Below are 72,089 nucleotides of genomic sequence, written 5' to 3' on the forward strand. Positions count from 1 at the left end.
GAGAGGCTTTTTTGCAGGGCAGAAATGGCTAATACCAGGGTATTAAGTTGACTCGAGAAAATCTAATGGAGGATGACTGAAGTTTTTTGCACATAGTGGTGGTGTGTTGTACACTGTGTTAGCAACGGTGGTAGAGGCAGATACATTAGGGATATTTAAGAGATCCTGTGATGGGTGAATGGATGATAGAAAACTGGAAGATGATGTGGGTTAGTCTGATCTTGAAGTAGTTTAAAGTGTTGTAATGTTCTGTAGAATGGTAATAACCTTTGTCACAACTTTAAGTTTCATCCTTACCTCCATCCAAATGTCACTCTAACTGAATTGTGGCCACTGAGGGCTGGAGATGCATGTGAACCTACTGGGATTCAGCCTGGATCAAACAACTAAGGCAGCTGATTTTCAACAGATTGTGATTCACAGATGCACTACACACCCAGACATGTCACATTACCAGTCAGAACTATCAAGGGCAGTCATGTTTCTTGGCTGAGCTCTCATAAGCAGTTACATGGACTACCTGACTGGCAGACCACAGTTTGTGCAGCTTCAGAGCTAAGTGTCAGACCTGACACACAAAACTTGTAAATACAAACCCATCAGGATCTGCATTGGCTTTAGGCAGGGGTGGTTGGGGAGGGATGGGGAATGTAGAGGCAAACTCTGGGTGGGTATCCAGGGAATCAGGGCAGGTTAGAGTCCCATTCATAACCAGCGACTGGGGCTGGCAATACTTTGCAGAAACCTCTCCTCCCTGTGAGTTGACAACAGTGAGAAGGCCTGAGAACTGGGTGGGTCGGGTAGAGAGTCAAGGACTCAGATAAGAGGTTGCATGTGTGTGTGCGTGTGTCTGATTCAAAAGTGACAGTCTCAAAAACAGTTACTTTATCCAAGCATTCAGGCTACTCAACACCCCCATCATAAGTGAGGTGAGGTGAGGTGAAGTGGTAAGAGGCCAGTGGGGATTTGAAGAAGAGGGGAAGGGGAGGGGGAAAATTTTAAGCAGAGAATCCTGAGGAAGGGTCTGTCTTGGCTTAAAAATACTTATTATATTTCTTACTGCAAAACAAACTTCAAGGCTTATATCAGTGACAATAAACCTGAATCCTGTACCTTATGTACTTCTAAGTCAGGACTTGGAGGGCACTGTTGGAGAAGACCATAAGATATAGGAGCAGAATCAGGCCATTTGGTCCATCAAGTCTGTGTCACCATTTCATCATGGCTGATCCACTTTTCCTCTCAGCCCCAATCTCTGTACCATCTCATGCCCTAAACAATCAAGAATCTGTCAACCTCTGCCGTAAATATATGTAAAGAGTTACCCTCCACAGCTGCCTGTGCCAAGAAATTCCACAGATTCACCACTCTGGCTAAAGAAATTCCCCCTCATCTCCATTCTAAAACGACACCCCTCTACTCTGAGGCTTTGTTCTCTGGTCCTAGAATGTCCAACCAGAGGTAAGATCCTCTCCTCCACTTTATCATGACCTTTCATCATTCAATAGGTTTCCAATAGGTCATCCCCCACTCTTCTAAATTCCAGTCAATACAGCTCAGAGCCATCAATGCTTTTCATTTGGCAAGCCATTTCATACTGGAAACATTTTAATTAACCTCATTTGAACCCTCTCCAGTTTCAGCACATTCTTTCTAAGGTAAATGTCATGGTCCCTTCTGGCAATCCCCCACCTTACTATTTACCTCAGGAATTGGGCCTCAATCCCCTCATTTAATTTCCAATCATTCCCAGGTTCCACTAACTACACACACCTGCTTTCTATCAGAGAATGCAGGATAAAGACCCTGTGATCACAAGAAGGAGCTGCTGGAATGGGTTGAGAGAATTGGGAGTGGGGAGTTGGAAACTTGAGTTGGGTGGTGGAGCTGGAAAAGAGCATGGAGGCTGCAATTGCTGAGTTGATGAAGAAAATATCCTGTAGGATGAACAGGTTGATGGATAGTGAAAGTGAGTTTGAGATAGAGGAATGGAATGAAGAGAGTGAGAAAAGGAAACTGAGGGAGATGTCAAACTCTAAGGAGTCAGGGGACAAACAAAATAGGATAACAAAACAATAGAAAGAAGATGAGATTAAAGCAATTATAACACTGAGTGAAGACGGAGCGTCTTTTGTTGAATGGAACCCGATTCATTTGACAAAGATAATCAACAAACTTATAGGTGAAGTCAAAAAAGCAAAGATTTTATGAAATGGATCACTATTAGTGATTTGTTGGACAGTGTTCAACAAGGCAAAGTGATAAGATTAACTAAAATAGATGGCAAAAAAGTAAAATGCTCAATATCCAACAATAGAAAGTGGACTAGAGGAGTTATTTCAGGTTTACCAACAAAAGTTACTATGGATGAGATTAAACAGAACATAAAAGGAGCAAGTATTATTGAGGCGAAATGTTTGAAATTTACAAGAAACAGGAAATAGTGTGATAGTTTATTGGTTATGATCAACTTTGATAAAGAGAGATTGCCGACTGAAGTTTATTTAGGGTACATGTGTTTATGAAGAGAGAATATATATAGCACCGCCTTTAAGATGCTTTAAATGTCAGAAATTCGGGCATATTGCGGCGGTCTGCAGAGGGAAACAAAGATGTGGAAGAAGCGCTTGAGAACATGAATATCGGAAATGTGAGCCGGGAGCTAGGCTGAAATGCTGCAATTGTGGTGAGGAACACAGTGTAGCTTATTAAGGGTGCATTATTAGCATGAAAGAAGCTGAGATACAATATGTAAAAGTAACTCAAGGGATTAGTTATGTAGAGGCAGTGAAAGCAGTTGCTGGAAAAAAGGCTATCAAGCAAACAAATACAGGGAATAATAAACTGGTGAACTGTGAGGGTTGTAATATGATAAATAAGGACACTGATTATGAGTAAGATGGATTTCGTACTGTTTATGGTAGATGCAATTAAATGTTCAACACAAACAGACAAAAGAACCAAAAAAATTAAAATAGTCAAGTCTGCAGAAAAATATCTTGGTATTGCAGGGTTTAGGTGGGAAACAGTCAAAGATATGCTGAATGGAGGATCAAACAGTTCACAGGCAGGAGAGGTGGGAAATTAATGGATACATACATACGTACTTGGGGTATATATATATTACAAGGGAATGAAAGGAGTCATCGCAAATGGTCAAGAATTTACGAAATATGTAGAAGAATTTAAGGAAAAACCTCAGATTTTATGTTACAAGAAACATGGTTGAAACCCAGGGTAAATGTGCAGAACTCCATCAACAAATAGAAGGACTCAATAAGAATAACTGTGAGTTGGAAAGAGATTGGATGAAATGGTACTGCATTTAAAGGAGACGGTTTCTGAAAAAGGTGCTTGTTGTCAAAAATTCAGTGACATGGAAAACAGATTAAAAATGGAGGAACTTATTCCAAAGTTACAAAAGGAAAAAGGAATTGGTTGCAAAGTGAATTATCTACATTCGGATTATAAAATGAAAACATGGAATCAACTGAGGAAGAATTTCAAGATCTCAATAAACAACTACAGGTTTTGATTCAAGAAAAGGAAAACTTGGAAATAGCAGATAGACTTGGAAAACAACAATTTTAAATGTTAGGCATGCGATAATGAATATTCTCAATCAAGATGCTTTTACTTTTACAAATGATTCAAATGAAATTGATGTAATTTGAGGCATTGCAATTATTTGGAAACCACATGACAAAATTTGAGAAGGAAAACAATCTGCGGCGTTGCTATTTAATGAGCACATGGAGCATTTGCAAGCAGAATTATAATTAATTATACATCCTGCGGGAGGGCAGTAATACGCCTAGATGCGTCTAAACTGCCGGAAATAGGAGAAGCTGCCAGTCCGTTGGTTGACTCCGGTGTGAGTAACCCCGTTTCATGGTTCGAAGTCGAGCATCGCTCCTGGATTCTCTCCAAAGCCAAGACTTGGGGTAAAGACTCTACTGGAAACCGATTCCACGCTCGGGACGGCAATATCGCCTCCCGACTCTGCCTCCGTCCCGTGTTCTGCACTTGGGGTCGTCCACCGCCATGCTCGTGTAACGGAACAAACTGGCCATAATGAACCCAGCGGACACGGATCAGGTACAACAGGCCTTCGTCAGCCAGGGCTACCTACTGGGCGCCCATGACCGACTACTTAAGGAGGTGACGGAAAACCTTCGGCCGCTCTCCACAAATGTACAGAAGGTCAGTGAGCAGGTGGACTGAGTTTCCGCTCCCCTTTCTCCGTTCCCGCCAGGAACCCCGACTACCCAACCTGCACCGCGCGGGATGGCGTCGCCCCTGGGTCAGCACCACAGTCCCCTTGAGAGCCCGAGCCCGAGCCCGAACCCGAACCCGAACCCTACGCTGGGGACCTAGGGAGGTTCCGGGCCTTCCGCTTACAATGCTCTCTGGTCTTTGAGCTACAGCCACGTACCTGCACTTCAGATAAATCCAAGATTGCGTACATCATGGGCTGTTACAAGGGGATGCCTTGGCTTGGGCAACCGCGATATGGGATAACCGACCAGAGGTTTGTTCCTCCTTCCCCTCCTTTGTTGCTGAAATGAGGAAGGTCTTCGAACAACCCATTGGTGGTAAGGACGCCGCTAAACGCTTGCTGACTCTTTGTCAGAGTTCGCGAAGCGGATCAAGGTATTCCACCGAGTTCCGGACCTTAGCCGCAGACTCAGGGTGGAATGACGAGGCCCTGCGGGAGGTGTTTCAACAGGGTCTCTCGGACAAGATGAAGGATGAACTGGCAGCGACGGATGAACCGGACTGTCTGCTCTCTCTGATCTCGCTAGCCACTAGAGTAGATAATCGACTTCAAGAGCGGCTGAGAGAAAGAACCAGTCGCCACGCTCCTCGAGGAAGCCCACGGTCCACCTTATCAGTCTCAGCCAGCCTCCCTTCCCCAGCTGCTGCAAGTGTAGCTCCTGCTCCGACCGTCCCCACCACCCTGGGGGAGGAACCGATGCAGCTGGGACAGAACCGTCTCTCCCCTTCCTGTTTACCCTGTATTCCTCAGACCAGATACAATAACAACTTTGAAAAATAACTGGACACACACATGGATTGGGAACATTTAGAAGGATATGGGCCAAACGCTGGTAAATAGGATTCGTTATGATCTGTTCTATTAATGTTTTACCTGTATTGCTTTTTCTCTGTGCCTCTTACACTTCAAAATCTCCATCAGGTTGATTATCAATGACATTGATATAAAATTAGTGGTTTTGTGGGGAGCAACACAGTGCAATACATAAAATATACTCCAGATTAAAATAATAAATAAATAGTGCAATACAGAGCAAAAATATGAAGAATTACTCATGGATTCATTGAGTGTTTTAGAATCTGATGTTGGAGGGAAAGAAACTGTTCCTAAAATGTTGAGTGCTTGTCTTGAGACCCCTGTACTACCTCCCTGATGGTAGTAATGAGAAGAGGGCACGTCCTGGGTGCTAGGCGTTCTTAATGATGGATGCCACATTTTTGAGGCATCACTGTCTGAAGATGTCCTTGATGCTGGGGAGGCTAGACCCCATGATCGAGATGAGTCAGATTACAACCCTCAGCAGCTTTTTCCAATTTTGTGCAGTGGCTCATCGATAGCAAGGGAGTGATGCAACCAGTTAGAACGGTCTCCATGAGATGGAGGAGGAGAATGCAGAAATAGAGAAAATTCTACCAAGTTCACAAACTTCCCAGCACCACTATACATGAATCCTTTTATTGTAAGAATCATTCTCATGAACCTTTTCTGGATCCTCTCCAATGCCATACATCTTTTATAAGATTAGGGCCCCCAAAACTATTCACAATACTTCAAGTGTAATTTGATCAATGCCTCATAGACCCTCAGCATTACATCCTTGCTTTTATATTCTTGTCCTCTAGAAATGAGTGCTATCCATTCCTCTGAAAAGGAATGCCTTCCTTACCACTGACTCAACATGCAAGTTAAGCTTTTGGAATCTTACTGAAGGACTTCCAATCCCTTTGTACCTCTGAATCTTTAATTATCATCCCATTTGGAAAATTGGCTATGCCCTTACTCCTTTGACCAAATTACATGACCATACATTTCCTGGCATGATATGCCATCTGCCACTTCTTTGCCCATTCTCCTCATCTGTCTAAGACTTTCTGCAGATTCTCTGTTTCCTCAATACTACCTGCCCCCCCCCACCTGTCTTTGTATCATTGTCTGCAAACTTGGCCACATATCAAGTCCGTCATCCAAATCATTGACATACAGGTTGAAAAGAAGCTGTCCTAATACCAATCCCTGCAGTTGTCAACAGCGCCAAGGAGGCCCAGCACTGGAACAATGGCTTTATTAAACTGAAGAACAGAAACTCTAGCATGAAGCCGAGCGAGCAGCTGGCCAGTATCCTTTACTAAGTGTGCCATTGTCTTCTCTGACAGTGGCCTGCAAGCTCAGCCCCTTGTAGAAGTCACAGGCAGCAGGCACATGGGAACTACTTCTCTTCCAAGTCACATATCCTGACTTAGAAGTACATAAGCCCAAAAGGTATGGGAGCACAGAATTAGAATCAGGTTTATTGTAACTAAGAAATATTTAAAAATGATTTTAAGCTAAGACCCTCCATCAGGACTCACTGCTTCCAATATTTTTCCCTCCCTCTCCTCTCTTCAGTTCCCCCCTCGGGCCTCTTTCCTCCTCCTCATCTGCCTATCACCTATTGTCCTACCTCTTTCCCTTTTATCCATGGTCCACTCTCTTCTCCTATCACATTCCTTCATCTCCAGCCCTCTACCTTTTGTCCCTATCACCTCCCAGCTGTTTACTTCATCCTCCCTCCCCAGCCACTGTCTTCAATTATCACCTTCTAGCTTGTGTTGCTTCCCCCATCCCCACCACCTTTCTCTGGCATCTTCCCCATCATTCCAGTTTTGATATAGGTTCTTGTCCCGAAATGTCGACTGTTCATTCATTTCCATAGATGCTGCCTGACTTGTGCTTTGTTTGTGTTACTGATGCATATTGATGCACCTAACAGCCTCCTACCAGGATTCTGAAAGAAATGAAGCAGTTTATGCAGATGATGAACATAGAGATGGATAGTATGTGTGCAATGCACCTGTTCAAGGGACAGTACTGTATTTTAATGATTAAATTTATTCAATTACTGTTATTGAGAGGTACAGCACGGAATAGGTCTTTCTGGCCCTTCAAGCACACTGCCCAACAACACACCTATTTAACGCCGTCTAATTATAGGACAATTTACAATAGGTTAATATTAACCTATAGGTTGCTATTAACCTATTAACAAGTATGTCTTTGTACTGTGGGAGGGAAAATGGAACACTCAGAGAAAAGATGTGCACTCGCAGAAATGATGTGCAGTCTCCTTATGAATGTTACCAGATCTCCAATTTCTGAGATGCTCCAACCACCTCACCTGGCACCAGCAATTATTCAACAGTTGATGTCACTTGGGTCACATTTATTCAAATTTCTGTTGTTTGGTCTGAACAATAACTGAACCTCTTGACCACATCTGCATACTTTTATGCATTAAGTTGCTGCCATGTGATTAGTTGATTGGATGTTTGAAGTAATGAGCAGGTGTACAAGTGTACCAAATAAAGTAGCCAATGAGTGTAGAACAGCACAACTCAAGAACAGGCACTTTGTCCCACCTGAACTGATGTTGTTCTGAACTAATTAAACAAGTAACTGAGCAGACTAATCCCTTCCGTTTACACAATACTCAGATTCTTGAGTTCTCTGCAGAGTCAATTGCCTGCCTAAGAAACTTCCAAATGCCTCTTTTGTATTTGCCTCTGCTACTGCCCCAGGCAGCACATTCCCAAGTGCCCAACCCGCAACCCCATTCTCCCCATAATCATAAGACCATAAGATATAGGAGCAGAATTGGGGTATTTATCCCATCGAGTCTGCCGGCATTTCATTATGGCTGATCGTTTTTTCCTTTCAGCCCCAAACTGCTGCCTTGTCCCCATATCCTTTCATGCCATGACCGATCAAGACCTATCAACCTCTGCCTTAAATATATGTAAGACTTGGCCTCCATGGTTGCCTGTGGCAATGAAATTCCACAGATTCACCACAGTCAGGCTAAAGAAATGCCTCCTCATCTCCATGTTCGACAAATCAGCCATAATGGAATGATGGAGCAGACTTAATGCGATGACTGGCATAACTCTGCTCCTATATATTATGGTGATTTGGCTATCACAGTGAAAATGGTATCAGGATTTACAGAGGGACCTTGATCAGCTGGGTATGTGGTCTGAGGAATGGCAAATGGAGTTTAATTCAGATGAATGCAAGAATGCTGGCAAATGGAGTTTAATTTAGATGAATGTTTTTTTTGGGGAAGTCAAACCAGAACAGCACCTTTACAGTGTATGGCAGAACCCTGGAGAGTGCTGTAGAACAGAAGGACCTAGGAGTAGAAATATATAGGTACCTGAAAGTTCAGGGTTAAGTTCAAGTTCAATTTTATTGTCATTGAAACATGCACATGTATTAGGCAAATTAAACAATGTTCTTGGGGACCAGGGTGCAAAACATAGTACATATATCACATACAGCACATAAAATAATAACACAATTATATTAACAGATAATAATAAAAATATATATTCTGGAGATATACAAGTTGACACTGGAAGGAGGCAGAAATACTACTCATTGCTCCTGAGATGGAAAGTATATCTGAACAAGGGAACATTTCCGATCGTGCGAGAATGAGTGGATTCAGCAATGGTGTGCCAAGAGTCCACAGCATCAGATTCTCTCCTAACGCACAGACATGTACATATACACACCTCCAACCCCTGGACAGGCCATCCTTGGTGTACTCAATGTTATTGAGGTGTATAAAATCATGAGGGGTATAGAAAGGGTGAATGCAGACACAGCTTCTTTTACCCAGGGTTCAGGTATCAAGAACTACAGGACTTAGGGGCGAGGGTAAGAGATTTAGTAGGAACCTGAGGGGAAACTTTTTCATTCAGAGTGTCCTCAGTATATGGAATGTGTTCCCAGGTGAGGAAGTGAATATATGAACAACACTTAAAAGATACTTGAGCAGGTACGTGGGTTGGAAAGTTCTAGAGGGTTACAGGGTAAACACTGACAAGTGAGTCCAGATGGAAATCTTAGTCAGCATGGAGGAGTTGGGCTGAAGAGCCTGTTGCTGTGCTGTGTGACTCTGTGCTCACTCAGTTGTTCCTCCTTGGTCTTGTGATGGCTACAGCACCTAAAGGGAAAGATCCAGGTGAAGCTCAAGAGGGTGGATCGATTGGAAGAATTCACATCTCAGAGAACGATGAGGTCTCGGATGAAGATGAGGCTGCTGAAATGCAGGAGGATGCAAGGAAGCCGAACCTTGAAGAAAAGGTAGGTCCCCTCTCCCTTCCTTACTTCATATTCAGTGAATTCCTTCTCTCTATTCCTTGTCCACTCATTCTATCTCTCTGATCCTTGCTCATTCATTCACCCAATTACCTCACATTTTTGGGCTTCCTCCATCATACCCTCCCTCACTCACTCACATCCTTCCCTCTCATATTCATTCCCTTCGTTACTTACTCACTCAGCTTTGCTCACTCTCCCTTCTGCCTTCTCATATTCACTCCCTCTCTTGCACATTTGCTCACTCACCTCACCCTTCCTTGCTCACTCCCTCATTCATCCTCTTCCTCACTCTTCCTCCTTTCAGTCATTCACTCCCTCCCTTCTTTAGTCATTCACATTCAGATTCTTTCATTTCCCGCATGTACAGAGAAACATGGAGTGAAATATGTCGTTTGTGTTAACAACCAGGACACCGTGATCGCAGAGGAGTTGATACGACATTATTAAAGCTCAGGGAGTTGGATTTTGGTGTTAAAATCCTGCCATCTCTGTAAGGTGTCCCTATACGTTCTTACTGTGGAATACGTGGGTTTTCTCTGGGTCCTCTGGAGTCACATGTACATAAAAAGTTACAGTGATGACAACAGAGCATTCCCACAATATTCAACAGAACGAGACTGAACATAACTTCCAGCAGACTCATAGATTTGCAGATGTTCTGCCTTTGAATTCCCCAGTGTACTCACAGAGAGCTGTCAGCGGGTTCTGGAGTCTGAGTTCTATGTTGGCGGGGGAATGAATTCCAGTAACCCCCTGGGTTCCTAAATTGATGAGAATGGAGTTCGACATTCAGTGTTCACCACTGATGAGTCCAGAGTTTGAATTCCCATTGTTTGGTGATCGGCCTTGTCTTTGGATCTTTGCCAAGGATCAATTCCTGAGGAAGAATCGTGTTTCTGGAAGTTGAGGCTGGAATCGAGGTTCTGGAAGATGACTTTGTTAAGATCTGTTGTCACTTTGAAATGGAAGAGTCTTTTTCTGTTGATCAGTGTCAACACAGCCAAATTACAAACCCCATTTCCAGAAAAGTTGGGATATTTTCCAAAATGCAATAAAAACAAAAATCTGTGATATGGTAATTCACGTGAACCTTTATTTAACTGACAAAAGTACAAAGAAAAGATTTTCAATAGTTTTACTGACCAACTTAATTGTATTTTGTCAACATACACAAATTTGGAATTTGATGGCTGCAACACACTCAACAAAAGTTGGGACAGAGGCATGTTTGCCATTGTGTTACATCACCTTTCCTTTTAATAACACTTTTTTAATCGTTTTGGAACTGAGGATACTAATTGTAGTAGATTTGCAATTGGAAATTTTGTCCATTCTTGCTTGATATAAGACTTCAGCTGCTCAACAGTCCGTGGTCTCCGTTGTCTGATTCTCCTCTTCATTATGCGCCATACATTTTCAATAGGGGATAGATCTGGACTGGCAGCAGGCCAGTCAAGCACACACACTCTGTGTCTGCAAAGCCACGCTGTTGTAGCCCGTGCAGAATGTGGTCTGGTATTGTCCTGCTGAAATAAGCATGGACGTCCCAGGAAGAGATGTCGCCTTGATGGCAACATATGTCTCTCTAAAATCCTAATATATGCCTCAGAGTCAATGGTACCTTCACATACATGTAATTCACCCATGCCGTGGGCACTGATGCACCCCCATACCATCACAGATGCTGGCTTTTGCACCTTTCGCTGATAACAATCTGGATGGTTGTTTTCATCTTTGGCACTGAGAACTGGATGCCCGTTTTTTCCGAAAACTAGCTGAAATGTGGACTCATCTGACTCCAGCACACGGTTCCACAGTCTTTCGGTCCATCTGAGATGAGCTCGGGCCCAGAGAACTCACCGGTGTTTCTGCATAGAGTTGATGTATGGCTTCCTCCTTGCATAATACAGTTTCAAGTTGCATTTCTAGATGCAGCAACGGACTGTGTTCAGTGATAATGGTTTTCCGAAGTACTCCCGAGCCCAGGTGGCTATAATTGTCACAGTAGCATGACGGTTTCTTAGGCAGTGCCGCCTGAGGGCTCGAAGATCACGCGCATTCAACAGTGGTTTCCGACCTTGCCCCTTATGCACTGAGATATCTCTGAATTCTCTGAATCTTTTCACAATATTATGTACTGTAGATGTTGAAAGACCTAAATTCTCTGCAATCTTGTGTTGAGAAATGTTCCTTTTGAACTGACTAACAATTCTCTCACAAATTTTGGCACAAAGGGATGAGCCACGACCCATCCTTGCTTGCAAAGACTGAGCCTTTGATGGTCGCTACTTTTATACCCAGTCATGATACCTCACCTGCTACCAATTAGCCTGCTTAATGTGGAATCTTCCAAACCGGTGTTACTTGAATATTCTGTGCACCTTTCAATCTTATTTTAACTCTGTCCCAACTTTAGTTGAGTGTGTTGCAGCCATGAAATTCTAAATTTGTGTATATTTACAAAATACCATTAAGTTGGTCAGTAAAACTATTGAAAATCTTTTCTTTGTACTTTTGTCAGTTAAATAAAGGTTCACGTGAATTACCATATCACAGATTTTTGTTTTTATTGCATTTTGGAAAATATCCCAACTTTTCTGGAAATGGGGTTTGTACGAGTCTGTGGTGGCTAGTGCTATCATGTTTGCTGCTGTGTGCTGGGGCAGCAGGCTGAGGGTAGCAGACACCAACAGAGTCAACAAACTCATTCGTAAGGCCAGTGCTGTTGGGATGGAACTGGACTCTCTGACAGTGGTGTCTGAAAAGAGGATGCTGTCCAAGTTGCATGCCATCTTGGACAATGTCTCCCACCCGCTACATAATGGACTGGTTGGGCACAGGAGCCAGAGACTCATTCCACCGAGATGTAACACTGAGCGTCATAGGAAGTCATTCCTGCCAGTGGCCATCTAACTTTACAACTCCTCCCTTAGAGGGTCAGACACCCTGAGCCAATAGGCTGGTCCTGGACTTATTTCCTGGCATAATTTACATATTACTATTTAATTATTTAATGTTTTATTACTATCTAATTATTTATGGGCAACTGTAATGAAAACCAATTTCCCTTGGGATCAATAAAGTATGACTGTGACTATATAGATTGTGAGTTCATGAATACATCTTAATGTATAATGGGAGGCTGGTTTTCATGATGTCATGATGATCTGTGTCCACAATACTCGTACATTTTCTTGAGCAAGGTCATAATGAGCTAGATTGTGAGGTCATCAGTGCATGTTATTTTTCAAGGGACTGTTGAGTATTCTAGTAACTGTTAGGACAGCAGTTGTCTATTGGCAAAGTCCAAGTTTTGTGCTTCTCCCTGCTGAAGAGGGGAGTACCTTCTTGCTTTGCTTCTGCAATATTGTTGGAATTCTACTTGTATCCCCCAGAACAGCGGGATGTGCTGCCACAAACTATATGTGCTGCTGCTCCTCAGCCTGTCGGCTGTTGGGGTCGCTGTTGCCGCCAGCCTCTGGGCCCGCAGGAAAAATACCTGGAAGGGCCCCCTAGTTGGGGAAGCTGAGCTCGGAGCAGACGCCGCCCAGCAGGACGTTGAGCGAGTGCAGCCAGAAAACTTGGGATGCTCGAGTCTACCAGTAATCATCGAGACGGAAAATCTCGAAGCTGAAAGCTTGGCTCCTGAGGTTAGAGAGTCAGAACATGAAACGGAATATTTGTGTCCAGGTGAGGGTAGCCTGGATTTCCAGGAAGGTTATTCAGAGGAAGGAGCTCTGAATAGGAAACCAGAGAGCCAAAATATTGCAGGTGATAATATGGAAGAAGGGGATGAAGGAAAGCAGCATGGAATTAGTTTACTGGAACAGCCAGATGGAAAGCCAGGTCCCGAGCTAGCTGTTGGGAATTTTCCGTCGGAGGTGGCTGTCCCAACAATGAAGCAAGTGTTCAAAAACGGAGATACCTGGGATGAGAACACGATAAATGAAAGTAAGGATGAAGGAATCATTGCTGAGGAGGAAGTGAATAATGAAAGGAAAGACAATGTAATTGTGGGAGAAGAGAAATTGGGCCTTAAAAGAGGGGATCAAGGAATGAGCAGTGAAGAACAGGTGCAGAACGATGAACAGAGCCCAGAGTGTGGGTCAGATGACACCACAAAGGTGGGTGAGAGAAGAGCTCCATTGAGTGGAAGATTGCAATCGGTAGGAAAGTTTCTTGGAGTTAAGAAACAAAGGTATGCAGAGGTGAGATTGGCTGAGGATGGGAAGACAGAATACAAGAGAAGATGGCCAAGAACAAATCGAAAAATCCACAGAGATCGGCAAAGATGTGAACAAGAGGGCTGCCGAAGTCAGGGAGTGGTGCCCGCTGATATGACACTGCAGTCAAGATTCTGCAAAGAGGATTCAGTTCATATCACAAAATATACAGAAGATTTGAATGCAAACTCTTACAAAGAAGCTGAAGGTAAAAATTGTCTCATACCAATAGATGTGTGAGAGAGTGAGTGTGAGAGAAAATGTGAGAGAATAGATGTATAGGCACAATCGCTGTATCAAGGTTTTTATATTAAATACAGTTGCCACCTGTATCTAAAAAAAAAAGTGGCCACTGGGTGTATTTTCTTGGTCTTCTGCTGCTGTAACCCATTCACTTCAAGGTTTGATGTATTGTGCATTCAGAGATGCTGTTCTACACAGCACTGTTGTAATATATGGTTACTTGTGTTCCCAGTGTCTTCCTGTCAGCTTGAGCTTGTTTGTCAGGCAGCAGTGGGAATTGAACCCTTACCAGTGATTGCTAGCACTGTAAAGTGATCGCCACTGACCACTACACTTCTGCAGACGTACTGGTTTCTTCCAGTGAACTGACAGGTGCTCTTCAAGGAATTGGTTCCCGTGTCCTTGTATGCTGAGACCATGTCAATGATTCCAACAATAAATACAATGCTGAGCACAAACCAGCAGAGAGGAATTAACAATCCCAAGTCACAATTAAACCCTGAATGAAGAGAGATGTGTAAACAAGCTGTATCTCTGCATCTATCCCAACTTGGATAGTCGAGAACTTTAATTGAAGTGTAACAGGCTGAAGCGTGACCTTATAGCAGTGTCTAAAATTAGAAGGGGCAGAGGTAGTGTGAATATACTAAGTCTTTTTCCTTGGACTGGTGAATCGAGGACAAGAGGGCACATGTTAAAGCTGAGAGGGAAGAAATTTAATGGTTAAGTTCAGATTTATTTCTCAAAGTTTAAAGTTCACAGTAAATTTATTTTCAAATTCCATATATGTCACCATATACTATCCTGAAATTCATTTTCTTCTGGACCTTCCCAATACAATTAATAATAGTGTTGCACACCGGGGGTGTGGTTGTCAGCACGCCCCCAGCATTCCTAGCAGCCAGCACTGTGTGTTTAGTACAATTATGTTGAGATGTTCAAATTTAGTTTTTGTTACATTTCAGCTCGGGTAATACAGTTGTTCACTTGTGTGTTTGTGTGCCATCCTGAATGTAACCGAGGTATGTAGTAATCATCTCCTCCGTCAGTGTGTGACTGAGTTCTCACCCAAGCTTTGTGCTCTGTTATTGTGCGTGTCGCAATAGGAAGAGCAGTTGAGATGAGTGAGCTTTTGTCATCTGCCATTATGTACCAAATGCTCGCCACAATACGATAGAATCAAAGATAAACTACACACAAAGTCTGACAAACAACCATTGTGCAAAAGATGGCAAATTATGCTGATACGACATAATAATAATAACAAGTAAATAAATAACTTTGAGAACATGAGCTGTATTGCCGTTGAAAGTGTGTTCAAAGGTTGTGCTCAGTGATCTGTTCAGTGTTAAGGTGAGGGAAATTATCCACACTGGTTCAGGAGCCTCATGGTTGAAGGGTAATAACTGTTCCTGAACTTGGTGGTGTGGGAAATGTAGATCCTGTGCCTCCGTCCTGATGGCAACAATGAGAAGGGAGCGTGGCCTAGATGGCGGACGTCCTTGAAAATCGATGCTGCTTTCTTCTGGCAGTGCTTCTTATAGATGTGCTCAATGGTGGATGTTGGAGCTTTTCCTCTGGACTGGGCCGTATCCATCACTTTTTGTCGGCCTTGACATTCTTGAACATTGGTCTTTCCATACCAGGCCATTAGGCAACCAGTCAGGATACTCTCCACTGTGCAACTCCAGAAGAAAGAATGTCTGAGGTGGGAAGGTCTTTGATGATGCTGGCTGCTTTACTGAGGCAGTGAGAAATACAGACAGCTTTCCCCATCAGAGAAACCTGCCTCCACTCCATGGTCTCTATGTTCAAAACACTGCAGATCCTTTTGATTACATGCGAGATTATATTGAGATAGATTGTAAAATAAAGATCTTATTGTATAAGGGGACAGTTCAATCGTCTTATAACAGGAAGATAGAAGCTGTTCTTGTGTCTGGTGCTGGTTTGTGCTTTAAGGCTTTTGCATCTTCCGACTGATGGGAGATGGGAGAAGAGAAAGTATCTGGTGTGGGACAGCTCTAAAGATCTGGGGGTTATTCACGCCCCCAGCATTTATGTTTGAAAATTGCATTCATAATGTGCGTATTCAGTACAATTATAGTGAGATGTTCGAGTTCAGTTTTTGTTACATTTTATCTCGGGTTATTCAGTTGTTCATTTGTGTGTTTGTGTGCCACCCTGAATGTAACCAGGATGTGCACTAATAACCTCCCTATCTGTATGTGATTGAGTTACTTCTCACCAAGCTTTGCGCTCTGTTATTGTGCATGTCGCAATAGAAAGAGCAGTTGAGATGAGTGAGCTTTCCTCGTTTGTCATCATGTACCGAATGCTCGCCACAATACAATAGAATCAAAGCTAAACTGCACACAAAGACTGATAAACAACCAAGGTGTAAAAGATGAGAAACTATGCTAATACAATATAATAATAATAAGTAAATAAATAACTTTGAGAACGTGAGTTGTACTGTCTTTGCAAGTGTGTTCAAAGGTTGTGCTCATGCTGATAATCCCCTGATTTCTTCCTCCTGCAGTCAAAGAAACACATATTTGGCTTGACTGATGTTGGACCATAAGATATAGGAACAGAAGTAGGCCACTCGGCATCGAGTCTGCTCCGCCATTCAATCATGGGCTGATGCATTTCTTCCAGTCATCCCCACTTCGCTGCCTTCACCCCATATCCTTTGATGTCCTGGCTAATCAAGAACCTATCTATCTCTGCCTTAAATACACCCAATGACTTGGGTTTTCCAAAAATCCATCCCTTAGACATTCTACAAATTCTCTCTCTTGAGGTCCAGTACTTGCCTGGTTTTTCCAATCCACTTTCATGTTAAAATCCCCAAAGATTATCATGACATTGCCTTCTGACATGCCTTTTCTGTCTTCTGCTGTAATTTGTAATCCACATCCTGGCTGCTGTTTGGAGGCCTGAATACAACTGCCATTTGGGTCCTTTTACCCTTGTTATTTCTTAACTCAACCGATAGACCCTCTACACCTTCCTATCCTATGTCATCCCTTTCTAATGATTTAATATTATTTCTTATACACAGGGCCACACCACCCCCTCTGCCTACTAACCTATCTTTCCGATACACTGAATATCTTTGCACGTTCAGCTCCCAGTGACAGCCATCCTTTAGCCAAGTTTCAGAAATGGCCACAAGGTCAATCTTGCTAATCTGTAGCTGAATTTCAAGATCGGCCATTTTATTTCTTGTGCTGCAGGCATTCAAATATAAACATTTTTGGTCCAGTATTTGGTGCTTTCTGTTTTAACTGCACCATGCCTCTATTGCCCTGTAACTCATCCCACTGGATGTGATTATGCATCATCTTCTGCCTGTCCTTTCTATCATCTCTGTTGCACGCTATCTTTGATTTATTTCTGTTTTCCCCTTCCTTAGCCCTATCACCCTAGTTCCCATCCCCCTACCAAATTAGTTTAAACCTTCCCTAACAGCTCTAGTAAATATGCCCGCCGGATATTGGACCCCTTTGGGTTCCAGTGTAACTCGTACATTTTGTACAGGTCGTACCTCCCCAGAAGAGGCCCCAATGATCCAGGAATCTGAAGCCCTGCCCCTTACATCAGTCTCCCAGCTACACATTAAGATACCTGATCATGCTGTTCTTGCACTTGCTAGCATGTGGCACAGGCAGCAATCCTGAGATTGCTACCCAAGAGGTCCTGCTTTTCAACTTCCTTCCCAACTCCCTGAATTCTCTCTTCAATAGCTCCTCACTTTTTCTACCTTTGTCATTGGTACCAACGTGTACCAAGACTTCTGGCTGTTCACCCTCTCCCTTCAGAATACCCTGCACCCGAACCAAGACATCCCGTACCCTGGCACCTGGGAGGCAACACACCATGTGGGTATCTCTATCAGGCTGACAGAACCTCCTTTCTTTCCCCTCACTCTGGATCCCCCTATGACTACCACATTCCTCATCTTCCTCATCCCCCTCAATCGCATCCAAAGTCAGATAAAGATTACTGAGGTGGATGGCCACAGGGGTGCTCTCTGCTATCAGAGCTCTTCCTTTCGCTTCCCTGACTGTCACCCACTTATCTACCTCCTGCAGCCTCGGGGTGATTAACTCCCCGTAGCTCCTCTCTATCTCCTGTTCACTCTCGCTAATAAGCTGTAGGTCTTCAAGCCGCAGCTCCAGATCCTTAACACCGTCTCTCAGGAGCTGCAGCTCAGTGCATCTAGAGCAGATGTGGCCATCTGGGAGACAGGAAAATTCCCAGGATTCCCACATCCGACACCCAGAACAAAATACTAACCCTATCGGGCATGCTCTCTATTCCTCAAAAAAATGCAATGAAAACCCAAAAACGAAGTCCACCTACCCACTTACCTCGCCGAAGCCCGAATGAGCCAAAGCCTGTCGCTTCTACTCTCGCCACTGACCTGCTCCCGACAATGGCCACTCCGCTTATCCCATCTGTACTTTTAGTTAGTTCGTTGAGCTCAGTTGCCGCCGCTGATAGGCTCCGCACAATGGACTAATGCCTGCAAAGCTCTTGTTTTAAATAACCGTCTCTGACCTGCGAGAAGCACTTCTTCGTCGAGTTCAGTTGCCACTGCTGAGAGGGCCCGCACAATAATATGTTTGTTGTGGCACCATTCATCTAGATTTTCATTCTCCCTATATGTTATTTAGCTTTGATTTAGCCCAAAACCAGTGGTATTGTCAGCAAACTTAGAATGCAACGGGACTTGGGAGTCCTCATACAGGATACCCTTAGGGTTAATCTTCAGGTTGAGTCGCTTGTGAAGAAGGCGAATGCAATGTTGGCATTCATTTCTAGAGGAATAGAGCATAGGAGCAGGGATGTGATGTTGAGGCTCTATAAGGCGCTGGTGAGACCTCACTTGGAGTACTGTGGGCAGTTTTGGTCTCCTTATTTAAGAAAGGATGTACTGACGTTGGAGAGGGTGCAGAGAAGATTCTCAAGAATGATTCCGGGAATGAGAGGGTTAACATATGAGGAACGTTTGTCCGCTCTTGGACTGTATTCCTTGGAGTTTAGAAGAATGAGGGGAGACCTCATAGAAACATTTCGAATGTTGAAAGGCATGGACAGAGTGGATGTGGCAAAGTTTTTTCCCATGATGCAGGAGTCTAGTACGAGAGGGCATGACTTAAGGATTGAAGGGCGCCCATTCAGAACAGAAATGCGAAGAAATTTTTTTAGTCAGAGGGTGGTGAATCTATGGAATTTGTTGCCATGGGCAGCAGTGGAGGCCAAGTCATTGGGTGTATTTAAGGCAGAGATTGATAGGTATCTGAGTAGCCAGGGCATCAAAGGTTATGGTGAGAAGGCGGGGGAGTGGGACTAAATGGGAGAATGGATCAGCTCATGATAAAATGGCGGGGCACACTCGGGCCGAATTGCCGACTACTGCTCCTTTGTCTTATGGTCTTAATATACCATTGGAGTTATCTTTAGCCTCACAGTCTCAAGTATAAAGCAAGTAGAGTATGGGGTTAAGCACACTGCCTTGTGGTGCACCTGTGTTGATGGTGATTGTGGAAGAGATGTTGTCAGTCTGGTGATTGGCGTCAATAAGTGAGGAAATTGAGGACCCATTTGCAAAGGGGTATTGAAGTCAGAGTCTTGGAGTTTATTGATTAGTTTTGATGCAATGATAGCATTGACTACTGATCTGTAATCAATGAAGAGTGTCCTGCTGTGTGCATCTTCCCTGTGCAGATGTTCTAGGGCTGAGTGAAGAGTCAATGAAATAACATCTGCTGTAACCTGTTGTGATGGTTGGTAGATTGGATTGGATATAAATGCTACTGAATGATCATCATTGAAGCAGGTTACCTGAATCTCCTTGGGTACCAGTATGATCGATATCTGCTTGAGGCAGATGGGTACCTCAGACTGCTGTAGCGAAAAGTTAAAGATAACAGTAAATACTCCATACTGTTGATGAGCAGAGATCTTTAGAAATTCAGCCAGGTTCACTGTCTGGGCTGCATGATTTCCATGGGTTCTGTCACATAACAAGGGCCTGTGTTGTGGATTAGTATCATATCTTATTTTTTGCTCTCTGCTGAACATTAACACCTTTTCCCTCCTCTAGGCATCCTCCACTTACCTATCCCATTCCTCCCTCGCTCCCTCTTTTCCTTCATTACCTTCCTAGCCTTCACTTCCTTTCTGCCTTTCTGGCGTCTCTCTGACTGATGTGTCCTCTCTGTTTTCCTCAGAAGACTTTAACGAAGAAGATCTTGAAGTTATGCTCAAAGGGAGCCGTCTGCTGAAAATTAAGTCTCATTTTTGGATGAAGTTCCGTTATTACAGGCTCCAGGAGGACTGTCAGACGGTGTGGTATGACTCTCAGAAAATCTTCAAGAGAGCCAGGAACCAAATTTGTGAGTGTTGTGCAAGTCTTAGAGGGATGGTGGGACAGGACAGTGAGAGTGTTGGTAGAAAGTTTACAAAAATATTTGTCCAAGGGGCCAACAATGCCAGTGATGAGACCTTGATTGATGGTATGACACCATGTTGGAGCCAGTAGATTTGCTGCCTAAAGGCAGCTCTGATCTGGGCAGAAACAGCAGAATGAAATAAAATTTAATTCATTTTATTTCGAGATAGAACGCAGAACAGACCTTTCTGGTCCAACAACTCGCCTACTTAACATGACCCCAATGGCAGGACAATACTCAATTACTAATTATCCTACTAAATTGTACGACTTTGGACTGCGGAGGAAACCGACTTGATCACAGGGAGTATGAATAAGCCCCTTGCAGACGGTGCCAAAATTGAAATGTGAACTCTGACGACCTGAGCTGTCATAGCGTCCTGGTAACTGCCACGCAAGAGTGATGCCCCTTGACCTTTGTGCTGTCTGTGTGGAGCTTGTACGTTCTCCCTGTGAACACACGTGTTTGCCCTGGGAGCTTTAACTTCCTCCCACTATTTAATATTGGTTTGTTATTGTCACATGTAATGAGATGAAGTGTAAAACTTGGTTTTGCTTTGATCACTTCATTTTCTAATGGTGTTCATTCTTGAAAATATTGTCTATAAATTTAATTTCTTGTGAACGGTGCTTATCTGATGCTATGAGCTATATATGTTGCTGGAAGTCAGTTTTTCAGTGCCCTGTGCAAACATGTACTTGCACACTAGACAATAACCTCAATTTTGACTTTGACAGCTAGACACACATTACTTTGAAGCAAAAATACATTGAGGTAGTAAAAGCAAAAATCACTACAGAATGTAGAATATAATCACTGGCACATTAGGTACACCTGCTCATTAAGGCAAATATCTAATCAGCCAGTCATGCTGGTATTTTCATGCACAATGCTCTCGAGACAATAGACAATAGGTGCAGGAGTAGGCCATTCGGCCCTTCGAGCCAGCACCGCCATTCACTGTGATCATGGCTGATCATCTGGTATTTACAGATGGTTCAAAAAAAAAACACAAAACTAAAGAACATTTAGTGAGTCTCATTTCTGTGGGCAGAATGTTTTGTTAATGAGAGAGGCCAGAGAACGAAGTCTAATCTGGATCAAGCTGCCTAGAAGTTGGACCTAACTTAAGTAGCCATGTGGTACAAGTGGTTGGAAGAAGAATGTCTCTGAAAGCACAACATGCCAAACCTTGAAGTGGGCAGACAATGGCAGCAGAAGACCACAAACCTGTACTCAGCACAGGAGGTACCTAATAAAGTGGCCAGTGAGCGTATTTGTGACATGTGCATCGAGACAGACAGTGAAATCTGTCATTTTGCATCAAATCAAGTCAGATGGGTTGAAAGATCAAAAGAATAATTTTACTGCATGAACACAAGAAACTCTGCAGACGCTGGACATCTAGAGCAACACATACACAACTCTGGATAAGTCAGCAGAAAAGATGCAGGTGGGTCAAAGTACAATTGTACACAGACACTGACTCAAATGACTTCAGACTTTACTTCAACAGTGAGAAGTTCTCAGTACAACTGTCCTGCCACATTCACTTGTTCAGATTCCAACAAAAATACACAGGCAATTTAAGAGTTCACAAAGAATACACAATAAAGGCTTTAGATAGACTGTCTCACAAGATTCAGGGTTCAGGAGAAAATGATGCAGTCAGTCCACAAAAGGGGTGTTTCCACAGGCCAGATCCCAGGTAAGTCTTTTTTCAATACCAAATACGCAAAAGCAATTCCACAGAGACTGACTAACCTTAGCAGTTGATTCTAACAAGCAGATTAAGTATCATGATTGAGGAGCTAATACATGCAGCCACCAGCCTTGAACACCACTTAATCAGTCCCAGTGAGTTGGGGTGAGCATCACCATCCAGACAGATGGCATCATTGCTCTTGGAGATGTTGGTGCTGCCTGCTGGATGCTTCAGGTGTTATGTCAGCATCCAGAAAAATAAGTAGTTAATGTTTCGGACCAAAAGGAAAAGAGAGGGAGACAACCAAATAAAAAAATGGGGGGAGAGAAAGGAGGACAATTTGATGAGAGGTCTGCTTGGGAGTCAAGTAATAACAGGAAACATCCACTCCACATGCACTCTATATAGGACTTTAAATCTCATTAGGTTTCAATGAGATCTCCCCTCTTTCTTCGAAACTCCAACAGTTACAGGCTCAGAGACAGCAAACTCTCCTCATCTGTTCATCATTTCATTCCAGGGCTCATTCTCATGAACAACTTCTGGATGGTCTCCAATACCACACACTCGTGCAATTTGACCAATGTCTATTTAAGCCTCAGCATTACATCCTGCTCATATTCTTATCCTCTCGAAATGAATGCTAATATTGCGTTTGCCTTCCATGCCACCAACTTAACCTGCAAGTTAACCTTCAGGGAATCCTCAACAAGGACATCCAATCCCTTTGCACTTCTGAATCTTTAATTTTCTTCCCATTTGGAAAATAGTCTTATGCCTTTATTCCTTTGACCAAATTGCATGACATATATGTCCCTAAATTATATTCCATCTGCCACTTCTTTGCCCGTTCTCCTCATCTGTCTAAATCTCTCTGTAGACCCTGCTTCCTCGATATTACCTGCCCCTCCACCTATCTTTGTGTCATCAACCGAAAACTTGGCCACAAAGTGATCAAGTTCGTCATCCAAATTATTGATATACAACGTGTGCAGAACACAACATGTTATCAACAGCCAAACAGAACAGGCCCCCTTTATTCCCACTGTTTGCATCACATTACGCAGGCAATCTTCTGTCCATGCAACTTATACCATGGGCTCTTCTTAAGCAGCTTCGTGTGCGACATGTTGTCAATGCAAATCCAAGTAAAAAAAACATCCATTCATTCTCCTTTGTCTATCCTGGTGCATTTGTCTTATGTACCTCAGGCCTTCCAGTTTTCCATGTACCTTCTCTTTCCTAATATCAGCTGCACTCATTTCAGCCATAGTTTGCTCAACCTGTCTTCATAGACATGCCCACCAGTCCAGTCAGCATCTGGGTAAATCTCATCTGCACTCTTCCTGAAACTGCCACATCCTTCCTGCAATAAGGCAAAGAGAACTGTGTCCATGGGATAGAAGCTGTTCTTGAGTCTGGGGATATGTGTTTTCAAGCTTTTTTATTTTGATGGGAGAGAGGAGAAGCGTGCATGGCTGGATTGAGGGTGATCTTTGAGGATTCTGTATGTTTTGATGTATACATAATAAATAAATCTGAATCTACAGGTCAGGCTGCTCTCTGGAGAGGATAAAGAGTTGACGTTCTGAACTGAGACACTTCATCAGGACTCAGGCCAATTTCGGAAAATCTGATACATTGGCTGTTTATTTTTCTGCACCGATGCTGCCTGACCTGCTCAGTCCATCCAGCATTTTGTGTGTGCTAATATGGATTTCCAGCATCTGCAGAATCTCTTGTGTTTATTAATCTGAATCTGAGTATTTTGTTCTGATCTCTGTTGCTGTTCTAACCCACCCACTCCCCAATCCCCTCCAGTCTCCATCGCTGACATCCAGGAGGTGAAGGCAGGCCACTGGTCAGAGGTGATATTGGAGAAGCGCACTGATTGCAGCTTCTCCATCCTCTTTAAGGAGAGGAACACTAAACTGGACCTGGTGGCCAACAGCGCTGAGGAGGCCCAGCACTGGGTCAATGGCCTTACAAAACTGAAGATCAGAAACTCCAGCATGAAATGGAGAGAGCAGCTGGACCAGTATCCTTTGCTAAGTACGTCAGAAAGGGAGGGTACCATTTCATCCTTTGTCTTCTTCGACATTGGCACCTAAGTCCATCCCCGTGTAGAAGTCAATGGTAGCAGGTCATGTAACCTGACTTAGAAGTATATAAGCCTATAGGTATAAGAACACATAATGAGAATCACGTTTATTGTCACTGACATCAGCCTTGTGTTTGTGTATCTGTGTGTGTGTGTATATGTGTTTTCATGAGTGTGTCTGTGATCTATGTTTGTGTGCGTTGCTGTGTGTGACTCTCATGGGACTGTACCCCACTGTTTGGGTTTGGATGGGACTGTACCTCAGTGCTTGAGTTGTTTCCTTGCATCACTTCGTAGATTGTTCCAACTTTACCTGCAGAAGGCCAATATTGATAAGAACGCCAAAATGACGCTGGAAGAAGTGAAGCAGTTTATGCATATGATGAATATAGAAGTGGATAGTATACATGCAATGGACCTGTTCAAGGTACAATACTGTTTCTTAATGATTTAATTAATTTAATTATTGTTATTGAGAGATACAGTGCAGAATAGGCACTTCTGGACCTTCAGGTGCACTGCCCAACAACACACCTATTTAACCCCAGCCTAATTACAGGACAATTTACAATGACCAATTAACCAACTAACTGGTACTTCTTTGGTCTGTGAGAGGGAGATGGGAGCACTCAGAGGTAAGACGTGCAGTCACAGGGAGAATATACAGATGGTGTCGAATTGAACTCTGAACTCCACTCGAGTGTAATAGTGTCACTTTAACCGCTACCCTACTGCGGTGCCTAAAGGACAGATAAGCTTTATTTGTCACGTGTGCATCGAAGTAGACAGTGAAATACAGTACCTTGTTTCGGAGATGGACACAGCCCGTCTATGTACTGGGCTCAGTGTGCAAGGGTCACCATGCTTTTTTTGGAATGTGGGAGTAAACTGGATCAGCTGGGGAAATGCATGCAATCACAATGAGAACCCTTATAGTTACCCTTATTTGTCACATGTACATCAAAACACACAGTAAAATGTGTCATTTGTGTCAACAACCAGCACAATCTGATACTGCATTGGGAGCATCCCGCAACTGAGTTCACGCGTCAGCATCAATGTAGCATGCCCACAACTCACAAACCCTAACCCACGTATCTTGGGATGTGAGAGGAAACCAGAGCACAGAGGAAAACCACACAATCATGGGAAGAATGTAGAAACTCCTGACAGACTGTGTTAGGAATTGAACCTTGTACTTACACTAACCACTACGCTACTGTGTTGTCCCATCTATCTCTCCCCACAACTGGATGTTCCAGGCCTGTCAGATTTTTTACTAACAGCCAGGCCTCCCTAGTCTGCATGTCACGGCACCTTCCTTCTCCTTTACCCACCAGCGACAGGCATCAATGCTGTCATTAAGCTGGAAAACTGCAGAACATGTACTGCTGGGACCAGAGAACTTGAGTCTTAGATAGACTGGGACTATTTTTGCTGGAGCAGCTGAGGTGAAAGGGTAATGTTACTGAACATTAGATTTTTCTTCTTTATGGTGTTTTCTCCCCCTTTCCCCTTCAATCTTTCTCCATTCCTCTTCATGGTTCCACTCTCACCCACTTTGCTCCCACCTGCTCATGACTTTCCTCTCGTTCCCCTCCTCCTCCTCCTCATTCTTCCATGGTCCACTCTCATTTCCTATTAGAATCCTCTTTCTTCAGCCTTTCAGCTCTTCCACCAATCATCTCCCAGCTTTTTACTTCATCCTCACCTCCCCACCCAGTCAGCTTCCCCCTCATCTGGTCTCACCTACAGCCTGCCAGCTTCTCCTACCAGCCTCCCATGCCTTCATATTCTCGCTTCTCCCTTCCTTTCCAGTCCTGGTCAAGGATCTTAGCCCATTAAGCAGACTGTTTACTTCTCTTCATGAATGCTGTCTGACCTGCTCAGTTCCTGCGACATTTTCTCTGCATTGCTCCACTAACCATAAATTCAAAAGAATATAAGACATCGGAGCAAATTAGGACATTCAGTCTCTTCCACCATTCCATCGTGGCTGATTTATTATCCCTCTCAACTGCATTCTCTTGCTTCCTCTCTGTAACCTTCAACTCCCCTACTGATCAAGAACCTATCAACCACTGCTTTAAATATAGCCATTGACTTGCCCTCCACAGCCATTTGTCACAATGAATTCCATAGTGTTACCAGCCTCCGGCTAAATGAATCACCCCTCAACACCTGTAAAGGGACATCCTTCTATTCTTAGGCTGTACCTCCTGGTCTCAAGCTCTAACACTATAGGAAGCATCACCTTCACATCCACTCTGTCTGGGCCTTGGAATATGTGGCAGATTTCAATGAGATTCCCCCTGCCACCCCCGCCACCCCCCAACCTCATTGTTAGAAACTCCAGTCAGTGCCAGTCCAGAGTCTTCAATTGTTCCTTATGCAGTGAGGCTTTCTTTCCCGGGATGATTTCCATGAGCCTCCTCTGGACCCTCTCCAATGCTAGCGCACACTTTCTTATAAAAGGGCCCAACACTCTCTGGCAAAGTGGTTGAATGAGGTGAGCTGTTTTCACTGGGGTGAAGGCAGCACAGATTCAGTAGCAATACAATTTTGGCCGTTCTTTCATTGTAACTGTCTCTGGTCCTTTCTTCCACCCTCAGAAATGTGACAAGGCGAAAGACGGTACCATCTGTGGCAGGGAGATTAAAGAGTTTTATCACATGCTCACGGACCGCAAGGAGATCACCACCATCTTTGATTTCTACTGCAACAAGGAGCAGCTGATCAGCGTGGGAAAACTCCAGGAGTTCCTATGGAAGGAACAAAGGGAGAGTGTGACGCAGGAGAGTGCATCACATCTCATCCAGATGTATGAATTAAACGAGGAAGGTAAGCCACATCCCTCACCTTGAAGTTGTGTTGCCGACACTTTGGGGATGTTTAATCACATTACCTGTCACCTCAGAACATATACTCAAGTGGCCACTTCATTAGATACCTCTAGTATCTAATGAAGTAACAACAGAGTGTACGTTCATGGTCTCCTGCTACTGTAGTCAAGTCAAGTCACTTTTTATTGTCATTTTGACCATAACTGCTGGTATAGTACACAGTAAAAACAAGACAACATTTTTCAGGACCATGGTGCTACATGAAACAATACAAAACCTACACTGAACTACGTAAAACAACACAAAAAAACTACACTAGACTACAGACCTACCCAGGACTGCATAAAGTGCACAAGACAGTGCAGGCATTACAATAAATAATAAACAAGACAATAGGCACAGTAGAGGGCAGTAGTGTGTGGTGTAGTCTATCCACTTCACGATTCAATGTGTTGTGCATACGGAAATGTTTTTCTGCATATCGCTGTTTTAACACATGGTTAGTTGCGTTTCTGTCCCTCTCCTGATAGCTTGAACTACTCTCGACATTCTCCTCTAACCTCTCTCATTGACAAGGCATTTCCGCCCACAGAACTGCTGCTGACTGGAGTTTTCTTTGTTTTACATCATTATCTGTAAACTCCTGAAACCGTTGTGCATGAAAATTGCAGGAGATCTGCAGTTTCTGAAATGCTCAAAACATCCCATCTGGCACTAGCAATCATTCAATAGTCAAAGTCACTTCGATCACATTTATTCTCAATTCTGCTGGTTATGGCACCAGCAGTAGCGTCCTTGTCGCAAGGCTTTTTGGCAGCTGCTGAGGATGTGATCCAGGGTCCCTCTGCCAGGGCAGAGAAGACATGATGTTGCCTCACTTTTGCCCCAGGCATAAAGGTTGACTGAGACTTGGCAAGAAATTTTACACAATCTGGAAAAGAACAACGTGCAGGGGACCTGCCTGCCAGATGTTGGACCAGGAGATCTTCCGTATCAGCGCACCCTCCCACCATATCCAAGCTCACTGTTGCCCCATACCTACCATCCTGTTGGTATGCACTTCTTTGATAGCTGCTGGCAAGTCTTCCTGTACCATTCTGCATCTGTCCCTACCCTGATCTCTGTTGAAGAGGGTTGCAGGGAAATTGTCCCACCCTGCCTGACCGGACACCACTGTCCCTACCAGATCCCGGTGCCTCAGGTGTGACTCAACCATCTTCACTGCATCTTTGGCCTTCTATTTTCTGCCTGTCCAGACATCAGTGCCTGCTGATAAAATGTGGTCGCTGGAATCTCTGTACAGTAGCAATTCTCCTGTGCAGGCAACAATGAACTCCTTGTCCAGGCTGCTATAGTTTATTCACCTCCCTGTACAGAGCAAATCTGCTCAGGCGACGATGAAGGCCTAGCTATTTTCGAAGATAGCCACGGGTCATTCTTTCAAGAGCCTCAGCTGTTTTCATGAGTTTCCCTTATACCAGCAAGGGGCAGTAGATTCGGGGAAGTATGACATCCTGGCAGCTTAGCCTGATTTATCCACATTGGTAAGCCAGACTTCAAACTCCTTGTTGGTCTTCCAGATGGCAGCTACATCTCTAAGGCTGCAATCAAAGACTCTTGTCTGGTTTTTCAGCGATGAATGGGAAAGCAGTACCTTCCAAGGAGAAGAAAAGCTTGTCCATGAATCTACCTTTCTTCAACACCAGATTTCTGGATTGCAATCATTTTACAGTGCCAGCGATCACCGATGTAGGTTCAAACCTCATCACTGACTGTAATTTATACGTCTTCTCTGTGCCCACGTGCTTTTTCTCCAGGTCCTTGCACATTTCAAGCACGGGTGGGTGTGGGTTAGTAAGTTATGAGCATGTTTTGTTGGTGCCAGAAGCATGGACAAACTTCTGGGCTGCCCTCAGCACATTCTCAGATTATGCCGGTCATTAACTGAAAATAACACATTTCACCGCACCTACGTATTTCGATATACATGTGAAAAATAAAGCTAATCTTAAGAAATCATAACCCTAATTACAGTGTGGGTAATACGTGAATGGCATTAATAGCAGTGTGTTCTTTTGTTAGCGAAGCGTCATTTCTTCATGACCAAGGATGGATTTCTGTTCTTCCTGATGTCACCGAGAGGGGACATTTTCAACCGTGAACACGACAAGGTTTACCAAGACATGACAAAGCCACTTGATCAATATTACATTTCTTCCTCTCACAACATCCACCTGCTCACAAATCTGCTGGAGGATTCCAGTAGCACCGAGGCCATCATCAGGTACTGGCACCATATTGCAGAAGGGGGCTTGAGATTAAATGGGCAGCAAAGGTTTTTTTAAGTCTGTGTTTAGCTGATGCGAAAGGGTGGGAGATGAAAAATGCAGCCTAGGATTTCTCAAGAGAGCTACAGAAAAGGTCTTAGAACATTTCAAGAGGACTGGAAAATAAAGGCAAGGATGTACAGCTGAGTCTTTGTGAAGTGTTGGTCAGATCTCATTTGGGATATTGTGAGCAATTGTATTTATTTTTTGTTTTATTTTCAGATACAGCTCGGAACAGGCCCTACTGGCCCAACGAGTCACGCTGTCCAACTACCCATCTAGTAAACAGTCACCTAATCACAGGACAATTTACAATGACCAATTATCCTAATAATGGTTTGTCTCGGGACTGTGGGAGGAAACCGGTGTGTCAGGAGGAACCCATGCAGCCATGGGGAAAACATACAAATTCCTTGTGCTTTTAGGCTCCATTCCCAAGGAAAGATGTGCTGGTACAGAGGAGATTTGCTGGAACAATCCCAGGACAAAAGCCCTAAAGTATGAGAATCGTTTGATGTCTCTCAGACTGTACTTGATGGGATTGAGAAGGATAAGAGGGAAGTAGGGTGGAGGTCAATCTCATTGTACTGACTGGATATTGAATAATCTGGATAGAGTGAATGTGTAGAGGATATTTCCTACAGTGCGAGAGTTTAGGACCAGTGGCAAGAGCCCAAGAATGGAAAGTTATCTCTTTAGAACAGAGATGAGGAGGAATTTCTTCAGCTGGGATAGGTGAATCTGTAGAGTTCATTGCCACAGACAGCTGTGGAGGCCAAATCATTCAGCACATTTACAGTGGAGTTTGACAGATTCTTGATTAATATGGATATCAAAGATTTCAGGAAGAAGGCAACCGAATGAAATTGAGAGGGTTAGTAAATCAGCCATGATGGAATGATGGAGCAGACTTAATGAAATAACTGGCTTAATTCTGCTCCTATATCTGAAGGTCTGACTGCTTTATGGTGTATGATCATTGCGGGCCTGGCATAGTGAAAATCCTGTGGCTATGGTCATTGCCAAGATTACTGGTATCATAGACAGTGAAAACGATTGTCAGGATTTACAAAGGGATCTTAATCAGCTGGGTATGTAGTCTGAGGAATGGCAAATGGAGTTTAATTCAGATGAATGCAAGATACTGCTTTCTTGCGAAGTGAAACCATAATCGTACCTTTACAGTTGATGGCAGGACCCTGGAGAGTATTATAGAACAGAAAGACCTTGGAGTAGAAATACATGGTTACCTGAAAGTTTGGGCTTAACTGCAAGTTCAGTTTTATTTTCATTCAATCATGCACACAGATTAGATAAATTAAAGAATGTTCCTCTGGAACCAAGGTGCAAAACACAGCACATATTACATACAGCATGTAAAACAATATTAAGAGATAGTACCTTTTCAATATAAATTAAATTGGAAAGAATGCAGAGGAAATTTACAACGATGTTTTCTGGACTCAAGAGCCTGAGTTATAGGTTGGACAAGCTGGGGCTTTTTTCCTTGGAACACAGGAAACTGAAGGGTGATCCTGCCGAAATGTGTAAAATCACGAAGAGTGTAGTTAGGGTGAATGCACACAGTCTTTTCTCTAGGGTTGAGAAATCAAGAACTCGAGGACATAGTTTTAAGGTGAGGGGCCAGAAACTTCATATGAACCCAAGGGGCAAAATTTTCTCAAAGAGAGTTATCAGTATATGGAACAAGCTGCCAAAGGAAGTGTTTGAAGTAGACACAGGACGTTAACCACATTTAAAGACTCACAGATAGGAAAGATTTATGGGGATATGGATCAAACGATGGCAAATGAGACGAGGTTAGATTGCAATGTTGACTAACGTGGACCGTTTGGACCAAATGGCCTGTTTCTGCACAGTATAACTCTTTAACTGTGCCATTGCAAAGTTTATTCGGTTTGATGAAGTTCTTCATGGTGGACTCCGAAGGTCAAGAGGCATGGGATCCAGGGACATTTGGCTTTTTGGATTCAGCATTGGATTGCCCAAAAAACACAGAGGCTGGTCATAGTTGGATCGTAAACTGCTTGGAGATCAGTGACCGATGATGTTCTGCAGGGATCTGTTCTGGGACCCTGATAAGCGGCACAGATAGAGTGGTCAACCAGAGACTTTTCCCAGGGCATAAATATGATGGGTCACAATTTTAAGGTCATTGGAGGAAAGTATGGGGCGGGAGAAATGTCAGAATGACTTCCAGGCATTGTGCAGAGGCAGATACATTAGCAACATTTAAGTCACTCTTAGATAGGCACATGAATGAAATAAAATTGGAGGGCTATGTGAGAGGGAAGGGTTAGAGCGAGCTTGGAGTAAATTAAAAGGTTGGTGAAGGGCCTGTACTGTATTTGTATTGTATGTTTTATCCTCTCTCATCATCAGTGAACTGAATAAAGGCTGCCGCTGGATGGAAATGGAATGCTGGAATGGACAGAACGGTGAGCCTGTCATTTATCACGGCTTCGCCCTCACCTCAGAAGTCCTCTTACGGGACGTCATGGAAGTCATAAATAATTATGCCTTTACAGTAAGTTGACATGCTCCATGCAAAGCTTGTGTTGTAGAAACACAAACAAGATGCTGGAGGAACGCATCAGGCTAGGCAGCACCTATGGAATAGTCAACGCTTCAGCCCAAGACCTTTCATCAGTACTGGGGGAGAAAAGGTGAGAAGTGAGAGCAAGATGGTGGGGGGAGGGGAGGAAGTACAAGGTGGGAGGTAATGGGTGAAACTGGGAGAGGTGCAGAGATGAAGTAAGAAGCTGGGAAGCAGATGGGTGAAAGAGACAAAAGGCTGGAGAAGGGGAATTCTGACTGGGGATGATAGAGGACTGGAAGAAAGGGAAGGGGGAGGAGCACCAGAGGATGCTGACGTACAAGTAAGGAAATCAGGTGAGGGAGCGCGGGAATTGTGAAGGTGGAGTGGAGCAATGACCAGAAGCTCGAGAAATATACATTCAGGCCATCAGGTTGGAGGTTACCCAGATGGAATATAAGGTGTTGCTTCTCCAGCCTGAGTGCGGCATTAGAGGCGGCCTTTGATTGACATGTCGGAATGGGAATTGGAAGTAGAATTGAAATGGTTGGCCACCGGGAGATTCTGTCGATTCCGACTGTTTGCTCTTTTCTGTAGATGCTGCCTGGCCTGTTAAGTTTCTTCAGCATTTTGTGTTGCTTGGATTTCCAGCATTTGCAGATTTTCTCATTCTTGTGTTGTGGACTCGGTTTCCCTGTAAATTGGAAGGTGTGTTAATTGTCCATTCAGAAATCTGATGGTGGAGGGGGAAAAGTTGAATTTGTGTCTTCAGGCTCCAGTACCTTCTCAATGATAGTAGCAAAGAGAAGAGGGTATGTCTTGGATGATGGGGTTCCTTGATGATGGATGCTGCATTTTTGAGGCATCGCCTTCTGAAGATGTGCTCGATGCTTGGGAGGCTAGTGCCCATGATAGAGCTGGCTGAGTTTACAACTTTCTGCAGCTTTTTCTGATTCTGCACGGTGGCTGCTACATTGCAGACAGCAATGCAACCTATTAGAATGCTGTCCACGGTACTTCTGTAGAAATTTGCATAAGTCTTTGGTTACATACTGTATCCGTAGCATTATACACCACAGAAATAGGCCCTTCTGCCCAACTGGTTCACACTGACCAAAATGCCTGTCCAAGATGATCCCATGTGGCTGCATTAGGCCAATATCCCTCTAAATATTTCCAAATTATGTCCCGACTTGCCCTATGTTTGTAATTGTACCCACCTCACCCACTTCCTCTGGCAGCACATGCCATTTTCCCACCACCCTCTGTGCAAGAAACGTACCACTCATGTCCACTTTAAATTCTTCCTTCTCATCTTAAACCAATGCCCTCTTTGTTTTGACTGCCCTCTCCTGGAAAGTGAATGACTGACTCCCCTATCTGTGCCTCTGATATTTTCATAAACCTCTGTAACATCATCTCTCAGACTCCTTCACTCCAAGGAAAACAGTCCCAACATCGTTCAATGTCACTCAAGCCCTCCATTCCAGACAGCTTTCTAATTAATCTTGTCTACATTCTCACAAACTTAATCATATCCTTACTGTAGCATGGTGAATGGGAGTGCACACTGCTCCAAGTGAGGTCGAACCTACATTTTGTAGGAATGAGGTACCAAGTCCCAACTCTTGTTTTCATTGCCTTGGCCAATGAAGACGAGTGTGCCACACACCACCTTCACCCACATACTACTCCAGATTAAATTCCATTTGCCACTTGACAACTGGTTGGATCATGTGTGTCATCCCCTGTATCGTGAACAGTATTCTGACAGGAGAGCATCACAGTCAGGTATGGAGGTTCACGAGGGGCTGCAGCGGGTTTTAGATTCAGCTAGTTCCATCACAAGCACAAACCTCTATACCATCAAGGACAACCAAGAGCCAGTGTGTCAAGAAAACTGCATCCATTTCTAAGGACCCCGAGCAAACAGGGCCTGTTCCCTTATTACAGACAGCTTTCTTCTCAGTCTTGTCTACATCCTCACAAACTTAATCACATTATCACAGTCACATGCCTCCATGTCATCAAGGACATCATCAAGAACCGGTGTCTCAAGAAGTCCACATCCATTACTAAGGACCCTGACCGTACAGGGCATATCCTCTTCTCATTTCTAACATCAGTGAGGAGGTACAGGGGTCTGATGACACACATTCAGTGATTAAGAAACAGTTTCCTCCCACGTCCCATCAGAATGGACTCTGAATCCCCTCACTATTCCTCTTTTGCACTATCTCTCTTTCTGTCTGACTGGTCATTTATCTATTATGTATGTATGTCTCTGTTTATTTATTGTGACCTCATAAGTCTTAAGGTCTTGCACTGCACTGCTGCCAAAAGAACAACAAGTTTCTCATCATATGTTGGTGATAATAAACCTGATTCTGATTCTGAGGTCAGTGTTAACCACATGGCCAATTTTTGTGCCATTTGCAAACATCTACATTGCATTCCCTCACTAATACATTAATATCCTGTATGGAATTATGCCAAAAGTAATAGTCTCCCTGTCACCCATCCTGCCTTCCTGTAACTCAGCCAGTTTTGCTTCTCTCTCTCAGATCACTTGGACCTATCTTTCTAAACAGCCTGTCTCATGAGATCTTGTCAGGAAGCTTGACATTGTCCTCATTGACCCCATAAAATGCAATGGCTTTAGAAACCTTACTATCTCCTCAAAAGCAACACACTACCTGTAACAAATCCACACTGGCCCTAGATAGAAACATACAAAACCTACAGCACAACACAGGCCCTTCGGCCCACAAAGTTGTGCCGCACATGTCCCTGCCTTAGAAATTACTAGGGTTACACATAGCCCTTCTATTTTTCTAAGCTGCATGTACCTATCCAAAAGTCTCTTAAAAGACCCTATCGTAACCGCCTCCACCACCGTTGCCGGCAGCCCATTCCACGCACTCACCGCTCTCTGCGTTTTAAAAAAAAAACTTACCCCGACATCTCCTCTATACCTACTCCCAAGCACTTTAAACCTGTGCCCCCTTGTGGCAGCCATTTCAGATTTCAAGAGGATACGAAGTGCCCTTTGCAATTAAAAGTTTAGAATGTTCCTCAGAACTGATTCCAATAATTTGTCCACCATGAACATCAAACTGAACTGTCATTACTTGATTTATTCCTCATGAAAGAGAAATACAGTATTAGCAGTACTCCAATCATTCAATAATGCTTTTGTAACCAGGGATAATAAAATCAGAATCAAGCTTAATATAGGTAAAATTAAAAGATTACAGATTAGCTTTATTTGTCACATGTACATCGAAAGATACAGTGAAATGCGATGCTTTGTGACAATGACCAATGCAGCCCCATGATGTGCCGGTGCTGACTGAAGGTTTAATCATTCTTCTGGCACCAACATAGATTGCCCACAACTTCAAACCCTGACCCGTACATATTGGGAATGCGGAAAGAATATGGACCATCTGGAGGACACCCACATGATCATGGGGAGGACGTCTAAACTCCTTTCCAAACAGCAGCAAGAATTGAACCCCAATTGTGATTGCTGATGTTGTAAAGCATTAAACTAAGCACTACGTTACTCATAAGTTTGATGTTGTGAAATATAGTGCTTTGCAGCAGCAGTACAATGTACAAAGACATTAAAAAATGATAAATTATTATATAAATAAAGAGTACAAAATAAAATGGTTGTTCATGGGTTCATGGACTATTCAGAGATTTGAAGGTGAAGTGGAAGAAGCTGCTTTGAATCATTAAGTACGGTCGACAGGCTCCTGTACCTCCTCCCTGACGGTAGGAATGAGAAGAGGGGACGTCCTGGAGGGTGAGAGCCATTACTGATGGATGCCATTTTATTGAGATTACTACCTCTTGAAGATGTCCTTGATCATGGGAAGGCAGTTCCCGCGATGGTGCTGGATGATTCTACAACCCTCTGCAGAGGTAGACTCCACAGGCTGTGTCAATTGGAACTTAAATAGGAGTATACAGATTCGGCAGAAAGTGCACCATTCAGCTACTTGAACCTGCTCTGTCACTTAATATGACTGCCAATCAAGTAACGATCACCTTAACTCCATATCATGACTAATACAGAAATGTTGAGTAGGTTAGAATTTTTTTCCCTAGAGTGCAGGAAAATGAGTGGAGCTTTGACCATAAGATGCTCCATCTATTCCAGCTATCAGCTGCTGTGAACACATACACGTCATTCCTTCAGATAAGGGGATTATATGAAATACACACCAAATCATATTGCTTTGAATCCTCACACCTCTGGAATCCAGACACTGCTTTGTCATTGATTGCTTAAAAACAGAGCGATCGGCCACACAGGCTCCTTCTCCGGCAGAAGGATCCCAAACCCTCGCTTGCCTTCTGCATTCTCCTTGATGTTTTAATCGTCCTTGATGCTTTAATCAACAAATAATGGATGCTTTCATCAGTGAACTGTAGTCGAACTTCAGCTTGTGACCAGTCTCGAAGATTCTTCACTTTGTGGTCTCGAGATTCAAGTTTGAGTTCACACTCATTCCCTGGATTATTCTCAATGGCTGCAAAGTGCCAGATCTCTCAGCTAATCTCCAAACTCAATTGAAGGCTCTAGATGTTTAAAATGAGAAACAGGCATCAAAAAAGTGAAATAAGCTGTTTCGTTGTATGAAAGATGTTGACTGAGTAAGTGTTGTACGCTGGCACCATCTTGACACGATACAGCTGGCACAAGAATAAAACAACAAATTTCCTGTGGGTGCTGAGTTTCCTCCCACATTCTAACAATGTACAGATTAATAGGTTGGTAAGTTGAGGACATGCTATATTGATACAAATGACACATTTCACTGTGTATTTTGATGTTGTGATGTCGATGTGACAAATAAAGCTAATCAGTTAATTTGGCACTCCTGGCAATGCCTTCCATGCACTCGCAACTCTCTGTGTAAAAAAATAAAAAAAAAAATAAAAAAAAAAAAGTTTCCCTCTAACATACCCCCATGCAGTATTTTCCTCCAATCACCTTCAAATAATGTCCCCTTGCATTAGCCATCTCTGCCGTCTGGTTATTCACTCAATCAATATCACTCATCTTATTCTGCATTTTTTTAATACATTGTTCTGTTTCAGTGTACTGTGTAATGAATTAAGCTGTATGAGTAATATGCAAAACAAACCTTTCACTGTATCTTGGTCCATGTAACAATAATATACCAATACCATAGAGGTGCTTCCCACCAGTGGGCACATTCGAGGCCTGGGTCCCCATGAACAAGGAGGAATTCTATGGACGTCACCTGTGAAGCAGAGTGCTTCATTATTGTCCCCTTGCTGTAGACAGAAGCATGGTCTCTATGCCATCATGATGTGGTGTTTGATTCCAGGTCACTCCTTACCCCTTCATCCTGTTCCTGAGGAGCCATTGCAGCTTAGAACAGGAGAAGGTCATGGTGCAGGTCATGGAATCTATCCTGGGGGACAAGCTACTCTACAAGCCCTTCATTGGGACGATGCCCTCACCTGAGGTAAGGAGCGGAGTGGGCTTTATTCAAACAACAGGCACAGACCAGACCGGGCCCAGCTGATGAGCACCATTTCTGTGAACCTTGGTGACATCTGCTATCTCCCCATGCACCAAGACCATGTTGTATCCGATTGGGAGTCCTGTGGATGTACATTAGAGCTCTGCCTAGGACAGTGTCTGTCAGACACATTTGCCTGAGCTATTGAAGGTGGAGCACAGCCCACCAACACTGCAATGATGCAGAAATATTACTGATTGCTCCCGAGATGAGAAGTCAATCTGAAGAAGGAAACATTTAACAGGGTGGGAGGATGGGTGGATTCGGTAACGGTGTGGCGAGAGGCCATGATGCCAGATTCAGATTCAGGTTTACTTGTCACACCCACATCGAAATATACAGTGAAGTGCATTGTTTGTGTTCACAACCAACACACCCAAGGACGTTCTGGGCCAGCCCACACGTTGCAGCACCGGCATACCAGTAGTGTGCCCACAATCCTAGACCAAACAACAGAGAACACAACAAAACAATAGACGAAGTAACACAACAACAGCAAAACAAACCTCTTCCTTCATTATGTCCTTGCAGACAGACACACACACACGCACACCTCCAACCTCCAGGACAGGACACCTTTGGCCTCCCGTGATTGTTCAGCTGTCTCAGTCTTATGGAGGGGTATAAAATCATGAGGGGCATAGAACGGGTGAATGTAGACACAGCTTCTTTTTCCCTGTGTTGAGTAATCTGGAACTGCAGGACACAGGGGAGAGGAGGTATCTGAGGGGAAACCTTTTCACTCAGAGTGTCATTACATGCAATGAGCTGCCAGGTGAGGAGGTGAACACATGAAGAACATTTAAATGATACTTGGGCAGGGATATGGACAGCAAAGGTTCTGAGGGATATGGGCGAAACACTGACAAGTAGCTCTAAATAGGAACCTTGGTCAGCAAGAGTTGGGCTGAAGGGCTTGTTACCATGCTGTGTGACTCTGTGCTGACTGATTTGTTGCTTCTTGGGCTTGTGGTGGATGGAGAAACTGAAGGGAAAGATCCTGGTGAAGGTTAAGAAAGAAAACCTAGAGGAAGATGAAATTGTTGAGAACGAGGAAGACTTGGATGAAGATGAGGCTGCTGAAATGGAGGAGGTCGCAAGAAAGCAGAAGCCTCAAGAAAAGGTGAGTCCCCTTTCTTTTCCGTCGTTCACCTCACTGAATTCCTTCCCTCTCAGTCCCGGCCAATTCATTCCGTCTCCCTTTTCCTTGCTCAGTTATTCACCCAGTGACCCCACATTTTCTGACTTGTGCCATCAACTCCTCTCTCCCTTATTCACTCACCCTCACTCACTCTCCCTCCTTCCCTCTGATACTCATTTCCTCCCTCACTCACTCCCTCCATGCTTACTTTCTCTCCCTCTTCCCTCACATATTCATTCACTTTCCCTCCTTCCCTCTCATTCACTTCCTCTCTTACTCACTTGATCACTCACCTTGCCCTTGCTCACTCCCTCATTCAACCTCTTCCTCTCCACACTCATTCATTCACTCCCTCCATCCTTGAGTGATTCAGATTCTTTTATTTACCATGTGTCCAGAGAAAGATGGAGTGAAATGTGTCATTGTGTTAACAGCCAGTGCACCGTGGTAGCAGAGCAGTTAGCACAACACTACTAAAGCTCGGGGCATCATATTTTAGGTTTCAATCCCAGCTCCTCTAGAAGGTGTCCCTATACACCCTCACTGTGGAATCTGTGGGTTTTCTCTGGGTCCTCTGGTCACATTCACTGGCTGGAGAACAAATATTTCAAGATGGCATGATGTTTTTATGTTAATAGTACTTTCCAGAAGGAAACTTTTGAAAGAGGCAATTTGCTGCCTTCATCGGTCAGGGCATGGAGCATAGAAGGTGGGATGTTGTGTTAAAGGTGAGTGTTTTTTGGCACATGCACATTGAAGCATACAGTAAAATGTCACGTTTTGCATCAAGTCAAATCAATAAAAATTTTGCAGGGCAGACCACAAATGTTGCCACACTTCCAGTGCCAGCATAGAATGCCCACAGCTCACTAAGCCCAACCCGTACATTTTATTTGGAATGTGAGAGGCAACCAGAGCACCCTGAATGAAACCCATGCATTCACACAGAGAAGGTACAAACCCCTTACAGAAAGCAATGGAAATTGAATTCTGATCTTGGAGCTGGTGCTGCAAAGTGATTGCACAAACCGGCATGAAGGGATGTGGGGAGAAGGGAGGAGATTGGGGGTAGAGGGGAAAGGATCAGCCATAATGAAATGCTGGAGCAGACTGAATGGGTCAAATGGCCTAATTCTGCTCCTATTTCTTATGGTCTTGTATTATTAAACTGGGAAGAGTGCAGAAGGGATTTACCAGGATGCTGCTCAGACTGAGGGGCTAGAGTTACAATGAGAGATTGCAAAGTTGATTTTATTCCCTGGAATGCATGAGATTAAGGGGTAACCTAATAGAGGAGTTTACAATCATAAGGTGCATAGAGAGAGTAAAAGCACACAGGTTTTTTTCCCCCCAAGGAGAGGGTGCTACTACAAGATGGTACAGGTTTAAGATCAGAACTGAAAGATTTCTAAAGGACACCAAGGGTATCTTTTTCATGCAAGGAGTGTTTTCAGAATGAGCTATGCGAGATCGTGGTTGAGCCAGGGGCATAAGCATTGGCTAAAAGCATCTTGCTAAGTAATAGGGGCAGGAGGAGTTTAAAGGGCCATGGGCCAAACACTGACAGTTGCGACCAGCTCACTGGGCAAATCCAGTGACATGGACAAGATGGGCCAAATGGCCTGTTTCCCTGCTGTACAACTTTGGCCAGAGCTGGAGATGTGCGGAGATCCCAGGAGGGTTGAGTAAAGCCTCCGGAAGACCTTGTAACTGGTCTAAACACCTAAGACAACACTGACTGGCTACAAGATTGATTTGCTCAGAAAAGGAATCAAATCTATTATCACAGGGTGACAGGAGTCTTTAATGATGGAACACTGCTGACCCCAAGGAGAGGACTGGTGTGTGTTCCATCAAGTCCACCATCATATCCTTGGTCTTATTGATACTGAAGGTTGCTCAGTGAACTATGGAAGGACAATCTGTGTGTCTGTGACCTCTTCCTTCCAGGATGCAAAGCTGTACCGAGTCAAGGAGTTGCCCGGCCTGCTCATCAACTGCAACATCCTCCCCTCCGACAGGATAGAGGGTGCCATGAGCAACCAGGTCTCCTATGAGATATTGTCCTTCGTGGAAAACAAGTTCAGTGAAATGGTGCAGGACTCAGGTAAGTGGAGACTGGAAATATATCAAGTTCAAAGGCTTCACTCTGCCAATATAAAATCCGACTCGCACAGCTACCTGGACTATTCTCCTTCCCACCCTGTCTTTTGCAAAAATGCCATCCCCTTCTCGCAATTCCTCCATCTCCGCCGTATCTGCTCTGAGGATGAGGCTTTTCATTCCAGGACGAAGGAGATATCCTCCTTTTTTAAAGAAAGGGGCTGCCCTTCCTCCACCATCAACTCTGCTCTCAAACACAGCTCTCCCATTTCACACACATCTGCTCTCACCCCATCCTCCCACCACCCCACTAGGAATAGGGCTCCCCATGTCCACACCAGCCTCCGGGTCCAATATATAACTCTGCGTAACTTCTGCCACCTCCAACAGGATCCCACCACAAAGCACATTTTTCCTTCCCCCTCCTGCTTTCCGCAGGGATCGCTTTCTTACGCGACTCCCTTGTCCATTCGTCCCCCCAATTCCTTCCTACTGATCTCCCTCCTGGTACTTATCCTTGTAAGCGGAACAACTGCTACACATGCCCTTACACTTCCTCTCTCACCACCATTCAGGGCCCCAGACAGTCCTTCCAGGTACTGCGTCCGGTGCTCCCGATGTGACCTTCTATATATTGGCGGGACCAGACGCAGGCTGGGAGACCGTTTCGCTGAACATCTACGCTCTGTCTGTCAGAGAAAGCAGGATCTCCCAATGGCCACTCATTTTAATTCCACGTCCCATTCCCACTCTGATATGTCTATCCATGGCCTCCTCTATTGTGAAGATGAAGCCACACTCAGGTTGGAGGAACACCACCTTATATTCCGTCTGGATAGCCTCCAACCTGATGGCATGAACATTGACTTCTCTAACTTCTGTTAATTCCCCCTCCTCCCCTTCGTACCCCATCCCTTATTTATTTATTTCCCTTTTTCTCTCTCTCTCTCTTTCTCCCTCTGACTATAATTCCTTGCCCATCCGCTGGGCTCCCCTCCCCCTTTCTTTCTCCCTAGGCCTCCCGTCCCCCGATCCTCCCCTTTCTCCAGTCTCGTATCCCTTTTGCCAATCAACTTTCCAGCTCTTAGCTCCATCCCTCCCCCTGCTGTCTTCTCCTATCATTTCGGATCTCCCCCTCCCCCTCCCAATTTCAAATCTCTTACTATCTCTCTTTCAGTTAGTCCTGACGAAGGGTCTCGGCCCGAAACATCGACTGTACCTCTCCTGTAGACGCTGCCTGGCCTGCTGCATTCACCAGCATTTTTTATGTGTGTTGATAAAATCTGTTCCATCGTGTTTCTCAAAAAAAGGGCCAATAACTGCAGAGCAGTCTTTCTGAACTTGATAGTTAACTAAGTTGTAGAAATGGAGATCTGGGATGGAATTAGCAGTTACTTGCAAACATGGAATGATGGGAGTAAACCAGTGTCAAAGTTTGACTTTAATAAATTACAGTGAAATGACAGCAATGTTTGATGAAGGAAATATAGTTTCTGTGCAATGTAAATTAACAGGTGAACCAAGTCAAAGTCTAAGTAAATTCATTATCCAAGTACATGTAGGCCCAACATGTACGAACTTGAGGCTCAATTTCTTGCAGACATTTACAGAAAATCAAGAAATACAATAGAACTAACAAAAATATGTTGGATTAACAAGGTCTCGATGGAGAGGGTCTTCGATAATGGATGGTACTTCCTGATGGCAGTGTGCCTTTTGAATGTACTCAGTGGTGCGTTTATTGATAAGTCAGGCAACATCTGTGAGAAACTCAAAAATGCAGGCGATTTGAAGCTGCAGGGAGAATGGGAGGAAGACTGGAAGGACAACATATGAAGTCACAGGAATCAGAGGATGGTGCTGAACAGGTGTTCCTTCAACTGGAAGTTTGTAACAAGCGGTCTGGTGCTGGGACCTCTGTTGTTTGTAATATACTGTTATCAATGTAGGTGATCTGATTCCTAAGTTTGTAGACAATACAAAAGTTGTTAGAATTGTAGATAGCAAGGAAGGTCACCCCAGGATACAGAGGGACATAAATCAGCTGGTGGGTGCACAGAGCAGTGGGAGCATCTGATGGCTCTTAGCCCATACTCGCTGCAGTTTAGAAGAATGAGGGGGAGATCTGATTGAAACCTATCGAATATTGAAATGCCGAGATAGACTGAACATGGGAAGGATGTTTCCAGTAGTGAGAGAGTCCAAGACCAGAGGGCACAGCTTCAGAATAGAACAGTCCATTTAGGAGAGAGATGCAAAGGAATTTCTTTGGCCTGAGGGTGGTGAATCTATGCAATTCATTGCCACAGATGGCTGTAGAGACAGTCACTGGATATATTTTAACCGAAGGGAGATAGATTCTTGATAAATAAGGCCATCAAAAGTTACAGAGAGAAGGCAGGTGAATGAGGTTGGGAGGGATAAGAGATCAGCCATGATGGAATGTTGCAGCAGGCTGAATGGGCTGAATATCCTCATTGTGCTCCCATGTCATATGGTCAGGTTTTCTGTCCTGGCAGGAAGCTTGGAAGCCTGAGTTTGGCAAGGAGAGATGGCTCAAAATGCTTAGGGAACTCAGCAGTTGGTTGCGGCTCTTCATCAGGACTGTTAATTCCTTTCATTTGATGCTACCTGACCTGCTGTATTCCTCAAGCATTTATTGCGCGCTGCTTTGAATTTCCAGCATTTACAGAATCTTTTGTCTTTATATTCCAACAAACCCATTTTCTGTTTGCAGGCTCCACTTTCCAGTGCGATGCCCAACAACTGGACAGGGTATATCCAGAAGACGGGAGGACAGACTCGTCTAACTACTCTGCCATTGACATGTGGAATGCCGGCTACCAGATAGGTAAACCTGTCATCTGTGTCGCCAGCTCTTCCTTTGAACATCTGATCGCCCAAACCCAACCCTTGCCTCCTGTCGTTGGGCAGTGGAAATGTCCATCTTGCACTGCCTCACCTTCCTGCATCATAAAGCGGGCCCTGACTAGATCACTCCTGCCTGTCTGTCAGACAAATCAGCCGACTGCATCGCATGGTTTTTCTGTGCAATATATAAACACAATTTGTCGTGGGTATAAACAACATGAAAGTTAAGTTTTTACAGCCGTAGTATTTTACATTACAAAATATGACAACTGTAAATGATGTAAATTTAGGTTAACTTATGTTATACATAAGAGGCACAATAAACAATAAGCAAAATGACTACTTTGCCAAGTAGCCAAATATAGTCTGAGACAGAACTAAGGTTCATGAAACTGATGGCAGGCAAAGGTTATGGGAGAAACCAGGATAAACAGGTTGAGAGGGATAATAAATCAGTATGATGAAATGTCAGACCACACTTGATGGGCCCAGTGGCCTAATTCTGCTTCTATGCAATACGGTCTTATGGTCTCAGTGGGGAAGAAGCTACTAGAACATAGAACACAGGCCCTTCAGCCCTGACTTTGTACAATCCTTTTCATCCACTCTGAGGTCAATCTACTGCTTCCCTCTATCATCCATGCACCTAAGAGTTTCTTCAATGTCCCTTGTGCACCTCTCTCTACCACCTCCCCTGGAAGGATGTTCCATGTACTCACCATTCCCTAAACAAAATATGGAACTACCTCTGACATCACCCCTATCCATTCCTCCAGTCACATAACATTATGCCTCTTCTGACGTTACACCAGGTGGTGAGGCATCCTCTGGCTCCTGTGCTTCCTGCCTGATGGCAGCATTGAAAAAAGGGAGTGGCCCAGATGGTATGGACCTTATTCCCTGATCTTGACCCTGAAAAGCCTGCTGGGAGCTTTCCCTTGAGGAGCTTCATCACTGGGGGTAGAGGTCAGAAGTGTCCACCACATTCAGGATAGACTCTTTTTGGTCCTTTCTCAATCATCCGTCCCCCACCCTGCTGCCAAAGGGGACAGACAAGTGTGAGGTTATGCATTTTGTGAGCTCAAATTGCGATAAAACTTGCAGAGCATGCAGCACAGACCTAAGGAGTGTTGACGTAGAGGGACATCAAGGTGCAAGTCGAATGGTCACTGACACATGTGGAGAGGATGGTGAAGAAGTCATTATGCTTGCCCTCACAGCCAAGGCATTGAGTGTAAATACTGGCCGTTATGTTCCTGACTGGCTCTGCTACCACCTCAACCAGCATTCCTTTCTCCCTTCAGGACCACCTTCCCTCATTCCATCCTCCACCCGCTCAAAACGAGAACACACACACACACACACATATAAATGGATACACACCCAGAGAGATGGACATGCGTGCACATTACACGCACACCCCGTCATGGATGCAAACCTCATATCTGATATCTGACATCTTGGGGACAGTAACTGTTTTTGAATCTCTCTCACACACACAATCGAAATGCTACACACCCATAGAGATACACACTCTCACACACCACGTCATGAATGGGAGTCCCTGACTCACACTCTCCCATTATAGCCAACTCACAGGGAAGACAGGCTTCAGTAAAGTATTAACACCCCCAATCACTGGTTATGCACGGGATCCTAGTCAGCCCAGATTCCCTGGATACTCTCCAAGAATTTGCCTGTACATTCCCCATCCCACCCAACCACCCTTGCCGAACACCAATGCAGCTCCTGATCGGTTTGCGTGTACAACTCAATTGGCTTTTAATTGGGAGATTGTTCAGTACCAAACTATGTCTGATACCACACAGAATGGTAACCCAGTAACTGTTTCAGTTCCTTGTAATCACCGCAGCTACAAACACATTTATTACTTGCTGATATTCAGCACAGAGGTGATAATGAAATGTTTTAAAAATGGTCTCATTTTCTTTCGCACTCTCTCTCTCTCTCTCTCAATGACATGCGCACACCCTCTCCTTTCATTCCATTGCCCATCCTTCCTCCTCTTCTCCCACACAACTCTCTATCCTCCCTCTCACCCTCCCTCTGGTTCTCCTCCCCACCCTCTTCCTTCTGCACTTCCACCACAATGCCTGCAGTGGCCGTGAACTTTCAGACCTTTGGGCGGGAGATGGACATCTACCGGAGTAAATTTCGAAACAACGGTTTCTCTGGTTATATCCTGAAGCCTAAGTTCCTGAGGAAGCGCAAGTCAACATTTGAGCCAAAGATCCAGATGAGACCCTGGCTGAACAGAAAGAAGCTGCGCGTGCTGGTAAGAGCAGGAAATGTTGGATAAACAGCATGAAAGCTGTCCCTTCAGCCTACCGAGTCACACCAACCCATCACAAGAAGGGCGTGGAGGCTTTAGAGAGGGTGCAGAAGGGGTGCCTGGAATAGAGGGCATGCACGATTAAGGGAAGTTGAACAAACTTGGGTGGCTTTTCTCTGGAGTGTCAGAGGCTGAGGGGAGCTCTGATATGTTTATAAAACTACGAGAGGTATAAAGATAGTGGACACTATCTTTTCCCTTGTTCAAAATGCGTATTATCAGAGGGCATACATTCAAGGTGAGAGAGGCTGTTCAAAGGGCTTGTACAGATCATGCTTTTTTTTTTTTTTAAAGAGAGCCGTAGGTGTCTGGAGCGGAATGTCAGGGGAGATGGTGGAAGCAGGTATGAGAGGCTTTTAGATAGGCACATTAGTGTTCAGAGAATGGAAAGATAGGGATGATGTGCAGGCAGAGGAGATTAGTTAGCATTTCATTTCGAGTTAATTAAGGGAGGTTGTCCAGTATAGTGATGTAACGATTAACATAGCATTTTACAGTGCTAGCTGTAAGATTGGGTTCTAATTCCAGCCACCGTCTCTGAGGACTTTGTACATTCTCCCCATGACCACATGGATTTCCTCCGACCTTCCAAAGATGTTTGGCTTATGATTCCTAAGTTGTATGCATGCTAAGTTGGCATCAGAAACATGGCAACGTTTACGGTCCGCCCCAGACTGCACTTGGTCTGTCGATTGTTGACACAGACAACACATTTCACTGTGTGTTTGATGTACACGTGACAAATAATGCTAAATCTTCTTTAAAAGGTCAGCACAGCATCGTGGGCTGAAGGGACTTAACTGTCCTGTACTCTGTGTTCCCCGATTGTTAATATCATCCAGTCATCAAATACATTAAGTTACTGTTGCACCAGTCGGCTCTCACATCATGTCCTCGCCTCTCCACAGGTCCTCTCTGCCCAGCAACTCCCCAAGACAAACAAGGCGAAACCCGACTCGGTGGTGGACCCACTTGTGAAGGTGCAGGTTTTTGGAGTCAAAGACGACAATGATCAGAAAGTGACGCCACATGTTTCCAACAATGGTAAGTTTGGAGTCATTCCAGCATGGCGGGGGTGAATGGTAGTTGGTGGGTCCAGGTCCAACTTTTTTCAGATCTTTGGAGTCGAAGTAGTAGTGGGCCCCATATCTAAGAAAGGATGTACTGGTCTTGGAGAAGGTCCAGAGGAGGCTCACCAGCATGCTCCCAGGAAGTCAGGAGTTAACATATGAGAAGCGTTTGGTGGTTCTAGGCCTGTACTCATTGGAGTTTAGAATAATGAGGGGGAATCTCAAATTGGGGAAGCTATCAAATATTTAAAGGCCTGGATAGAGTGAGCGTGAAGATGATGACTGGAGAGTGCAGCCTCAGGATAGAGATATGACTATAGAAGACAGATTGGGTGGAATTTCTTTCACCAGGGGGTGGTGAATCTGTGGAATTCATGACCACAGATAGTTGTTTAGGCCAAGTTGCTAAGTTATATTTAAAGCAGAGTTTGACAGGTACAGTAAATGCAAAGGTTACGGGTAAAAGGCAGGAGAACGGGATTGAGTGGAAATGTAAATCAGCCTTGATAGCAGAAACTTGATGGGAGTTTGCATATTGTCATTGTGGCCGTGTGGCTTTCCAACACATTCTGTCTTCTCACCTCTCCTATTGCATAGCAGAAAGACCCATGTCCAAGGAGGGAGAGCCAGCATGGTCTTGTGCATAGCAGATCATGCCTTACCAAGTTAATTGAGTTTTTTGACAAGATATCAAGACAGATTCATGAGAGTAGGGCTATGGATCTTGTCCACATGGATTTTAGAGAGGTGTTTGACAAATTCCCTCATTGGAGGCTAATCAGAAATTAAGATGCATGGGGTCATGATGAATTGGCTGTTTGGATTCAAAACTGGCTTGCACATGGAAGACAGAGTGTTGTGATTGAAGGGGTTTATTGGAGCAGGAGGCCTGAAATTTGTGGAGTTCCATAGGGATCTGTGCCATGACCTCTGAGACTTTGGAGAGGGTGCAGAAGACTTTTCTCAGGATCCTGCCTGGTTTAGAGGGCATGTGCGGTCACAAGAGGCTGGATAAGCTTTTGTTATTTTCTCTGCAGAGGCTGAGGGAATTTCTGATAGAGGCTTACGAGATTATGATAGGCATAGGCAGAGTGGAAAGAGTGCATGTTTCCTAGGGTTGAAATGTCTAATACTGGAAGGCATGCAGTGAATGTGAGAGGGGGTAGGTTCAAGGGGGGTGTGAGCAGCAAGTTTTCCTACTGAGTGAACCGTGGATTCCTGGAATGTGCTGCCTGGTATGCTGGTAAAGACAAATTGTTAGAGGCTTTTAACAGACCTCCAGATAGGCACATGCATGGAAGGATATGGAAATTGTGTAGGTAGAAGGGATCGGTGGTTGGGTGTTTCTGATTTGCTTTTTACTTGGTTCAACACAACACAACACTGTGGGCTGAATGGCTTGTTCCTGTGCTGTACTGTTCTATGCTCTGTGTTGCTCCCCATGAATCTCCTCCAGGCATTTATTCCTGCAAACAGCTGAGGTGCTACACCTGCCCGTTCACCTCCTCGCTCACCTTCATTCTGGGCCTCAAACAGCCCTTCCGGGTGAAGCAACACCACCCGTGAAGCTGTTGTGTTCACCTGCTGTTACCAGCCCTCTTGATGCAGCCTTCTCCAGCTTGGTGAAATCTATTGTAGATTGGGGGCACTGTTTGGTCGAGTACCTCTGCTCTATCCACAAAAAGCAGAATTCATCAGTGACCAACAATATTAATTCCTATTCCAACATGTTGTTCCATGGCTGTTGTGGGGTGGATGAAATCACCAGAGAGACAGAGTCACTGCTAGACACAAAGCAGCTTCTTTACTCAACACAACAAGGTACAGCAGGCACCTTACAGACAGAGACGCTTTCCGCAGAAAGGTCTGCTAGCTCAATGTGGGCTCGATATTTATATGCTAAACACAAAGGCAATCGCTACTTAAAAAGCTATAGACAATAATGTATAGGTAATACTGTCTTTGAAACTACAGCATCTGGTCTTCACACATTTTTAGGAAGCGCATTGTCAAATAGACTGGTGGCCAAAGTCATTTAAGTGTAAACAAATCACATACCCCAAAAAAACTCACTCTTGACAGCTTTGATTTCTGCCATGACGACGCCACTTTCAGGTTTGTGGAGCAGCACCTCTTATTCCTTTTATGTAGCTTCCAATCTAATGCCACGAACATTGATTTCTCCAAGTTCTGGAACTTTCTTCCCCTCTTCCTTCCCTTTTCTTCAATTTCGCACTCTGGTCTTTTCCCTCTTCTCCCCTCCTGCATATCCCTCCCTCCCCGGTGTCCCTACTTTCTCCTCCTCTGCCAAGGTCTCCTCTCCTCTCCTCGTCAGACTCCTCCTGCCTTTTCCACCTATCGTCTCCCAGCTTCTTACTTCAACCCCTCCTGTCTATCAACTTCCCCTCCCACTACTTTATTATTCTGCCATCTTCCCCATTCCTTTACAGTCCTGATAAATGGTCTCAGCCTGAAATATTGACTGTTGATTCTCTTTCATAGATGCTGCCAGACCTGCTGAGTTCCTCCAGCATTTTGTGTGTATTGCTCTGGATAGCAGCATCTTTTGAAACTACTGAGATCAACACGTGGAAATGACTGTGTTCATACTTACAATATTGTTTCTGAGCCAGTGTTGTTTGGATTTGAACCCATGTTCATGCTGGAGGTATTAGTGTTGGCATTGTGTCTGACCCATCCTCCCCTTCACTGTTTCAGGTTTCAACCCCATGTGGAACATATGCTTTCAGTTCGACGTGTGCGTGCCCGAGCTGGCCTTTGTTCGTTTCTTGGCTCAGGACTTTCCCGGCTCCTCGAGGAATGACTTCATCGGACAGTTCACACTACCATTCACCAGCTTACAGCAAGGTATTGTATCAAGACCCCACCCCCTTAAAACTGGAAGGAGTGGAGGGAAGAGTGTGGAGAGTTTGGGCGGTGAGAGAGCCAGATCTGGTTCACTGAGACCCACCCCTTCTCCAGAAGTGGGGTTGTGTGCTTTGTCCCATCCTTCACTCTCCCTCAGCCAGAGAAGCCTGCTGTTAAAGCTCATTTCAAGAGGACAAGAATATAAGAACAAGGATGTGATACAGAGGCTTTGTAAGTTGTTTGTCAGACCACACTTGTGTATTGTGAGCAGTTATGGGCCCTTCAGCCAAGAGAAAATGTGCTGGAATTGCAGAGCGTCCAGACGTGAGTCACAAGAATAAGAATGATCTCTGGCATTCAGTGGTTAATTTTTAATGGTTCTGGGCCTGTACTCACTGGAGTTTCGAAGACTGAGAAACCTATTGAATCTTGAAGGACTAGATCGAGTGGATGTGGAGAGGATATTCCCTATAGTTGGACAGTCTAGCAGCAAAGGGTCCATTCTCAGAATAGTGGGACAGAGCTGAGGATGAATTTTGTCCGCCAGAGGGTGGTGAATCTGTGGAATTCATTCATCAGATGGCTGTGGAGGCCAGGTCATGAGGTGATTTAAACCGGTGTTGTTGGGTTCTTGATTAATCAGTGCAACATAAGTTACGGGCAGGAGAGTGGGGTTGAGAGGTTTAATAAATCAGCCATGATAGGCCAAATGGCCCTGAGATCAACAAGTAGTTCTGACAAGGGTGTCAATGTGCAGGTGGGCTGTGACCCCACCACCAAGGCCACAAGGTTATACTTGCTCTGGTGTGAGTGAGACGACTAGTAGTAGGACATGGCCAACTGTGGCGATGCTGATCCTGGGTGACGTGTTCTAACCCCATCCTAACCACGTATGTAACCCCAGTAATGCTCCGGTTCCCTCTCTGGGTCCTACCAACCTTGATCCAACAGCTCTTCCTCACCCCCTGCTTCCCAGTCCACCTCTTTCAGTCGCATCCCAAGCTCCTCTACCAGGACCTAGGGCACTGTCCCAGTGAGCAGGAGCATTCCACGTTTCACCAAGGAGAAAAAGATGGACATCATGTAATTTAGCTATTCCAGCTTAGAGCTTCAGAGTTTGAGGTTCAGTACTGGCGTCCTCTCTAAGAAAGTGTGTAGTCGCTAATTCGAGCCTCAACTGAGGTGGCATGTTGTGTCTTTGAGCAAGGCACTTAACCACACATTGCTCTGCGACGACACCGGCACCAAGCTGCATCGGCCCCAGTGCCTTTCCCTTGGACAACGTCGGTGGTGTGGAGAGGGGAGACCTGCAGCATGGGAAACTGCTGGTCTTCCATACAACCTTGCCCAGGCCTGCGCCCTGGAAACCTTCCAAGGCGCAAATCCATGGTCTCACGAGACTAACGGATGCCGAGACGTATGTACTTCTCAGGTGTGCATGAGATTCCTCTGGGTGCTCTAGCTTGCTCACACAATCTAAAGACGTCACGGTTAGTAGGCTAATTATTCCTGGGATGAGGGTAAGGTTTCTCGTCGACACAGCTTGGTGGGATGGAAGAGCCTATTTCAGATCGTATCCCTGACTAAATAAAACAATAAGAAATATCCGGTTGAAGGAATTGGTCTTACATCTGGCCGGAGAGGAGAATGTGGGTCCTTCATATCTGGCTTAGGATATTAGTTCCACATCGAGCCAGGGAGGAGAGGGTGGGGCCTCCATATCTGTCTTTGATGACTGAGGCAGTCCCACATTTCTGATCAATGCCACCATCCCCAGTGAGGCAGCAAGGGACATATTTCTAATGCTGACGGCAGAATCTGTGCACCAGCAAGCAATGCAATGCTTGTAATGGTGGAACAGCCAGCACAGCTCTGAGCCCATGTCCCAATGGAATGACAATAAAATGGGAAAGGGAACGGGGTGTAAGAAAGGGAGAATTGGAGGTAAAAGCTCCAGTTCAAATTTATTCTCATCTGACAAATTAAACAATGTTCCTTTGCACCGTGGTGCACCCACAGAACACATCAGACACGTAGCACAGAAACCAAAGTATTAACACAAATGAGTTAATAAAATGTAGTTGAAAGTGCATGTGGTGTACAGCACAAGTAAACAAGAAATAGTTCACTGTTGAGATGGTGGACAGGGTTATTGGGAGTGCCAAATCTACTCAAAACTCCAAGGATGTTGGGCGTTTGGGTTAATATGTGATTACCCCTCTCTCTGTTCTATTCTCAGGGTACCGCCACATCCACCTTCTGTCAGCAAACGGCGACCCCCTGCCCGCAGCCTCTCTCTTCGTCAACATCAGGATCGACTGAATCCTCACCGCCATGATCTCCTCCGCTGGGATTCCTGACTCACCAGGAGCTGGAACAGAGAGTCCCCTTGAGCAGCTGGAGAAGGACAGAGGGACAGCTGGCTTGGGTTGGGGTAGATTGAAACAAAGAACAGGGAAGTGGGAGGGGGGAGGGTGAAACAGAGAGAAGGTTCTGGGGCCTGAGAATGGAGTTCTCAAATGTACTTCCTGACCTTTCCATTATCCGCATGTGTTCACATTTAACACTGGTCAGCGGACAGAGAAGGGATTACTCACCAAGTCAGGAGCTGATCGATGGCGAACATTGTGAGATACTCTCCACATGTTAATTAAAAATAATTTTACCACACTCACCACTTATCCTTGTCTTCTTTGGGAGATAGTGATATAGGGAGGTTAAAATGGGAATGTTTATTTTGTAATTGTGCGGAGCACTGGCGTACATCGCAGCTTGAGGATTGTGCATTCTTCCAGTCAGCACATGTCAAGAAAGATGTACCCTGTAAGAAGTGGTTCCAACACCACCAGTCACCGGCAGCCCATCAGAAAAAGACTCCCTTCATTCCTACTGTGCCTTCTGTCCATCTGCTTATGCTGGTATTTTTGCTGTAATATACCTTGTTGAGCAGTCCATGCAGCACCATTTCAAAGGTGTTCTGAAAATCCAAGTAAACAACATCCAACGCTACTTATTGCTCGTTTTTAAAATGCATTTGTGGTGTGCATGTTCAATAAAATTACGGTGAGATGTTCCAAGTTCATTTATTGCCACATTTTAGCTCAAGTTATACAGTTGTTCGTTTGGGTGCCACCCTGAACGTATCGGAGATGTGTAATAATCACCCTCCCTGTCTGTATGGGACTGAGTTAGTTCTCACCGAGCTATTGCGCTCTGGCAGTGGGATGGAAGTCAAATGCAATGTTAGTACTCATTTTGAGAGGAGAGGTCTAGGATGTAATGCAGAGAATTCATAAGGCATTGGTCAGACCGCATTTGAAGTATTGTGAACAGTCTGGGGCCCCTGATCTGAGCCAGGACATGAAGGCATTTGTGAGGGTCCAGATGTGGTACACAGGAATGATCCCAGAAGTGAAAGGGTTTATACATACGGAACTTCTGATAACTCTTCCCTGTACTCGCAAGAGTAAGAATCTGCCGTAGGCTTTTCTTCTTAACAAGATTTTCTACATACTTTGTACACCATGGTTCTTTAACTCTACCACCCTTTCTCTGCCTCAATAGAACATACCTATGCAGAACTCCATACAAATGTTTCCTCTCACATTCCAAAGATAAACGTACGGGTTAGGGTTAATAAGCTGTGGGCATTCTATGCTGGCACTGGAAGTGTGATAACATTTGTGGTCTGCACTGCAAAATCTTTGCTATTTCATTTGATGCAAAACGTGACATTTTACTGTATCCTTCAATGTACATGTGACTAATACGCTCATCTTCAATAAAACATCCCACCTCCTCAACTCAATGCCCTGACTGATGAAGGCAAATTGCCTCTTTCAAAAGTTTCTGGAAAGTGCGGCATGGATATTAACACAAAAACGTCATGCCAACTTAAAACAGTTTCATAGAACAGAGTAATTTACAGCACATTACAAGCCCTTTGGCCCACGATGTTGTGCCAACCATGTAACCTACTCCAGAGACTTCCTTGAATTTCCCTCGTGCATAACCCTCTATTTTCCGGAGCTCCATGTACCTATCTGCGAGGCTCTTAAAAGACCCTATTGTATCCGCTTACACCACCATCCCCAGCAGTGCATTCCACACGCCCACGACTCTCTGTGTGAAACAGTTACCCCTGACATACCCTGGGTACCTATTTCCAAGCACCTTAAAACTATGCCCACTTGTGTTAGCCATTTCAGCCCTGGGAAAAAGCCTCTGGCTCTCCACACCAGCAGTGCCCCTCATCATTTTATACACCTCTATCAGAGTGCTTCTCATCCTCCGTCGCTCCAAGGTGAAAAGGCCAAGTACACTCAACCTATTCTCGTAAGGTACGCCCTCCAATCCAGGCAACATCCTTGTAAGTCTCCTCTGCACTCTCTCTGATGTATCCACATCCTTTCTGTAGTGAGGTGACCAGAACTGAACACAGTACTCCAAGTGGGGTCTAACCAAGGTCTTATATAGCCGTAATATTACCTCATGGCTCTTGAACTGAAGCCCACGGTTGATGAATGCCAACACACCAAACGCATCCTTAGCACACAGTCAACCTGCATAGCAGCTTTGAGTGTCCTATTGACACAGACCCCAAGATCTCTCAGATCCTCCACACTGCCAAGAGCCTTACCATTTATTTTATATTCTGTCTTCAAATTGGACCTACCAAAATGAACCATTTCACACTTATCTGAGTTGAAGTCCATCTACCACTTATCAGCCTAGTTCTGCATCCTATTGATGTCCTGCTGTAACCTCTGATAACCCTCCAGACGATCCACAACACTCCCAACTTTTGTGTCATCAGCAAACTTAGTTACCTACCCTTCTACTTCTTCATCCAGCTCATTTATAAGAATCACAAAGCAGACGGTCCCAGAAGAAATCCCTGCGGAACACCACTGGTCACCGACCTCCAGGCAGAATACGAACCATCTACAACCACCCTTTGCCTTCTGTGGGAAAGCCAATTCTGGATCCACAAGGCAAGGTCTCCTTACAGCCCATGCCTCCTTCCTTTGTGAAAGTGCTTTGCCTGGGGAACCTTTTAAAATGCCTTAATGAAATCCATATAAACTACATCCACTGCCCTACCTTCATCAATGTGTTTTGTTACATCCTCAAAGAATTCAATCAGGCTCATAAGGCACGACCTGCCCTTGACAAAGCCATGCTATCGTTAATCAGATTATCCCTCTCCAAATGCTCATAAATCCTGCCTCTCAGGATCTTCTCCAACATCTTGCCGAACACTGGTCAGATTCACTGGTCTATAAATTCCTGGGTTATCTCTACTGCTTTCTTGAACAAGGGAACAACATTTGCAACCCTTCAATCCTCCAATACTTCTCCCGTCCCTACTGATGATGCAAATATCCTTGCAAGAGGTTCAGCAATCTCCTCCCTCGCTTCCTACAGTAGTCTGGGGTATATCTCATCTGGTCCCGGTGACTTATGTAACTTAATGCTTTTCAAAAGTTCCAGCACGTCCGCTTTCTTAATGTCTACATGTTCAAGCATTTCAGCCTGCTGTAAATCGTCCCCACAATTACCAAGGTCTTTTTCACCGGTGAATACTGAAGCAAAATATCCATTAAGTACCTCTGCTACCTCCTCTGACTCCAAGCACGTTTCCACTATCGCACCTGATTGGTCCTATTCTCACATGGCTCATCCTCTTGCTCTTCACATACTTTTCCTTAGTCCTGCTCAACAAGGCCTTCTCTTGGTCCCTTCTGGCTCTCCCAATTCCATTCTTAAACTCCTTCCTAGCAACTTCGTAATTTCCCAGAGCTCTAACTGTACCTAGTTTCTTGAACCTGTTGTAAGCTTTTCTTTTCTTCTTAACGAGATTTTCTATGTACTTTGTACACCATGGTTCTTTAACTCTACCACCCTTTCTCTGCCTCAATGGAACATACCTATGCAGAACTCCATGTAAGTGTTCCTCTCACATTCCAAAGATACAAGTACAGATCAGGGTTAATAAGCTGTGGGCATTCTATGCTGGCACTGGAAGTGTGATAACATTTGTGGTCTGCCCTGCAAAATCTTTGCTGATTTCATTTGATGCAAAACGTGACATTTTACTGTATCCTTCAATGTACATGTGACTAATACGCTCATCTTTAATAAAACATCCCACCTCCCAAACTCAATGCCCTGACTGTTGAAGGCAGCAAATTGCCTCTTTCAAAAGTTTCCTTTTGGAAAGTATGACAGGGATATTAACACAAAAGCTTCATGCCAACCTAAAATGTTTGTTCTCCAGCCAGTGACATGTGACTGGAGGGCCCAGAGTAAACCCACGCATTCCAGTGAGGATGTATCGGGACACATTCCAGAGGACACTGGGATTGGACACCAGAACCCAACACATTTCACTCCACGTTTCTCTGTACATGTGGTAAATAAAGGAATCTGAATCTAAATGACTGAAGGAGGGAGGGAGTGAATGAATGAGAGGAGAGTGCGGAAGGGGGAGAGGTTGAATGAGGGAGTGAGCTAGCATGGGTGAGGTGAGTGAGCAAGTGAGTAAGAGGGAGTGAAGCTGAGAGGAAGGAGGGAGATAGTGAATATGTGAAGAAAGGGAGAATAAGTGAGTGTGGAGGCAGTCAGTGAGGGAGGAATTGAATGAGGGGGAGTGAGTGAGGGGATGATGGAGCAAGTCAGAAAATGTGGGGTCACTGGGTGAATGAATAAGGAAGAGAGAGACTGAATGAATTGACCAGGACTGGAAGGAAGGAAGGAAGAGGGGACCCACCTTTTCTTTAAGCTTCTGCTTACTTACATCCTTCCTCCATTTCAGCAGCCTCATGTCTATACAAGTCCTCCTTGTTCTCATCAATTTCATCTGCTAGTTAATTTACCATCTGGACATTCACGCCAAGAAGCAACCAATCAGTGAGCATAGGGTCATACAGCACGGTAACAGGCCTTTCAGCCCAACTCATGCATGCTGACGAAGATTCTCATTTAGATTTACTTGCCAGTGTTTTGCCTATATCCTTCGGGACCTTTCCTGTCCATATAGCTGCCAAGTATCATTTAAATGTTGCTCGTGTATTCACCTCCTCACCTGGTGGCTCATTCCATGTAATGACGACACCCTGAGTGAAAAGGTTTCCCCGTCAGGTTCCTATTAAATCTCTTTCCTCTCCCCTATGTCCTGTAGTTCTTGATTCCTCAAAACAGGGAAACAGAAGGTGTGTCGGCAGTGACCCATTCTATACCTCTCATGACTTTATACCCCTCTATAAGATTGAGTCAGCAAAGGCTCCATGTCTGCAAGTTCAAGTCCACTGGATGCCGAACACTAGAGATGGATGGGTGTGTGTGTGTGGACAGAATGAGGGAAGGGTTTGTTTTGCTGCTGTTGTTTTGTCAATCGATCTATTCTATTTTGTTGTGTTCTCTGTTGTTTTAATGAGGTTTCCGGACACACTGCAGGTATGTTGGCTCTGCAATGTGTGACTTCATCTGTGGGCTGCCCCAGCACATCCTTGGGTGTGTTGGCTGTGAACACAAACTGCATTTCACTATGTATTTCAACGTAGGTGTGACAAGTCAACCTGGATCTGGTTTTGAAGCCTCCTGACACGCCATTGCTGAATCTACACATTCCCCCAGCCTGTAAAACATTTCCTTCTTCAGATAGACTTACCATCTCAGGAGCAATGAGTAGTATTTCTGCATCGTTTCTAGTGTTGGTGGGATGTGCTCCACCTTCAACAGCCCAGGCAAGGGTATCAGACCGAGACCATCCTCAGCAGAGCTCGAGTGTACATCCACAGGATTCCCAATCGGACACAACATGATCTTGGTGGATGGGGAGATGGCAGATGTTACAAGGTCCACAGAAATGTACTTATCAGCAGGGTCCTGTCCGGTTGGTGCCTGTTGTCTGAATAAAGCCCACTCCGCTCCTTACCTCAGGTGAGGGCATCTTCCCGATCAAGGTATTGTAGAGCATCTTGTCCCCCAGGATAGATTTCATGTGTTGCACCATGACCTTCTTCTGTTCTGTGCTGCAATGACTCCTCAGGAACAGGGTGGAGTGACCTGGAATCAAACACCACATCATGGGATAGAGACCATGCTTCTGTCTACGGCAAGGGGACAGTAATGGAGCACTCTGTTTCTCAAATGATGTCCACACAATTCCTCCTCGTTGATGGGGACCCAGGCCTCATGTGTGCCCACTGGCGGGAAGCAACTCTATGGTACTGGTATTGGTTTATTATTGTCACATGGACCAAGATACAGTGAAAGGTTTGTTTTTGATACTGCTGATACGGCTCAAATCATTACACTGAAACAATGTACACAAAAACAATGCAGAATAATATGAGGTAAACTGATCGAGTGGATAACCAGAGTGCAGAAATGGCTAATACGAGGGGGCAGTTTTTGAAGGTGATTGGAGGAAGGTACTGCATAGGGGTATGTCAGATATAAAATGTTTACACAGAGAGTGGTGGGTGCATGGAAAGCATCGGCAGTTGTGCGAAATTAAATGATTAGCTTCATTTGTCATTTATCGCATCGACATCACAACATCAATACACACATTGAAATGTGTCATTTGTATCAACTTACGTTTCCATGTTTTCTATGTTTCAGGCGATAGTGCCTCAGGAAAACCATCCAGGAAATGCCCTCTTCTCATTCCTACCGTCAGGGAGGAGCTTCAGTAGCCTGCAAACCGCATTCAACAACTCAGAAACTGCTTCTTCCTCTTGACCTTCAAATTTCTGAACGGTCCATGAACCCATGAACAATCATTTAGACCATAAGACCATAAGACAAAGGAGCAGAAGTCAGCCATTCCGCCCATCAAGTCTGCTCCTCCATTTTATCAAGAGCTGATCCATTCTCCCATTTAGTCCCACTCCCCCGCCTTCTTACCATAACCTTTGATGCCCTGGCTACTCAGATACCTATCAATCTCTGCCTTAAATACACCCAATGATTTGACCTCCACTGCCACCTGTGGCAACAAATTGCATAGATTCACCACCCTCTGGCTAAAAAAAAATTCTTTGCATCTCTGTTCTGAATGAGCGCCCTTCAATCCTTAAGTCATGCCCTCTCGTACTAGACTCCCCCACCATGGGAAACAATTTTGCCACACCCACTCTGTCCATACCTTTCCACATTCGAAATGTTTCTAAGAGGTCCCCCCTCATTCTTCTAAACTCCAAGGAATACAGTCCAAGAGCGGACAGACGTTCCTCATATGTTAACCCTCTCATTCCTGGAATCATTCTAGTGAATCTTCTCTGTACCCTCTCCAACATCAGCACAGCCTTTCTTAATTTTGTACTCTTTATTTATATCATAATTCAGAGTAATTTCACCTCTATGTCCTTCATAATAAGCCTGATTCTGAAACACAATGTCCTTGCAGCCCAAGACCCAGTGGAGGATCTAGGGAGTCTTACAGATCTGGCGAATCAACACTATAACCAATTGATGGAAAGGAAAAGGGATAGATGAAGGAGACTTTGCCCCGAGCATTTTCCGTCCTCTCCTATTCCCCAGGCTAGGACTCCTCCTTGACAGCTACCAATCTCAGCCTCCAAGGAGCCTAAGCAAACAGACTGGACCAGGATCTCTCAAGTCAAAAGAGAGAGGGGGGAGAGGTGCTGCATTGACTGTGGAAATGGCCAGACATTATCAGACCTTTTGTCCCAAGTTTCCGGCAAACTTCTGGAACTGTCTTATGTAGGGAGGACTGACAGTTGCTAGCCTCACCCCTGGTTCATGGGGAGGCCTAAATCACTCCTCAGATGCCTCTATTGACTCCAGTGGAATGGGAAACTTTTTGGACCTCAGTCTGGCTAGGAGATTAAAAATCCCCGTTTTGCATCTCAACCAGTAGCTTGTTGCCACAGCCCTGGATGGGTGATCTTTGGTGCCGGGACAGATCAACCACCAAATATCCATGATCAAGCTCAAGATTGGTCAGTTTGTGAAATCAATCCAGCTCCATCTCATTCTCTCCCCAGAAATACCATTCATTCTGGGTCATCCTCGACTGACATCCCACAACCTGAAAGTCAATGGGACTACTGGCATCATTCTGGGCCAGAAAAAAAAAGTGAAAAAAGAAAGCCTCTAAAGTGGAACAACCTCTGACATACCTACCTCCCAAATTACTTGTTGAGCCTCTGTACCCAGTGAATCTGATACGTCTAGAGTATTTCCAGAGATCTTCAGCAAGAAAAAGGCCATCACTGTACCTCCTCACCAGGACTATGACTGTGCCTTTGATCTGCTGCTGGGTACTTGTTCTTCTCTGGGAAGATTCTACTCTCTATCAGCTCCAAAGAGAGAAGCAATGGAGGACTACATCCAAGAAGCTTTGGCATCTGGGTTTATTTAACTGTTCACATCTCCTGCAAGGGATGCGTTTTACTTCATCACCAAGGAGGATATTGGACTAAGTCCCTGCATAGACTACAAGAGACTAAATGAGATCACTGTACACTCTCTCTCTCTCTCTCTCATGAACAAAGCCTCTGAGATTCTCCAGGGAGCGAGAATATTTACCTAATTGAACCTCCATAGCAACTTCAATCTAATCTGGATTAGTGAATGAGATGAATACAAGTGGCACTCAACACACCTACGGGCCACGATGAATACTGGGCCGTGCCTTTCAGGTTGGCAAAAGGTCCAGGGGCATTTTAAGCCTTCTTCAGTTATATGCTCCAGGAGGTGCTACACCACTTCATCTTTGCCTACCTCGACATATACTCATTTTATCATGATCCCCACTCAAGAACATGTCCAGCACGTATTTTTCAAGAATCAACTTTTCATCAAACACAAGAAGAGCAAATTTCATGAATCTAGTCTCCTTCCGAGGGTTTGTTGTATTTAATAGGAAGCTACAAATGGATCCTGATAAAACCTCGTCTATTCATAGTTGGCTGCAATCCACCTCTATGAACAATACCAGTGGCTTCTAGGTTTTGCCAATTCTTACAGGTGGTCCATCCACAATTTCATTTTAGTGGCGGCACCACTCACCAACAATAACAAGAAATCTACTGGGTCCTTCTGCTGGACCCCAGAGGCTGAGGGGGCTTTTGTGGAGTGAAAAGTTCACGTCTGCACCTATCTTCATTCTACTGGACTCGGACTTGCTTTTCATGAAACTGGTCAATGCATCATTCATGGGAGTAGGGGCGTTTTGTCCCAATGACCTGCCTCAGACCACAAACTGCATCACTGAGCCTTGTACTCAAGAGTCCTTTCTCCCACAGAGGTAAACTATTGCATTGGGAATCAGCAACTTACAAATGGACCCCAATAAGACCCAGGCAGTGCGGAACTGACCGCAGCACACCTCTGTGAAACAACTCCAGCGGTTTTTAGATTTTACCAACTTTATAGGCGGTCCATCTACAATTTCAGTTTAGTAGCAGCACCACTCAACCTCACCAAAACATCTACTGGGACCTTCCACTGAACCCCAGAGGCCAAGGTGGCTTTTGTGCAGATAAAACAAACATTCACAACTCCACCTATCCTAGTTCAACTGGATCCGCACTTACCTTTTGAGGTGGAGGCTGATGCATCAGACATGGGAGGAGGGATAATCTTGTCTCAACAACCCACCTTAGATCACAAACTGGATCCTTATGCCTTCTACTCAAGACATCTTTCTCCCGCAGAGACAAACTACGACATTAGGAATTGGGAATTGCTGTCCGTTCAACTGGCACTGGATGAGTGGAGGTACTGGTTGGAGAGGTCCACACATCTGTTTGTGGTATGGGCTGACCACAAAAAATCTATCTTATCTCCAGATGCAAAAAGACTGAATTCCAAGCAGGAATGTTGGACCCTATTCTCCCTATCCTTTAATATGTTCAACCTCCTTATTACTAACCACCTAGGATCCAAAAAAAAATCAAAAAACCAGACACCCTCTCTTAGCAGTTCAAAGCACCTAATGGGGAAGAGAACCCTTCAAATATAATTCCAAGCTCGAGAGTGGAGGAACCCATCTGATGAAACATAGACTTGATTCTGTGTTGATCATAAGAGCTACATGGGGCAGACCCAAGTAATAGTCCTCCCAGATGTATCTTTATTCCAAACCTGTTCATTTGGAGGTGTTCAACCAGGGACAAGCTTCGAAGCCAGCTGGGCAGTCAGGAGTGGCTCATACCCTAGAGTTCATCAAGAGATTTTACTGGTAGCCAGGTGTAACTAAAGATGTCTGGGAATATATTTTAGCATTCACACAAAATAAAGAACTCTGAGCATATTATAACTTCAATGTCTGCTCCCCATTGCTAAGCACCCTTGGTCCCACATATCTGTCACTGATCTTCTGGCATCTTGGCTAATAGAGTGACCATGGTGGTTATAGACTGATTCTCCAAAGACTGCCACTTTATACCCCTTCCAAAACTACCAGCAGCTTCAAAGACCATCAAGCTCATGTTACAGCACATCTTCCACCAGCTCATTGTCTCTGATCGCAACCTCCAATTTGTTTCTAGGCTTTGGAAGGCTTTTTTGAGCTTATTGGGGCCTCTGCTAGTCTGTCATCCAGGTTCCATCCACAGACCAATGGACAGACAGGGGCAACACTCAGATGTCTAGCCTACCATGTGGAGTAACAACCTGATATGGGTGCAGCTTACACATAACACACTTCCGCATGCATCTGTCAGGATAGCCCCTTTCAAATGCCAATTTCGGCATTGTCCGCTACTGTTCCCAGAACAAGAAATGGAGGTTAGGGTTCCATCAGAAGACCAACTGGTACAGAGTTATTGCCAGAACTGGGCTAAAGTGAGAGATGTTGCTGGCCAGCCAACTTATAGCAACAAGACCAGGCTAACCACTGCAGAAGATAGATTTATGCTGACCTGACATTTGTCAAGTTCCCATTCACTGGTGAATACTGAAACAAGGTACATGTATTTATTTAGGACCTCCCTACCTTCTCTGACTCCACGCAGGTTTCTTCTTTTATGCTTGATCAGTCCTACCCTCACACTAGCCATCTTTGTGTAGAACACCTTGGGGTTTTCCTTAATCCTACTCACCAACTCCTTCATACGCCTCCCAAGTCTCCTCTTAAGCTCCTCCCTGGCAACCTTGTAACTCTTAAGAACCCTCTATGATCATTGCTTCCTAAAACTTAAGTACACAACCTTCTTCCTGTTGAAGAAAGGTTCCACTTTTCTTATCAACCGTATGATGGATATTCACTGTGCAGAACCAGGGGTCCTTTTTGTCAAGCTCAGCTTTCTAGCAAAGCAGCTGACACTTGCAGCGATCAAAGATTTGTTTTTGAGTAAATGAAGTTAAAATTTCAACCAATATGCTTTGTTGAGGTTCTTGTCATAAACAGTAGCCAGTCTTCAGTTCATAATGTAAATAGCAAGCAATAATCAGTCTGAAGTTAAAAGACAGCTTATATCTTTTCAGCTTATTGGAATTGTGTCTGTGTTTTGGAATCCTTTGTTTGAGAAATTGTAATTTGGAAAATTCCGAGTTTGAAATGTGCTTTAAGAATTTTGACTGGATTTAAGCATGTATCACTAAAAATAAATAAATTGTATTTAATCTGCTATGTTAGCTGGAAGTATCTTCCCCTTGGTAGGGAGGAGGGACTCACCGCTCAACTAGTGGGTATTGGCAACTAAACGTGCTATGGAGGATGAAGAGGGAAGTAATCTTGCCTTTGGATACAGTATAACCTCCCTGTAGTAAGGGTATTGACCCTCTCAGTACATACATCTTCCAAATATTAATAGATCAGCTATTTGGTGTGCCAAGTGGTATTATCTATATCAGACAGGCTGAAGATCTTCATTTGAGTTTAGAACTTCATGGACAGCAAACCCAATACCATCAGAGCGATATAGTCAGATTATCTGTGCTGCCATCTTTCTCTGTTCCTGTTCTAACAGAGTTGAGTTTAGTAACAATTCAACTGTGTTGAAGTCTGACTCAAGACCTCTCTTCCAATCTGCACTGAGGTGTTGTGATTCAGCCTGTCACAGAGGTGCAAGGCAATTCAAAACCTTTACTCAATTTGCTGCTTTGGACACCATTCTGTTCCAATGCTTCCTCATCACCAGTGTGATATCTTTATTCTCATGAATTCCTTACGTGGTAACATGCAGAGTAATACTCGAGAAGTGAAGAGCTCTAAATGACGTGCCAGGTTAATTTGAAATTCTTCTTAAACAGCGCATTTGCACTCTGTAATATATACATGATCAAAGGATTGAACTGGATCTCACACCTGATTATTACTTAGACAGTAGACCGCAACAAATGGCGAGGTACTCTTCAGCAACACCGAGAGCAAGGTGAAAGAGTGATCCTGAGTCAGTTCGAGGAGCGGAGGGCTAAACAGAGAGCACAGCAGACACCAATTCCACAACACCCGACACATGCAGCATTTGTGGTAGAGCCTGCCGTTCCAGGATCGGCCTCAACAGCCACAGTCGACGCTGCTCGACAAACCAATGACTAACACAGGCACAGGACCCATGGTCCACCACGACCGGCGGAGGCCACAGAAAATGGGAAACAACAGAACAAACAAACAACAGCATGTACAAAATGCTAGAATTCTTTCTATTAATGTGGTAAAAGTGCATTTAAGAATCACAAACCAAAACCCCTTTAAGTTTATTAAAACCCAAAAAAACCCACAATTAAACATAATATAAATTTACAATCTAGAAATATGATGACAAACAACATGAAACTACAAAAGGTATAAGTATTCTCGTTATTGTATTCTCATCAGACCTCTTACTCTCTACCTAGTACTGCTATAATCTTTAATTGCAACTCCAGGCATTTTACACACTTACACACACGTTATCAATAAGTTGTCAATCCTGTCTGTGTTTTGCTTGCGAGCTACCCTCGAGCTCTATATTACTTGTTGCGATATATTTTATTATCATTACTTTAAGACAGAGCTCTCCATGGTGTCTATTCAGAATTTCTTTTCCCTACAACTCTTTCGGTTTGCTCCCTCTCTCTGAGCTTCCTTTATCTGTAATCCAAACCAAATCTTATGACAATTTGACACAGGCAATGTTCCCCTTTCATTGTAACATTTCCATTCAGTTTAGTCAAAAAAGAAAGATTTCATATTCAATCGTTAGCATGACAAAGATGCTGTGATGGAACAGTTGATCCGTAATCTAAAGGTGGTATTATTTCCAATGTTATTTATACTTTCAAATGACTGCTTAAATCAGTCTTGGCCACTTATGAGCAATTTTGTTAGTTCTACAATGACTGTTACTTCAAAGACATTGTAACATGGCAGAGGTCCTAAACCTCTGTAATGTGAGTTTCTGTAAATAAACTCTCAAGGATTTACTTTTCAGCTCATGGCCTGTTTGAAAAGTTCATCATTGACAGTGGATTATCCACAGCATCTTAGAATAGGACTCTCATTTTTCATCTCTCTTGGCTGAGCATGAATTGTGTGCGGAGTTGTCAGGTGAACAGTAATAAAAGCATTTGGCAAATGCAATATGGATCTATAGAAGACTAAACATAATTGACAAATCTGTTAGTTTATAGAGGTTACAACGAGCAAAATAGATCTTGGAGAATCAATACATTAGCCTCAGTCATTCAGATGACCTTCATTAAATGCACGAAAGGTTATTAACCAAACATGGATCACACCATTTGGACAAATATACTGGCGTGGGCTAAGGGTTGGCTCAATATCACAAAATAGACAGTCGGAACAAATAGGCAATTTTCTACTTGGAAGGCTATAGCCAAGAGTTTGCCAGTAGTTGAAACACTGCTTTCTCGGGTTTCTCTGGAAACTGCTCATTAGCCCTCGCTGGCAGCCTTCTGACTCTGTGCCAAAAGACCCACCATTCTCGGGCCGCGCTATTCTAGGGAATACACACTCCGGTCCCCCAAAATCCGTGGGATTGGGACATCTTTCCCATCCAAATCCCGGTTAGTGGGAGTGCTGTGTGACTGGCAACCGTGTTACAACTCATTGCCAGGAAATAACAGACAATACACCGCATACAATTAAAGGAAGTATATTTAGAATATTAACTTAACTAAGTGGTTGGTAAAGTAAAGAAAGAAAAGAGCAAAAGGGGTCATCACAATTAAACAGTCAAGTGTGCACAGGCCAACTCTTCCAAAAGTCATATTCAGCAATATTCAGTAGACTCCTCACCTTACTGCACTGAATCACAGTCCCCATCGGGTCCAAATCTACAACTGGTTCTCTCCAGCATCTTCTTTATCTCCTGCCAAACAAAGAGCATAGCTCACACCAGTGTCAGCCACACACAAAAAAAACCCGCGCTCTTGACTGAATGGCTCACATTCTGAAGCAACCATTATCTCTAACCATAACCCCAATACTGTTTCTACAGAAAGACCATTACATGAAATACCCTACAACGTTAACAGTGAACCCTTTACCAGAACATTATATATTGTCAGTAATTTATATCAATGGGTAGCAGAACTATGTGTAATATATCCAAGTTTGCTTGTGACCTCAAACTGGGTGGTAGCATGGAAGATACAACAAGGCTTTAGCAGGAGAAAAGCAGGCTAAGCGAACAGGGGAGGATGTGACAGATGTGAGATGATGTCAAAAAAATGAGGTTATTGACATTGGTTGAAAAAATAGAATAGTTAAGTAACTTCATAGTGGTGGGAAATTGAAGGTTCAGTTTCATTTAGTGCTTGTACATAGATCAGTGAAACTTAATACAAGCTCTGTCTGCTGTTTTAATTGGCTTCTGTGAATACCCAGTGGTACCTATGCAGTTCATTGCCTCCATGTCTCTGTAGAGGGATCAGTAGTGAATGTAGGCAACACTATTTAAATACTAACTACGCACCATAAAGGGAAAATGCTAGGTGGCTACAGTCAGTGGTGCTTTACATTAAATAAAGTGAAACGAATTTGCAATACATTGAGAAATGTGTCACAGAGAGACAACCAAGTTTTTCCAGTGACCTACGGGGGAAGAAAATAAAAACACTGCAGGTGCAGGAAATCTGAAACAAAAGTAGAAAAATACTACAAGCACACAGCAGGTCAGACAACATCTGTGGAAGGAGAAAGTTAATGTTACGGAATCCATTAGAAACATAGGCAGAAGAGGTTTTTAGATATTCTGTAGCCACACAAGGGTGGATATGTTCAAGAGGCTTCCTCACTAACTATATTTAAGAAACAGTTAGATATGTTTTTACATAAGTAAGGGAATTAAGGGTTATAGGAAAACGGCCGGTAGATGGAGTGGAGTTTACGGACAGATCAGTCATGACCTTATTGAATGGCAGGGCAGGCTCAATGGGCCGGATGGCCTACTCCTGCTCCTATTTCTTATGTTCTTATGTAATAAGAGGTAATGACAGACGTCAAAGGTAGAAGTATCGTTCCAGGAACATTGATGCAATGCAAGAGAAAAAAAAAAATCACACAGAAATGGTAGTCTTCAAAAATTTGTATTCAATCCCTTGTAGAACTGCATATACTGTACAATTCACTAGTCCTCAACAGACACTTATCTACACACTAAGACTCAGCCCTTCAATGGGCAGAATCTTAAGTTTCACACATTGAACGAGGATGGCCACCTCAACCACACAAATTCACTGACAGTCCCATTTTTCTTTCAAGAGGTAAAAAAAAATAAGCTGGAAAGAACTGTGGGAAGATAAAACAAATGCACGTTTTAACCTCCACTTAGGAACTCCATTGGCTATTATGAGAAAGGGCAGCTCTGAGGCATTATGAGGTCCATTATGAGAATGTATGCAGTCATTCTTAATCCTAGTTCTCTCTTCTCTCTCCATTTCATATCTTTGACTCACAGGCTGCAAATGGTTTCTTCTTCACTTCACATTTGACAAAGTTCTAATTTTTTTTTTAAAGGCAACAAATTTGAGACTCTTGCAAATGGAATCAGTGTCAGCTTAGGTACAAATTCAGTTTAAGGACAATGAGCTGGGATAATCAAAGAACTGCACGTAATGAAGTTCCCCAAGAATTTGATTTGTATAAATGGCAATATTAATTTAGTGATAGCATTATAAAGGTCTGAAATGAGTATACTGTATATTCTAAAGGTGGCAAGATCTATTTAATATATTGAAGGAAAAGTCGATAAAGCAGTAATTTGGGTTTCATTATTAAAGTTAATGTAAAAAGGCAATATCGAACGACGGAGTAAGCATTTAAACTTAGTTGATGATATAAATTTGAAAGTGTGCAGACAGTTTATCAATAAATAACAGCAGCAGGACATGAGTAGGCTAACAACAAACTATTAGAAAATGGGAGTTCACTGGAAGAAGGTGTGAGAAGAAGGATTAGAAGATGCAGTATCAATTTAATAACAATGTTCGAAAGATCTGAGGTTCATTTACATATTTTTCTGAAAATGAGGAGATATATTGAGAGGAAGATCACTGGTGCTGCCCTCACCCACATCTCCTCGATTTCCCAAACATCCAGACTCTCCCAATCTTCCTGAAGCCTCAACAGTGATAGAGTTCCTCTTGTCCTAACCTACCACCCATCAGCCTCTGCATCGAACACATCATTTGCCACAGTTTCCACCAGCTTCAAAGGGATCCTACCAAACACATCTTCACCTCCCCACAGCTCCACTTTCCACAGGGATTGCTTCCATCCTGATTTACTTGTCCATTCGTCCTTTCCCACTAATTGCCTTCCCGGCACTTATCCCTACAAGCAGCCAAAGTTCTGAACCCTGTCTGTTCAACTCCTCCCACACCTCCATTCAGCACCTGAAACACTCTTTCCAGGCGAAGCAATACGTCACCTGCGAACCTTCTGGGGTCGTCTATTATGTCTGGTGCTCCTGACTCCTGATGTGGCCTCCTCTACATTGGTGAGATCCACTATAAACTGGGGGACTGCTTTGTTGAGCACCTCTGTTCCATCGGTCAAAAGCTTAACTTACCGGTGGTTAAGCATTGTAATTTCCATTCTCACTCCTGTTCCGACATCTCAATCCATGGTCTCCTCTCTTGCCACGATGAGGCCAATCTCAGAGTGTAAGACCAGCACCTTATATTCCATCTGGCTACCTTCAACCTGCTGACATGAATATCAATTTCTCTTTTTTGTTAAAAAAAAAATCCCTCCAACTTCCCTCTTCTTCTATTCCCCACTCTGGCCTCTTCCTCTTCTCACCTGTCCATCACCTCCCCTAGGTCCCCTCCTTTCCTTTTCCCCAATGGTCCACTCTCCTCTCCTATCAGACTCTTTCCTCTCCAGCCCTTTGCCTTTCCTACTCACCTGGCTTCACCTATTACATTCTAGTTATCCTCATTCCACTTCCCCACTCCCCAACCTTTTTATTCTGGCACCTTCCCCCTTCCTTTTCCAGTCCTGAAGAAGGGTCTTGTTCCGAAACGTTGACTGATTCTCATTTTTATAGATGCTGCTCGACCTGTTGAGTTCCTCCAGCACTTTCTGTGTGTTGCTTTGGATTTTATAGCACCTGTAGATTTTTGAGTTTCTGTTGTGAGAGCAGTTGGCAGAGCAGTAATCTGGGCTTCACGAGGAGAAGTAATGAGCAAAAAGCAGAAAGTTACGATAAACCTTCATAAAGTTGTCCTGAGGCCGCAATGAGGTCACTACATCTTTTTGCTGTCACTACACTTTCGGAAGAATGAGAAGTTATCTTCAATTTGTAGGGAAGGTGTGGTAAACCATATATATGTTGTAACTGGGTTAACTGTCTGGACTCGCCCCTCTGCTGACTGCCCCCATGGCTCCTCCCACAGACCCCTGAATAAAGGTGATTTCGCCTTGCTGCTTCCCCTCAGTCCAGGGGCAGACACTCAGCATGGAAGTCGTAATTTACTGCGAATAAAAGCCTTTCAGTATTTTCCCTACTTCAGTCTTTTGGAATTATTGAAGGTGCTTCAGAAGGTTTTGAAGACAACAGGGAGTTAGAAATCAAGTTAGGTTGGAGACAAGTGTATAAGGATCGGGAGTCAGCTCTCTGCTCCACATTCAAAGACCAGTGACGTGGATGTGGGACAAAAGACAGCTGTGGTGGGATAACAGGCTGGCAGAACAGCAAGGGCAAGGAATGGAAGCCCTATTCCCCAGGTCAGTGAGTCACAGCAGGTGCTGATATTGAAATTCCTGGTGGGCAAGAAGTATGAATGACGGCAACCCCCTAGGTATGTGAATTGGAGAGACCAGATCGTGTTCAGGGTCCTGCCATAGGCAAGTGTGGCATTTGAGGCCAACTATTCAGGGTCCCAATCATTGGAGCCTCTGGCATTCAAGTCCTAGTGTTTAGTGTCCCAGTTATCAGAGGGTCTGGTATCTGAGGCCTAGTGTACAAGGTCCTGGTCACAAAGGGTCTGCATTCAAAGCCTGTTATTTGGGGTCCTCATTCAATTCTATCAGCAAGTCTTGGATTGATACTGAAAATTGAAACCCTGATGTCCAGCAATTGAGATCTGATGGCTGGATCCCCAAGTCCACTACACCTCTGCTGAGGAATTGAAGCCCAATGGCGGAAGCCTTGTCCACTGGAGGCTGGAGACTTGAGTTCAGGGACTCTTTGTTCTAGGGTTGGACGGATTTTGTGTGAGTGAGTAAGTAAGAGGGTGGGAGGAATGTGGCTTGTTTTGCGGTTTTGTTGCTTGTGGTGTTCTGCTTTGTTGTCCTGTGGGCATGGTACGTTAGCAACAGAATGTGTGGTGACACTTGCAGGCTACCCCCAGCACATCACTTGGTGTGGTGGCTATTAACACAGAACAACACATTTCACTTATGATTTAATGTACATATCATAAATAAAATGAAACTGAATCTGAAAAAGAAAGAGAATCTGAAGATCCTAGAGAGGGTGCAGAGGAGATTTACTTAATATTTTGTAAACAAGAGAGAGTATTGCTTGTAAGTTGGAATGGAGCAGCTGGGATTGCTTTCAAGGAAGCCATGAAAGCTGAAATGGATATCATCATAGTTTTAACTGAGGGAGATAAATAAATACTCTGCTCATTAGCTGAAGATAGAAGGACTAGGAGATACAGACTTAAGGTTTAACATTTTGAACAAGAGACGGGAGAATGTGAAGAAAAATTTCCTTTCGTGCAGCAAATAAAACTGATGTGCTCGTGGAGAGGATGGAAACAATAATGATCAGTTACTTCAAAAGTAAATGGGACAGGCTCTGAGGGAAATGTCTAAACCAAGGGGCCGAGATTAAAAGTAAGGGGTAAGAGCTTTGGATCTAATGGAGAACATTTTCATCCAAAGATTGGTTATAATCTGGAACATAACACCTGCCATGGGAAATTTTAGCAGTAGCCTGTGTTTAGGGGTGGATAAGGAGTGGACGGGGTGGTAGCTAAAGTTAACACGTGCCCTACTCGAAAATGAGATCAGACAAGTTCTGGAGTCACTTGTGTGCTTCAATACAACAAGCAATAGATTAAAGCTGATAAATAAGCATAACCAAGTGGTGCACTTAATGAAATGTCTTGGGATAAATTTGTGTAATGACTATTTTTTTTAACATGCGATCTAAAATAAAAACAAAATACTGAAAATATTCAACAAGACAACTTCTATAGATGGAGAGAGAGAGTTAATACTTCAGCTCAAAAGGTTCTTAATCAGAACTGGCAAAGAGGGAAAAGTTCAAATTCAAACTTCATAGTAAACTTATCAAAGTAAATACATGTCACCATATAGAACCCCAAGATTCAGTTTCTTGGTATATACTCAGTAAATTCCATAACCGTAATAGAATCAATGAAGACAATGCCTAACTGGATGGACAACCAGTGTACAAAAGACAACAAACAGTGCAAATACAGAAGAGAAAAAATAAATAATAATAATAAATAATGCAATAAATATCAAGAACAAAAGATGAAGACTCCTTGAAAGCAAGTCCATGGGTTGTGGGAGCAGTTCAGTGATGGGGTATGAAGATGAGTGAAGTTATTACCCCTGATGGTTGTGGGGTAATAACTGTTCCTGAACCTTGTGCTGGGAGTACTGAGGCTCTTGTATCTTCTTCCTGAAGGCAGAAGCAAGAAGGAAGCATGACCTGCATGGTGGGGGACCCTGCTTTCCTGCAACAATTCTCCACGGAGATGTGCTCAGTAGTGGGAAGGGCTTTAACCGTGATGGACTGGGCAGTATCTACTACCTT

At 44.1% G+C, this 72,089-nt stretch overlaps 1 protein-coding gene across 1 annotated transcript; it reads left to right on the forward strand.

Annotated features, from left to right (window-relative positions):
• Positions 1-4,074: 4,074 nt before the first annotated feature.
• LOC140189316 (1-phosphatidylinositol 4,5-bisphosphate phosphodiesterase delta-1-like) lies at positions 4,075-52,182 on the forward strand. The gene is made up of 20 exons (XM_072246068.1): positions 4,075-4,203; positions 4,634-4,781; positions 6,299-6,394; positions 9,261-9,403; positions 12,817-13,549; positions 14,853-14,909; positions 20,133-20,297; positions 23,881-24,097; positions 24,458-24,587; positions 26,773-27,001; positions 29,086-29,287; positions 31,734-31,878; positions 37,257-37,397; positions 38,437-38,577; positions 40,546-40,702; positions 43,436-43,549; positions 45,690-45,865; positions 46,831-46,966; positions 49,711-49,860; positions 52,100-52,182. The coding sequence occupies exons 1-20, from the start codon at positions 4,075-4,077 to the stop codon at positions 52,180-52,182; spliced, it is 3,492 nt and encodes a 1,163-aa protein (XP_072102169.1).
• The last annotated feature ends 19,907 nt before the right edge of the window (positions 52,183-72,089 follow it).

This window comes from Mobula birostris, chromosome 1 (genome assembly GCF_030028105.1).
Source record: "Mobula birostris isolate sMobBir1 chromosome 1, sMobBir1.hap1, whole genome shotgun sequence".
In the NCBI taxonomy this organism is placed as follows: Eukaryota; Metazoa; Chordata; class Chondrichthyes; order Myliobatiformes; family Myliobatidae; genus Mobula; species Mobula birostris.

What these genes read in the sequence shown, in the direction of transcription:
- LOC140189316 (XM_072246068.1), top strand. Translation starts at nt 4,075, where the DNA reads ATGAACCCAGCGGACACGGATCAGGTACAACAGGCCTTCGTCAGCCAG. An exon ending in GTATGAATTAAACGAGGAAG is followed by an intron (nt 27,002 to 29,085) that starts GTAAGCCACATC and finishes TTCTTTTGTTAG; the next exon opens with CGAAGCGTCATTTCTTCATG. An exon ending in TGAAATGGTGCAGGACTCAG is followed by an intron (nt 40,703 to 43,435) that starts GTAAGTGGAGAC and finishes TTCTGTTTGCAG; the next exon opens with GCTCCACTTTCCAGTGCGAT.